Here is a 70,305-nt window from a genome sequence, read left to right on the forward strand (position 1 = left end):
AAGAAATTGTCTAAGAAAACACATCCATGAAACTTAGTTCATGAAACCTCATCCACGAAAATTTTAAAGAGATTTTCTACATTTTTTATCTATCCATGTCCACGTATATTTCTTATATGTTCACAATTTTGCATCCACACTTCTTATGTCCACACATTTTTTATATAATTGTTGAAATATATAAAATATATATATGAAAATGGATGTTAAAATATAGAGAAAAACAAATTACAATTTATTGTAATAATTATACTTTCTTCAAATGTCTTAAATTCTGAGAAAAAACAAATAAAAATATAAGAACTTTGCAAAAAAACAAAGAAAAAGTTGAGAAGAAAGTATTCCCCAGAAACCAAACTTAATAAAGAAACGCAGGGCTGTACGGTCGCTTTCCAGTTGGCGAGAAATAATAAAAAAACACTTACTCAACCTTGGTCTCAGTTAAGAAAGCGAGGGGCACAATGGTCCGAAACCAGCTCAGAATCAAGATAAAGTGTCTCTCCAGCAAGTTGTGTCTTAGTGTGTCAAAAAAGATAAAAAAGTGTCACAAACCGTTATCGACTCTTTTTGTAACGGTACTATTAAATTAAATAATCAATGGGCGTAAAGGTCATCTGAGCATATTATAGACCTAGTTGGTTACTTTTTTCGTTTTTTTCCACAGCTGGTTAAAAGAGAGATATGTTATCTTCTTATAAATGGATACTTTCACTTTCTTTATGAAACTATGATTGGACATGAATATCCAACCAAAACCTTCCAGCTTTTCTTCCTGACAAAGCATTATATCATGTCTGCTTTTAATCCAGTTATTTTTTTTTCAAAAATGTTGTATCTAGAACTTACTAGCATCATATTTTCAAAAATAGATTTATAACAAATGAATAAATATTAAAATCGAATTTAAAAAATCAAAAAATAAGATAAAAGATTTTGAATTTTATTTAAATATTTTTTTATATATCCATAGAAAATATATAATTATCATTTATCTTTTTATTGAATGTTAGATAATCACTTTGGTATGTGCTATTTTAAGAATAATTACATGTTATATGGTTAATTGAAGTTCTTTCTCTGTTTTATTTAAGTTTATAATAAGAATAAATATTGTTTTGGTCTTGAAACATAGATATTGAATTTTTTCCTAAAATTTATATTTCTCCTTTCTTGTATTTATCACTAGTTTGATATGTATCAAATTTATTTGGAAAATATGACACTACTCCTTGTGTTTCATTTAAATTTCGTTGTAGAGAAAAAGTTTCGTTTCAAAATAAGTTTTATAATTTAATACAAATTTTATATGTTATATAAGTTATTTTTATATTCTCCAGTATGTTTTTCTATTAGCTGAAATGCGATTGTCTATAGATAATAAAATTTTATTTAAAAGTATATAAAATTAAATATTTTTTATTATGTATGCACAAATTTTAAATGACACATAAAATGAAATGAATGGAGTATTATCTAAGAGACTAACAATTTGTTTATTTTTTATGTTCTTGTCATTTAGAATATTTTTCGAAGACAGTTGGGGTTTCGCAGGATATTTAATACTCCGTATTCAATACTTCTAAAATCATATGAAAACGATGCAAAACATTCACACTGAATAACTGTACCGACAAAGAGTTCCGTTTTTTCAACTAAAAGCCTTGGAAGGGACAAAGATAAGCGACTCTACGGCTTTCCCTGATCGCTTTCAATTTTAATTATTGAAATTTGGCTGAGACGACCGACACTTTTTTTACAACCAGTTTGCAAACAAAAATGATCTCTTTCACCGAATCTTCCCAAAGTTCGATTAGTACTTGGCTAAGCTAGAAGTGTAAGCGAACTATCACAGTTAAACCATGACATCTCTAAAAGGGTAGAAACATGTCCCCACTAACCTCTAACAGATCGTTCAGCCCGTCTGATACTTAGAAATATATATATATGTCTTGTACACACTCAAAAACCAATCGTTTCAAGCAAACATTCATGAGTTTATTGAAGACCTATGTCCATTATAACTTTATAAGTATATACTCTAGTAAGTAGTAACTAAGCGAAATTAATTTTTCAAGTTCTTTGAGAGACACATCCCATGCACAAACATAAATTCTACACATGCAGCTTATATAATCAATTAGCTTGAAATAAAGTTTATTTGAGCTGATCTTGGAGAATATATACACATAATTCTGGAAGCTTTTGTCGGTGACATGCCACTAATTGCTACAAATAGAATAGTACACTACATACCGATCTTTAACGTCCAAGAAATAATTTAGTACGTGTTACAAAAAAAAAAAAGAACAAATAAAGTGATAAAAGTATACTTTATGGCTGCCCTTCCAAACAAAATAAAATTAACTAGCATGAGCTTCTGCAATAAATGAAGAACATGGTGAATAAGCAACAAACGAGGTTTTGAGCTTACTTTGAGAGACCAGTGCAAATCGAAGTCAGATTAAATTAAAACATCTTGCTTGACAATAACCTTAGAATCTCGAGAGATATACACATTAGTTACTAGTATTGCAAAGACCTGTTATCTAATTTATCAGCAAGTAGTATGCATCGTAATCAGAGAGAATATTGACACCCAACCAAAATAAACGAAAATAAAAAGATGTAATAACGGGGGACCTATACGATATCGCATCCAATGAAAGAAGTTTCAAATTAGATATTTTAAAGCAATTGATATGATTACAATAAAGAAACCACATGTTTATTCGTTAATAACTTTTTACAAGTCAAAAAGTTATCTTCTGATTTGAAATCTGACCCAAGGTTTCTTCCAAGTTCCAACTTGTCCATACAATGTTTTCTCGTCTTTCATTCTATCTGTATGATCACATGTAAAAGTTATAACCAAAATTATTTTACTTGGTTCGGGGATATCATCAGTCAAAGCGAACCACTGATCTGATTTTTGTTTTTGTTTTTGTTTTCCTGGATAGATTTCTACTTCTAAAGTACAGAGTTATCTATTTAATACATGTATTTTAATCTTGCAGTAGAATATTGGATAAAGAAAAGGTAAGTTTTGGCTCTACTGTTTTGTAATATGTTTAGAAGTTAGAACTAAAGCGGAGGTGTAACAATAGAACTTAATTTGTCTTTTTTTACTTAGATTATGATGTTTAACTTATTCGATTTTGTCCATTTCTCTCACCACTAAGTCGGGATCATACCTATATACTATGGTATATATCACCGAATAAATATTTTTAATAAAAGCTGTACATTTTTTAATCTCGGGTAAAAGACTAAATAAACTTTATAAAAAGATTTAAATCTCAGGTTTTATAGAAAAACCTTTGCTAGGGAGTAGGGATGAATATTGGTGCATGTATTCAAGACTGGTATTGCATATCTTTAGTTTTGCTAAATATATACGATCAACGAGTAGATATCTTTAGGAAATGTTTAAAATGACTTCAAAATAATATAAGCTAAGGGTACAATATTACTTGAAACGAATTGATTCTTTCGTACTCGTTTATATATATATATATATATATATCTACTTGAAACTTTGCAAGTCCAGAAACAAGCTGCAGAAATAACTATGCCAGTCTTTAAATTTGATTTGAATTCATCGCTTTATTCATGTTACTGCAATAAGTCGATACTCATGGTGATCTGATCAGATCTAGCTCTAACATTAATTTTTCAGCTTTGGTATACTATATACTTTTGATTTTTATTTTTTTGCGCAGAATTCAATCATCTTGTGAAACCGCGTGGACTAACTATTTTATAGCTTTTGTCCTAAAAAGGCGTCATTTATTTTCAACCTGTACTGTTTTAATATTTTAATAATAAGTTGATCACACCCCAATCTCACAATATATGATAATTATAGAACACAATGTAAAAGTCAGCAAATAAAATTGCCTCAAATGTTCACAATACGAACATGTAGAGGGGACTCACATGGGCACATTTTCCTGTCCCTTACACCACAAGACAAACAGAAGTGGGGTTGTCCTCTTGCTTAACCAGTTAACCAATGTGTTAAACTACCTTAATTATTTGAACCGTTTGGTTATATACTTTGACAACGAAGGTCCATTACTTTACTTATTATTCTTTTTTTTTTTGGGCAACATTTATTCTTCTTCTTATTAACAAAAAATAAAGTATGCACACTTACTGTTAGAAGTTAGAACAGTCGCTACTATTTTATCAAAAATCCAGTTGGTTAAGTTCATGTTTTACAATCTCAAATGTTATCTTCGCTTATTTTTTACGTACCTCGCATGCTTCTTCTTTTATTATATTGAACAGTGCTGTTTGATATACTTAACTTGACTAAGAAAACATTTAAGTATAGTAAAATCTATTTACTTTAATATACCATTTATTAAAAAAGCTTAAACTTACATGTTATTAGATTTGACTAAGGTTATTTATACAATATCTATCAATAAATTGTTTCAATTAAAGCTAATATTTATATTTATCTATACCTCTTCTAATTTGTTATCTTCAAATATAAAATTGAAAAAAATATTAAAATGAGAATCTGATTGAATACAATTGGAAATAATCACCATAATATATCTATATATAAAGATAAAGAACCCGACTTTAATATCTAGTGATAATGGGAAAAACTGATAAACAGATATTGACTATATAAGTAAATAACCCAAAGACTTTTTGAAAAAAACAAAAGAAAACTCTGTAAGAAATGGAGAACAATCTAAACTTTCTCCAATGTGGCATAAGCCTAACTAGCAAATCCTTCTTGTATTTCGGGTAAATTGACACTCGTGTTTCCAAACCAAAGTCACCATGACAAATTAACAAGTACAGCAATATTTTTTGTACAACCAAACTAATTTATTTATTTTATTTTAGAAATTAACTCGTTATTTATATTATATATTTATTACAGAGAAAGTGGGTTCCGACCAGCAAAATCTCTCTCTTTCTCTTTATAAAATCATCAGATCGTTCCTTCACTCTGGTTTTCAAGGGCTCAAAAACTCTCTCAAACCCTCAAAGTCCTCCCTTAAAATAATATAATAATTGTAACATTTTTCTTCTGTCCCCTTCTTGGATCCAGGGAGAAGAAGAATCCACAGACATATCTAGATCAGAGTAAGAGTTCCTATCTAAAGACGAAAATGCCCCCATCGGCGACGGCGGCGGATACAAGCAAGACGGTGAAGCTGGAGAGGTACAACAGCTACCTCCGCAAGATTCACAGCACCAAAGTCCTCAACGCCTCTTCCAAAGTCCTCTTCCGAGCAACACTCCTCGTCGCTCTCGTCCTCCTCCTCCTCTTCGCATTCAACTACCACCCACTCTCCGACAGCCGCGCCGCCGCATCGCACCACCTCCACCGACGCAGCTTCTTATCCACCGGAATCTTCTCTTCCTCCTCATCCTCCTCCGCTTGGGAGAAGCGCGTGAGGCAATCCTCAACAGCAAAACGTCAACACGGTCTCTCCGTCCTAGTCACCGGAGCAGCCGGCTTCGTCGGGTCCCACTGCTCCATCGCCCTCAGAAAACGCGGCGACGGAGTCTTAGGGTTCGACAACTTCAACGACTACTACGACACGTCACTCAAAAGAGCAAGACAAAACCTCTTAGAGAAGCAACAAGTGTTCATCGTCGAAGGCGACCTCAACGACGGTCCCCTCTTGCGCAAGCTCTTCGACATCGTCCCTTTCACTCACGTCCTCCACTTAGCAGCTCAAGCCGGAGTTCGCTACGCCATGAAGAACCCTCAGTCCTACATCAGCTCGAACATCGCCGGCCTCGTGAACCTCCTCGAGGTAGCCAAAGCGGCCAACCCTCAGCCCGCGATCGTATGGGCCTCGTCGAGCTCCGTGTACGGGCTCAACACCGAGAACCCCTTCTCCGAAGAGCACAGGACGGACCAGCCCGCGAGTCTTTACGCGGCCACGAAGAAAGCAGGGGAGGAGATTGCGCATACTTACAATCACATCTACGGTCTTTCCTTAACCGGACTCCGGTTCTTTACGGTTTACGGTCCGTGGGGAAGACCGGACATGGCTTACTTCTTCTTCACTAAAGCCATACTCCACGGGAAGTCGATAGACATTTACCGAACTCAAGACAACCAAGAAGTGGCGCGTGACTTCACCTACATCGACGATATCGTTAAGGGATGTGTCGGTGCGTTAGACACGGCGGAGAAAAGCACCGGAAGCGGCGGGAAGAAGCGAGGGCCGGCTCAGTTACGTGTTTATAACCTCGGGAACACTTCTCCGGTTCCTGTCGGGAGATTGGTTTCGATATTGGAAGGGTTGTTAGGGACGAAAGCGAAGAAGCATCTGATCAAAATGCCTAGAAACGGTGACGTGCCATTCACGCATGCGAATGTGAGCTTAGCGTATAGAGACTTTGGGTATAAACCAACGACGGATCTCGCAACGGGGTTGAGGAAGTTCGTCAAGTGGTACGTTGGTTATTATGGGATTCAGCCGAGGGTAAAAAAGGAAAACTCTCACGCCGATGATTCCGCTTAATAATCTCTCTCTCTCTCTCTGCTTCATTATCATCACATGCTTGATTTTTCGTTTTACAAAAAAAAAATATTCACAGGGACAGATTTCTGTATTTTTTCCTTTTTATTTTAAAATGCCAAAACTCATTAATGTGTGGGAATTTAATTGTCACAGGCTGTATGTTATAATAGACAGATATGTAGAAGGAGAAATGAGAAAAAGAGAAAGAAAAAGGGGTATAGTTGGATATATAATTAAGTGGGGTTTGTTATGTAATAAATGATGGGTTAATGATCTTGCTGGAAAGTGTTTAGAGAGCAGATCTTACCTGTTGGATTTTTATAATCAAGGAATGAAACCTGTGATCCATTATCAACTGTAATATAAAAGATTTATTCTCCTCTTTTTTTTTTTGCCTTTTCTCTGCTTCATCTTTTTAGATTTGATGTTTTATTTCTTTACTGTTTCATGCCAAAAAGGAGTATAAATGAATTGAACTAAACCGGAAGTAAATATCAAACCGGATTTGACTCGACAAAAAAACTTTATTGTGCAATAACGAATTGCAATAAACCAAAAAGAGAAAGGAAGAGGACCATTGGCATTGGACCCATCAATCCATATTCCAGTTTCCGGTGTTGTTATCTTTTTTTTTCTTTTTCTTATTGGTTCATTTTGTGTTTACCAATTTTAGCTTTTATTTTCTGTATAATAAGTCGATACAATATCTTACCATTTTTTTATTTAACTCGAAGGAGAGCCTACAACTGGTTGATCGTTTACAGCCAACATGCGTAAGGTACCAGTCCACACCTAGTTGCAATAGTAGTCCAAACAGAAAAATTGAAACCACATTCAAAAAATTAAATGGTTTCTTGATTCAGTAGTAGCATTGCATAAGATATAAGCCTAAGATTGTATAAAATCACAATATAAATAACTCTCTTTATTAATCTCTCTTAAAGAAACACTCAAAAATCTTAAGCTTTTCAAACACAATCTCTAAAACTCTCAAAGGTATGCAACACTCTTGCAACTTTTTATATAGAGATTATATTTTCTAAATTCATTCGAAAACTAACCATCTTAATCCTTACTCAATTATGATTGGTGTAACTTGGATTCAAGTTAACTTCATGTTTATCTCCAACATAAGAAACATGTTTATCTCCAACATAAGAAACAAGCCGGCTCACTTACATACCTCAAGCAGTCATTATATCCCTTGCTGGGCACCTATTCAACATAAAAACCAAGTCAAAAAGTTGACTTGGAATTACATAAGAGGTCTAATGACCCACCAAGGCACCGCTGGCATATATCCCTTGACTTTGCTGTAAATTACCCATGTGGAGTAGCAGTTGCAGATTTTTCTATCCACCTCCCATTCATAATAATCGGGCTATTGAGTTATATAGTCAATGTTGTCAAGTGTATTTTTTATGGATAGTTGATTCTCTGATCTATCAGGTGGAAGGCGTCACTGTCCTTCGCTAGATAGAAGCAAAGTGTTGGTGTGGATGCGATTCCTAGTGTTACCGAACCATTTGAAAGGAAACATTGAAGACTACCAAAATATGACCAATGGTCAGTCCAGAACCTACTGCCGACCCCTTAGTTTTATCCATAGAAACATCTCATGCCGCAACTAAAGTAACTTGTTCGCTAGCCAAGAATGAGACTTGTTTCGTTTCATGATCCAAAAGTTGTTGAGTCTACCTTGGAGGACCACTTGCTTAAACCATGCTACCCATACCCTTCCCTGAAGAAGAGTAGACAAACAGGCTTTAGACAATACTGAATACACTTTATATTCCAAATTTCCTTTTTTTAATTCCCAAACCACCTTGCTCCGCTGGCCGAGTTACTGATTCCCAGGAGGATCTCGTTGAATGGTGACTGTCAATATCACCTTTTCAAAAGGAACACAGTACATAGAGAATTAATGCGTTTGATACAAGATTTTGGTATAGGATGAAAGAAGCACACTAGAACGTTGAGAGGCCCACAATCACTATTTTAATTAGCAAAAGACGACTTGAGGATGGTAAGGTTTTGACACTTCAAGCACAGAACGGGATCTTGACTTTATGAAGTAAATGCTCACAATTAAATAAGCTCAGTTGTTATTATAAAGTGGGACTTCCACGTAACGAACCACAAGGCATGCCCGTAGATACCTGAATTACAGCTATTTCAGAGTCAGACAAATCAGAAGCAAAGAATCTTGAATCCTGCCTACTAAGCGCTAGACCAGAGTGTAACTCAAATTCATGAAGCACAGTACGTACATTTTGCGCCGACGGCAATGAACGATCAACATTGTAGAAGATACCAAATAATAGCTCACTCTCTGTTGAGGTGGGTATGAATGAAACATCAGCAGCCGCTGCCCATAAGTGATTCTCACTTTCAAATGGGTGTGACTTATATTTCCATTCAAACTAATGATTTAACAATTCAGAAATAAGAAAATAATTTGATTGATCCAATTATATGTATCGAATTGGTTTAGTCAACTAAAGGAAATAATAATTTAAGATTACGTAAACAAATGACATTACTGCATTCCAGACTCCAGTTTTTATTAGAAAAAACATTCCATACTCCATTAATAACAAACACAAAGCAAGACTAACAAAACAATTGTGTCAACTTAAAACACACACAAGACTATTAGTTGAAACATTTGTTCGACTTTCTGAAACATTTTTTTCTTAATATTTTTTTTAAAAAACCTTTATAAAAAGATATACACATATAGAGATTATGAAAAATTTCTCTTAGTATTTATATTTTATGGTTATAATTAAAATTCTGTTAAGATTTTTTTTCTTTTTGAAAATTTAAACCGCAATACGGAAGTTTCATATTTTAGAAAAAATCATAATTTGGGAAGCGTAAAAAATAAATAAAATTGGTGAAAGAAAATATGAGAGAGAAATATAATTAAATAATTTAGAAAATTGACAAAGAAATAATAGAAAAGAAACAAATAAAGGTGGCAAGCATGTATATATAGTTAAGAGATTGATTGTTAAGTGCATTAGCAATTTAAGAGCTGTTGCTTCACCATTATCGGCTGGATTAGCTTGATTCTTAATTTCTCTTCTCTCTGAATTAATTTATACCAAAACCCTAATTTTTAAAAATTGTTTCAACAGAAGAACAACTTATAAAACCAGTTGTCCCTTCCATGGCTTCTTCTTCTTCTTGAGTTTGGGAAGAGAACGTGTCAAAGTGAAAAGAGGTACCTTTCAAATTCGAATATTCTAAGAAACCCCACGTTCTTGCTCGCGATATTATTCCCTCAATTTAATTTATCGTTTGTTTCTTTTTGCCGTAATTGTTTTTGTTTGTTTGTTTGTTTGCAATCGTAATGTAAATAAATCTGAAATCACGTTTGGGTTTAGTGTTTGGCGTGCTCTCTACGGATTTAATGTTGATTCTTAAGAAATAAGTTAATGTGGATTAAAAGGTAACGTATATGAGAGGGTTTTGAGGTTTCATACGTTAGTTTTCTGCCAAATCAGAGGAACAAATCCAGCAACGTTTCAAAAACACTACTTGTAAAACGTATGTTCTTTTCAATTTGATTCTATTTTAGGAGTAAATATATTTGTCCTTTGTTCTTCATTTTTTATTTCTCTTTTAAATTGGATATGCTTCTATTTTCTTCCTGTGTTTCTATATTTGTCTCTTCTGTGTTCTGCCATTGATTTAGGCACTGGGTATTTTTAATGCTTATCTTTGTTTTTGTTGATGAGCTAATCATTAACCTAATAAGTCATCATTTGAATTCGTATGAGACTAACCTTTGCTCTTTATCTTTCTAGTTTATCAAAAGAAAATCATGTTCATAATCTGTTTTGTGATTTCCTTTTTGTATCCAGGTTGAAAACAAAATTTTATTGTTCCCACAAAATTCTTCTGAGGAAGTCTTTGGAGTCTTTATATTTAGACTGATTCATCTTCTTTTATATATAAACAATTATATATAAGCCAAGATGGATCAGATGTCACCTGATAACATCAATGGACTCATTTTAGCAGTCTCTTCAAGTATTTTCATTGGATCTAGCTTCATCATCAAGAAGAAAGGTCTCAAGAAGGCCGGTGCAAGCGGTGTCCGAGCAGGTTTCTTTTTTCTTTTCTGAAATCATTCTTGAATTAAGACTTTCAATTTACATAACTCTTGCTGCTTTGTTGTTTATCAACGATCAGGTGAAGGAGGGCACGGTTACTTATCTGAACCATGGTGGTGGGCTGGAATGATAACAAGTAAGTCTTATCAAATGCTGCAAAAAATGTTGTTAAGAATATGTTTGAATAGAAACGAAATATATAACAAGTGTGTGTGTTTTGGTTCTCTTGATGTAGTGATTGTTGGGGAAGTAGCCAATTTTGCAGCCTATGCATTTGCACCAGCTATTCTAGTAACACCTTTGGGAGCTCTAAGTATTATATTCAGGTATTCTTATAACTATTGCAAACATACATTAGTATCACTATAATACGTTATATAAACTATGGTTTTTCTTGAAAATGAAAATTACACTTGTTGTATGCAGCGCAGTGCTCGCGCATTTTATTTTGAAAGAGAAACTGCATATATTTGGAGTGCTTGGTTGTGTTCTTTGTGTTGTTGGGTCTGTAACGATAGTCTTACACGCCCCTCACGAGCAGGAAATAGAATCAGTCAAGCAAGTTTGGAAGCTTGCTATTGAACCAAGTATGTATATTTATGATTTATTCGTCCACAGCCATAATGAACACAAGATATGCAAGATTGATTTTCTGTTTAATCAGGTTTTCTTGTGTATGCTGCTGTGATTTTGTTTGCGGTGCTTGTACTGATCTTCTACTGTGAACCGCGCTATGGGAAGACTCATTTGATAGTATATGTTGGAATCTGTTCTTTAATGGGTTCTCTTACTGTAAGTTTTTCATCATTTCTCTCTCCATTACTCCCTCTCTAGTTTCCTCAAGCTTTGTCTCTTGTGTTGTTAGGTTATGAGTGTTAAAGCTGTGGCCATTGCCATAAAGCTGACATTCTCAGGGATGAATCAGTTCAAATACTTCCACGCTTGGATTTTCATTCTAGTAGTCGCTATTTGTTGCCTTTTGCAAATCAATTACTTGAACAAGGTAAAAAACAAAAGCTTCTAAAGTTTCCTTCATATTCATCCCCGTTCCTGAGTTTCTCTTTCGTGTTGACCAAGGCATTGGATACATTCAACACAGCGGTCATTTCTCCGGTTTACTACGTCATGTTCACAACTTTCACCATTATTGCTAGTATGATCATGTTCAAGGTCAAACTCTCTCTCGACCCTTTTCTCGTCTCCCAAGTAAACTCTATCTAACAGCACAACAATTTTTCTTAACCCTCTCAACACTTTGTCTACGTGATTTATAGGATTGGGCTTCTCAGAGTGGATTAAAGATCGCGACAGAACTGTGCGGGTTTGTAACCATTTTGTCAGGGACGTTTCTGCTTCATAAGACAAAAGATATGGGAAACAGTGCAAGTGGTCGTGGATCTGTCACTCTGCCTAGTAACACTCCTGTTTTCACCAACTCAGGATCTGGTCGGAGCTCCAGCTCGGAAAAAATACCCACCTGAGAGATTTTTTTGATCATCCAACGGTTTGATCTAACGGTCCAGATTCTTCCCTGTACGTAAACACGAGCACCTGAAAAAGAAATTAGCCTCAAAGCACAAGGATGTGAGTGTTGGTATGGTGATGATTTTGTTAGGAATCTTTGACTGGTTGCTTTTTCTTATTATTTTGTTTCACACATGGTGATAATGTAATTTTACGACTAAAAATAAATTAAGAACAAAAATATTCATAAGGTCAAAGATCACTTGGAGAAACCAATGTCTTGACGAAAACTTTGGTGTCGCAGACAACTAAAACAAAACCACCAAACCGGTTGAATACAAATCGGTCTAACAAACTCAGTCAAACCGGGTATGGTCAAGAGTTTAGAACAAGATTCTCCTTCTCCAAACTCCTTCATCACCCCCAAAAATCTGCATTGTTCCTTCTCCAAGCGTCAATGTAGAACATCCTCTATTCAACACATCTCGTAACATATCAATATATCATATTATATGATGGTGGATATTAATGATGATGAGTGAGGGAAAAATGGTCTGTTTTAACATGAACTTTGTCCATCGTGCCTATTCCTTTTCAAACTTTGTAGTAGTGTCTATTTCATACTGAACTAAACAAAAATTCAAATATATTACATGAACTTTAATGCATCGTGCATTTTCAGTCATGAATTTTTAGTAGTGCATATTCTATATCGAACTAAACAAAAATTCAAAAATACTACATGAACTTTTCAAATCGTGCTTATATATATATACCGGTCAAAGGTGTTAGTCATCTGTTAATTTATCAAAACAACGTCATTTTGGATAACATCTATAAACCAAAATAACTTTCTTGTATAAATTGTGTAAACATTAACTTATATATATATATTTTTAATTTAAATGTTTAATCAACTAAATGTTATCAAATTTTTATTGTCTTAGTTTTATCAAATAAATCTATAATTGCTTATGTTTTTAAATTTACCTTTAAAAATTATTATTTTATAAGTTTAAATTATTTGTTATTATTCAAATATTTACTTTATGCTTGTCCACCAATGTGAGAGTTTGAATCTTCCAAAAAATAAATTTTAACTTTACAGAATTTATCCAAGATAACGCGTTTTGATAAATTAATGGATGACTAACATCTTTGACGGTCAATATATAGAAACACGATTTTGAGAGTTCATGTAGTATTTTTAATTTTTAATTTTTAATTTTACAGAATTCATCCAAAATAATGTCGTTTTGATAAATTAACGGATGACTAACACCTTTGACGATCAATATACATAGAAGCACGATTTTAAGAGTTCATGTAGTATTTTTGAATTTTTGTTTAGTTCGGTATGAAATATGCATTACTAAAAGTTCGGTAATGAAAAGGCATGATGCATTAATGTTCATGTAGTATATTTAAATTTTTGTTTTGTTCAGTATGGAATATACACTACTACAAAGTTCGGGAATGAATAGGCACAACGGGTAAAGTTCATGTTGAACTAGACCATTTTTCCGATGAGTGAGTGGCTTCCCATTGATGTAAATGCCCGATCTTGATTTGTCAGCAACAAAAACTCAAGATGGAAAACTCTTAGTTGCTACTTTTTCATCTATGAGTTGCTTTTTCTCCATAGCTTTCGAGTAAATCATTGCCTCTGTATTGCAACAAATCAACTATTTGATACTGCAAATGAAGTAGTACTAGAGGAAAAAAAGATAAGGGATCCGGCCTGGAAATTTTAAGCTAAAATCTATAGTAGTGATAATAAAGACGCAATGACTCAGACAAGCACTTAAGAGGTACTGATATTAAAATGTGATTTAGTAGGTTTTAAAGACTAAAAGTAATAAAAGAGATAACGCATTAACAGCTAAGAGCATCTCCAAAAGAAACTCTATAACTTTAAATATAGAGTTTTTTGCTCTCCAAAAAGGAACTTCAAAACTTCAAATTTGAAGTTTTGAAGAGTGAAACTCCAAATATAGAGTTTCACTTTTCAAAACTTCAAATTTGAAGTTTCATATTTTTATTTGCATTTTGGTCCTTACAATTATACATCATATTTATAATTCTTAAATATTTTTTTGTTTATTTTTTTAATCCTTAAAACTTTATATCTCATAAATATTTCAAATTTCTTTTATAAATTTAATTTTTACACATGAAATTAAATAAAAAAAATTTAAAACAAGATTTATAATATTTTAAAACAAGAATTAAACAACAAGAATATTACAAAAAACCATAATACAAACTTATTAAAAAGACACATGAAGACATAATTATTACTCAAATTTAAATATTATAACAACACTAATAGTATAGTAAATTTGCTCTGCAACCTCCAAAATCTCCAAAATATTGTCCAAACAAATTTTGTGTAACCAAAGATGATTGTTGTTGTTGCTCTTGACGCATTTTCGTATGATTCTTTCTTGTTCAGATCGAATGTATTCACGAATATTAACATCATTGATAGAAGCTAAATTTTTTAGCAATATTTTATTTTCCTCTTTTACTTCTTTAAAAGCTAACTTTTTTGCTTCATTTTGCAGTCGTAATTCAATCATCCCATGACCTTTTTTCCTACTTGTTGTACTTTCGTTTAAAAGATCAAGGATTTTTTCGTTTGATGACATCAAACTATCAGCAGCCATATTGTGAGGATATTCGATTTCAACAATTTTTAGCTCGTAATCTACAAATAAAAAATAAAGAGAATCATTTCTTACTTCGAAATGCACTAGTTGATCATATAAGGGAGCATTATGGAAATAATTTTATGGAATAATGTAATATTTGCTTGCAGTTTAATCTTTAATTATGTACTTTTATTTATAATTTTATATTTTAGTGTAAGATTTTTTAAATTAATATTTCTTTAATATTTATATATATATGTATTAGTTATTTATAGTAGTTTTATGAATTTACATCAACTATGACAAATATAAGGACCATAGTGTAAAATATAAATAATTTTGAAGTTAGGTTTGAAGTTTTTCTTTTGGAGAAGAACATATTGAAACTTCAAATATAGAGTTTTGGAAACTTCAAAATAGAGTTCTTTTTTGGAGATGCTCTAACACCATGAATTGCAATCTTCCTGACCCTGTTCATGTTACTTGTGAAGCAAACAAGAGCGAGCTCAAAGTTGAAATGCAAATAACAATTAGTAGTAAGTAAGAATACGAAAACGAAAGTTGATAACCAATATCCAAAACACACGTACGGGATCAGTCTCAGTATCATTATCCACATGAGACAGGGTGTGTCAACTGCAGACTTAATTAGCCAAATAATATATTAACGGAATATGAAATCCTGAACTCCAGCATTTGATCCATGAGCTGAATATTTCTACGAGAGCCAACCGGACCTTGTTGAATGTCTACATCTTACTACAAGCTAGTTAGTACCTAACAAGTGAATTCGAGGAGGTTTAAAGATGAAGTCTATAATCCCCACAAACCCTAAACAACAATATGTACTAGTAGTTTTATCTCAGCGTCACTGGAACCGGGGACTTTTAACACAATGGTCGAAAACCTTTTCAGCTGAGCTAATGACACTCTTGAGCTTCTTAGACACAAGTCAACATATCAAATTACGAACAAAAGTTTCCTGTCTTAAAAATAAAACTGATAAATGGCTTCTCCGCAGCCAGTTTCATCACCCTCATGGATTCTCTTTCGAAGTGAAAGAGATTAGAGCATGGGATGCCAAAACGGCATCGTTTCTTAGTCTTATGACATGCCCAAGCTCGTCATATGATAGTCGTTACATATGAAATTATTTACTTAATTAGAACTTCAATGAGTTGTAATTAGAATTATAGTTATTAATTCCTTAGTAAAAACAAATTTATTGACCGAATCAATTCAGTTAGACAAATAAAGAAGTCATGGATTTTTCAAGATCGTTTTGACTGTTCTTAAGATGTGTTCAAATCTTATTTATTTACTAACTATAGTTTTCGAATTATAAAAAAAATATCAAAATGATGTAATAAAATTAGGAAGATTTGTTATTTAATTATTTAGAATCTTTGCTATTCACAATATGTTTTAAAAAGATAAGAAAGAAAAAGTTATTCCTTAATTTAAACCATAATGGCGTAAATGTTACAATTCACTTGTCGCACTACAGTATATATTATTCACGCCTTTACTTTATATTTATATTTATATTTTGAATCAATAAATCGCTTTTTATTTGTTAAAGTAATATCATAGTTTGGTGCGTCTCCAATCTACCCCGCAACTTGCGGTGGTAAGTCAAAAAAAAAAAGACACGTGTTCGATTCTGATTGATCCAACACTCACAGCCTTCAAATCTTATTGGTTGATACACATCACCCGTTTGTTCTCAAATATAATTATCACCCCTAAATTTTATCAGTAATCACATGAATGCCATTATGGTAACAGTCCTCATTTTTAATATTTTTTTCTTTAATAAGGAACGATGACTAAAAGTGCATCAGATCAAAAAGTGCATCTATCATAAGTACGGTCAATCTTCCCCTTCCATTTAGCAGGGCCCACATTAGTAAACGACTGAAATTACATGAATGCCACTCAATCGCACCGTCAATCTTGGTTTCCACAATAACTTTAGTGGGCCGCGTGGTAGCTGATTCTGACATCAGTATGCGTTAAAAGGAAAGGTGATTTAAAAGGATTCATTTTAGTGTCATCCCCTTCCCCACTTCCAACCAAAACATAATCAAAACATAAAAAAATAAAAACAATTATTAATTAAATATATATTTTTTTTAACCTTTCTCGAAAAACAAAGCCGTGTTGATATTTGGAGAAGAAAGAGATTAAAAGCTTCATATGTTTCTCCTTCTCAACTTATTTTCTCTCTCCTAAACCATTAACCAAAAAAAAAACTGCGAAAATTAAAATGGAAGCATTCATGGAAGAACTTTTGAACTTCTCTGTACCAGAGGAAGAAGGAGGACCGGTCCTTCGTTCGCCGAAGAATATTGCTCGCCGGAAAACTGGATTACGGCAGACGGAATCCTTCGGTTTATTAAATCCCGACGACGACCTTGTAAGTTCCTCGAAAAAGCAATTAAAAAAAAATATCCCGACCGTTTCGTTACGTACATGTTCGGTGACTCGGCCGAGTCAAGTTGACTCGCCGCCGGGGAGGTTAGCCGAGTCACGGCGTTTGGGTTGTTGACTCAGTCAGTTCCGCCTTTATTAATTGTTCTCTATCCCTATTGGTTAAGTGAACGTCATGTGTGGACGTTTCTTTTTGGCCGGTGTTGGAAAAGACGAGAATACCCTTGGGTTTTTTCGCTCTGGTTCAGTAGTTTGTTGGAGGGTGTTTTTGAGAATATACAGTCATTGTATCGTGAGCTGTCACATTTAAATTTTCAACCATTTTTTCGAATTTTGATAGCATACCTTTTTTGAAAATATATTTTATTATTATTATTCGATGCATCTCAATTATTTTATTGTAATAAACACGAAATGACGTAATTGCCCTTCTATTTTCAGGGAGAGGTTGAGGAAGAAGATTTGGAGTGGATATCAAACAAAGATGCTTTCCCCGTCATCGAGACATTCGTCGGCGTGTTACCGTCGGAACATTTCAGCGTCTCGTCGCCGGAGCGAGAAGTGACCGAAGGAAAACAGTTGAGTCCGGTCTCAGTACTTGAGACGAGTAGTCAGAACATATCTATAACTACGACGACAACCACCTCCAACAACAGTAGCAGCGGTAGTAACAGAAGCGTCCCGACACCGACGATGATTAGTTGCTGTGCTAAGTTCAATGCGCCAGTTAAGACAAGAAGCAAGCGTAGGAGGAGGGAGGATTTGAGAATTTTGTGGACAGGGAACGACGAGCAAGGAGGAGGAGGAGGAGGAGGAGGATTGCAGAAGAGGAGGATGACGTCGGTTGCGGCGGCGGCCATGGGGAGGAAGTGTCAACACTGTGGAGCGGATAAGACGCCGCAGTGGAGGGCGGGACCATCGGGACCGAAGACGCTGTGTAACGCGTGTGGCGTGAGGTACAAGTCAGGGAGGCTTGTTCCAGAGTATCGCCCTGCTAATAGCCCGACTTTTTCGCCCGAGTTTCATTCGAATTCTCACCGGAAGATTGTAGAGATGAGGAAGCATGTTGTGTCCGGTGATGGTGGTGGTCGGCAAGATTGTGGTTAGAACTTGTTAGGATAATTTTCTTGTTCTTGAGTTTGTTTTTAGGGTTTTGCAGTTGGAATTTAGTTTTTAATTTTTTTTTACCTTTTTAATTTGTGAAATTAGGGGTAATTATTAATTAGGAGATACTATGGTCAGTCAATGGAAGATTACTTTCTCATTTTACTGTTTATTTTGTGGTGGTTAAAAATAGAAGAAAATATAAGTAAGTTAATGTTGGATAATTTCATAAATTGACTGACCCTTTTCAATGTCTTCTTGGTCCCCAACCAAACATTATATTTTCTATGAGAGATATTGGAAATGCGAGGCAATTTTAGGAATTTTCTGTATGTCTTGATTGAGTGATTCACTGATTCTACTTTTGTCTTTAATTACTGACAGATTCTCTAAAAATAACGTACAGATATGTTATTGGATAAATGTGTACTCCATATATATGATATTTTACTATTTTGTACTTAAGAAGATTATGAAGGGTTATGAGGGCCAAATGTGGTTTTATTTGTATTTTATCACAGATAGAGAAATTCAGATTATATATGGGTGAGAATTGAAAAAGAAGAAATGAACAAATTATCAACCACTTATCAACTAACTACTAAACCTATTAAAGTCCGAGAAGTTTTGCATTAAGCAAAACAATAAGAAACTATTTTTGTTTCGGTCTCAAATATGTATTTTGTACTGCTAACTCCGTTTCAAAATGATTCATACTTTTAATTTTCACACATATTTTGATAAAATATTAAATTCTAATATTAAATTTATGTTTTTATAATTATTATTTTCTATAATTCTAGATCAATAAGAAATTAATTACATCTATTATTTTTTGAAATTTACATTGATAAAAATAAAATAAAATAGAAAATATATATTTTTAAAACAAAAATTAAAAAAATATATATCTTTTTTAAACAAAGTGAATACATTTTATAAACATTTTATTATTCGATATGATCGACAAACTTGTCCACTAGCATAATTATGTTGCGGTGGCTCACTACAAAATCGCATTAATCACAAATCATTGTCTATTACCTTTGATATTGTTTATATGATAAACAAATCGTCAATTACATAGCTAATATCGTCATTATCACAAAGCCATTAGTCTATTATGTTTGATTTGCTTAAAGTCAGAAAGAAGATCGTCAATATTGTTTTCAAAAAAAAAAAAAAGATCGTCAATTACATAGTGAATATCGTCCCTTGTAATACAAGATTAAGTTACTTTAGATTACAATAGAATTAATTAACATCATCATCTCTAGAGACAAAACCTGATGATGTAACCATTTCCTAATTTGAATAATTTAATTTTAATGTGATAATAAGTGAATTAAAAAAGGGCTAGACAAGTAACGTATGATTGAGGAGTCAGCATGTGTGGAGTAGTAGTCACATGGGAGTTGATACTTAGCTAATATCAGTGCACATGCCTTTACTCTTCTTCCTCCTAATTCCACCAACTCCATTGTCTCCATTCCACGCCATGAATTAAATCATTTTTTCTATAACATTTTGTTTGAGAAAGCGTTTTTTTTCTTTGTAATATCCAACAATCTACCATATTTTATTTCATTCTATATATGTATTGTATTTTTCTCCTTTTGTACCTTTTTGGCTTAAAATCTCTCCTTTATACATGTACACAGGGGAGAGGCAAAGCCAGACATTTTATGATATGGGTGAGTTATTAAGAAGAAAAACATAATAGGTAATCGACTTGAGAATATGTGAAGGCATGACATGATTTTTACCATTTAACCTAATAAATTCTAATGGTTTTAGGCCTAAAATTTTAAATATAATTATTTTTTATGGATGCACATGCATCCATTACCCATAACCTACCTTCGCCCTTGTCTGTATACAAAACTTGCTAGAAATCAAGTGATTGTAGCATAATAGTATTGTATTGTTGATCAAAATCGGACACATGATAGTTGATGAATAATGATATCTTTTCGTTTTGGCATGAATAATGATATCTTTTAAGCCATGAATTGATTTTGACATAGGATTAGGTAGATCAAAAATTAATTATTTTTATTGCATACTACATATCATCAGCCCGATAAATATGACCTTGATTTATAAGTAAATATTTTTATCTAACAAGATATGCATCTAACTATCTTTATATAGGCAACCCAACTCGTAATTTCTTTAACAAAAAACACTCAACTCGTAGCATAGTTATATTTACTAACTAGCATAATCAAATTTTGAAGGAAACGAACCGCGACTATTCTGCAGTTTGAAGAATCCTAGATCAACATAAATACGCTACTCTTTTCATCTTTTGACGAACTGTACGGGTCAATCTTTGGTGATAATATAGGCAAAAATAAAAGAAAAAAGTTTTGTAATAAAAGAAGAAGAGAAGATATTCAAGATAGTTGCTCAAAAACATTAAGAAACAATCGGGCCGACCTGGCAGTGCGTTCTTTGCGTATGTAAGACCTTAACCAAAATAATGGGTCAAATATGTGGCCTACGTGCGAATGTGCAAATCTCAACCTAGTACTGTTTATACCCGTTTGATATTTTTGTACTGAAAAATGACCATGCTTACATATTACTATATTAGTATCAAATTTACAACGTAAACAAAAAGACACTCTATCTTGTCACTAATATAAGGGATGAACATATCCGTTAAATTCGATTCGTTATTCATTATTCGTTTTGAATCAATCTGAAATTTTTGGATATCCGTAAATTTTTGAAACAAAGCAAATATTGAAAATTAATATCTATTAAAATCGAAGCAAATCACAAATATTAAAATTTTGGAAAGATGATATATGCACCAATCCGGCATATAAATATATATATGTATATCTTAATTATTTTTAGAGTTTTAAATGTATAAATTTATATAGTTATTGTTCAAACATATGATTTGACAAATTCAATTCACATTATTACTTATACTAAAGTATCACACTAAAAGAACTTATGACAATTATAACCTTTTCTTAAGTTTCATTTTATTCTAGTTGTTAACTAAATTTAAAATTTACAAAATATGTAGTTTCACTATTTATTTTTATTTTTATTTTATATATCATGCGAAATAATATTTAATAAAACAAGTTTGTATCAAAATTTTAAAATTATTCGTATTAATCAAAACGGATGAGATATCTGTAAATATTCGTAAATATCCGCAAATATCTATTTATTTTTTGGATATCCGTATTTTTTCGAAGCAAAACAATTCAAAAAATTAGATATCCGATCCGTCCCCAGTCCAAATTAATATACAAAATATTTCAAACTCAGAAACAAATGTTTGATCAACGTTGACTTATCAAACATGACAAATTGACAACGCTTAATTGTTTTTACTACTGTTGAAAAGACTTTTTTTTTTCTTTATTTTAGCAAGTTAAACAAGCTGATCTTTTCCTACGGTTTATCACTAGTTTGGAGTTTGGACTTTATACTAGTCTTATTTCAAAAATGAAAAATGTATTCAAATTAAAAGAACTCAAAAGGTAATAATAATACGATGGCTTTAGCGAGACTAACATGAACATCCAAACGCATATACCTATACGGCTATACAAACTAAGCTATCTATTGAGTGGTCACACTCTTAGCTAGATTCCTCGGCTGATCAACATTGTGACCTCTCAGAACAGTCAGATGATAAGCCAATAGCTGCCCAAAAAAACAGCATAAAGTTTAACTCACAAAAAAAAATAAATACAGAACATAAGATATATAGATCAGATTGGTGTTTTACCTGTAATGGCACTATATTAACAACAGGCTGTAAACAATCTTCCACTTGAGGAACCTCTATTGCTCTACAAGATCCACTCGAGCTCACAGAAGCAGCATCACCTTTTGAGCACATCACTATTAACCTCCCTTTGCGTGCGTGAAGTTGCTGAATCACGGACTGTTGTTTGCTGAAACAAGCATCCCGAGTGGCGATCACAGCGATAGGTAGATTCTCATCAACTAAAGCTAAAGGCCCGTGTTTCATCTCCCCTGCAAGTATCCCTTCGCTGTGCATAAGCGACACTTCTTTTACTTTCAACGCTCCTTCTAACGCTGTTGCGTAGTTATATCCTCTCCCAAACACAAGCAGTGACTGCTCGTCTATCAACAGTTGCGCTAGATCCTTCATCTCCTCGTCTAGCTTTAGTACTTCCCTGACCTTATCTACATTCAAATATGATATAAACTAAACACAAATTGCTTAAAGACAGTCTTGAGAAAGAAGACCATCAACTTACTCGGTAAATCAAGTAGACCATCAACTATAGCTTCTCGTCTCGTTTGGCTGGAGATTGTGTCACTTCCAATTGCTAAAGCTAGCATTACCATCACCACAATCTGACTTGTGTACGCCTGGTGAAAGCAAAAGTTGTTTCAAACTTCAAATCTTTGAAAGATAAATATATTGAGATATTCACGAAGATTACCTTTGTACTTGCTACACCGATCTCAGCTCCTGCGTTGATATGGACACCACAGTGTGTTTTTCTAGCTATGGAGCTCCCAACGGTGTTAGTTATGCCGACACATAACGCACCGTTTTCCCGAGCATACTCCAAAGCAAGTAATGTGTCCGCGGTTTCACCAGACTGACTCACAAACACAGCAGTGTCCTCTCTGTATATTGGACCTTGCCGGTCCCAGAGATCACTAGCAATCTCCATGCTGACTGGTATACCTATGGAAATAACTTAAGTTAAGCAGAGTAGTCCTGGGCATATTACCCGAATCCCGAACCAAAAAAACCAAAACCGGACCAAAATGTACAAAAACCTGAACGGTTCCTATTCTTCTAAATCCAAAAAACCGAAACCAAAATGTAACCGGATCGAGAACTGAACAAGTAACCAAATATACAAAATATTAACTATTTTAATTTATATATATATAATATAATTTATAAATAAAAATATCCAAAATACCCGAATTATCTTAATATTTTTTTGTTTTTCTGGGTTTAACTCGGTTTTTTCTGTTTTTTATAGTTTTTTTTTTCTTTAAAACAGAATCAAACCCAAACTATTTCTAATTTGGTTCTACTTCGGGTTTTATAAAAAACAGAAACCTGACCCAAACCAGACATTACATGAACCGATCCGGTCCAAAAATGTCTGGTTCATAAACGGGTCTTGAACCCACCAAACCGAAAACTCGAATGCCCTGAGTGGAAACAAAATCAAGAAAAAAAACATATTATTGTAGTAGTAATTACCAGAGAGTTCTTCCAGGATAGGTCTAGATGCAAGAGCGGCGTTGTAACTTGTCCCACACCCTATGAAAACTATACGCCGGCTGCGTCTTATGGTCTTTAAGTGATCTTTCAACCCACCAAGGAGGACTGCTTTTGGTTTGCGTGAACCACCGCCACGTATAAGCCGGCCTCTCATTGTAGTAGTTAAAGATTCCGGCTGCTCGTGGATTTCTTTTTGCATGTAATGGTCATACTTCCCTTTGTTTATTTGCTCCACTTCCATCTCTAGTACAGATAAAGCACGTTCCACTGAAGCAGGTCTAGATGAACCGTTACGCCTCTCGAACTTAAGTATTGACACACCTCCGTCCTGTTGATAAAAGTGGAAGTGGTGAAGACATATCTAAAGAATCTGCATAGGTTGTATAATAAGCGAATAGCCTCATATATCTACTGAAAGACGTGTCATGATATTTATTTACATGTTTCAGTTGCTACTTAGTGTTCAGACTAGTTAGTTATATGCTAGAATTCAACATTAATACTTTGATTTTGGCAGGGAATGAATACACACTGACTACAATAGTTATGAGTAATACCTTGAGATGAACAACTTCCCCATCTTCAATCACCAAAACTTTCTTTGTATGCTCAACAAGAGCGTGTGGGTCACTTGATAGGAAAAACTCCTTGGGATGCTCATTCTTGGAAAGAAAGTGGGCATCCTTGAAAACATGATTATTGCTCTTGTCTTGATCTAGCTCCTACATAACAAAAATGAAATATATCGCAGTTGCTTAGGTAATGGAAAAACTCAGAAATATTTTGTTTCTGTGGGTGAAAAAAAGTCAGAAACGAAACAGAGTCGTGTGGCTGAAAGTAACTTACTTTAACGCCTAAAAGCAAAGGGCTACCACGCTTGCAGGCAACTAACTCATTGGGATAATGCCAGCTTTTAAAGATAAGAGCATAAGCTCCCTCGAGATGTCTCATCACTTCAAAGACAACTTCACAGAACGTCACCGTCTGTTCCCCTAGAGAGCATAAGAAACAGAATGTACCCCCCAAATGTGAAAAAAAGCTAATATAAATAAAAATAAAACTACTCATTCTAGAGAAACACTTACCTTCTTCATTAGCCTTGTCGAAAACAAATTTAGCAAGCTTGGGAATGACTTCGGTGTCTGTGTCCGAATCAAAAGTAAACCCATGCCTGACTAATGTTTCTTTCAGTACCTGAAAGCAAGAACAATAAATAAATAAGAATTAATGATCAAAAGCAAATCAAAACGAGTAAAAGAAGAAGAAGAGAGACCTCATAGTTAGTGATGACACCGTTGTGGACAACCAAGAAGTCATCACCAGGACCAGATGACTGAGGATGACTGTTCCTCGGAGCTGGCTCACCATGAGTAGCCCACCTCGTGTGTGCGATTCCCGCGTGGAAATAGAAAACCTCGTCCAAGTTCAAATCTGTATTCGTAATCTCTACAAATCGTAAGGCAAGAAAACACAATCAGATCACAAGAGAAGATTGGAAACGCAAAATGAGAGATCGAGAGAGAGGGAGGGAGTGAAACCTTGGTTGACGGAATTGACGAGTGATTCGATGTTGCCAGCCTGGCGAAACACGAGAGGAGGAGGAGAAGAGGTGGAGTGGAGAGGAGAGAGGGAGTCGTCGATGGCGATGCCGGCGGAATCGTAGCCACGGTACTCGAGACGACGGAGGCCGTTGAAGAGGACCTCGAGAATGTGCCGTCTCTCTTTGTTCGCGTGGAAATTCAGATACGCGAATATTCCACACATTCTTCTTCTATGATCTCTCTTTGGCTCTTTCAAAAAGTTTCTCTGAGTTTTTTTTTTTTGGGTGGAAAGAATGAGAGGGAAGACGAAGGAAGGGTGAGTGAGAGAATTTTCTAATTTTGACTCCTCAGATTTGGATATATCTCTTCAAAATTTTGGATATTTTGGTCTTTCTCACTTGTGTCAGAAACAGTGACGTGGCTTTACGTAATTGGACGGAGAGCGAGTTTGCTTTCTTTAGCAGCAAGTACAGTCTATGCCTCTCGCACGTGGACGATGATGGTGCGCGCCGCTGGTCACGTGGGATTTCTACTTTCAACTACTTTTATTTGGTCTTGTTTTTTTTTTAAATTATTTTTAAGGCCCAACAGCCCAACGTTTTCGGAAACAACCCAATCCGTTAACAATTAAACTGCGTATAGAATCTCTTACACGCGTCGATAAAAGCCCATTAAAGAGTGCTGCTATAAATCATAAATCATAAAAAGTCATGACGAAAGACATTACGAGTGAAGGCTCAAACTTGATACAAGTTTGAGAAAAGTTTAAGACAAGTTACAAAGTTTAAACATCAAATATATACATGAGTAGGCAGGCTAAGATAAAACACTGATGACAAGTTTTGTATCGAATAATACAATCCCCCTCCAAAGCAAGTAAACATCTTTTTCTCAAACTGATCTCTTCGTACCTAAACTCTATCCAATGGTACTACTAGGCACAGTCCAGCTCCCTTCATACCCGACATTGTCTCCTCCACGATGCCTCTTCTTCATCGATGCAGCAGAGACCGAGCTCCCATTAGTGTTGGAAGTCAGAGAGCTTTCTACTGAACAGTTGGTTGTCGTGATGTTGCTTTTGTGGTCTATTGCTGCTACTTCAAGCTCGGACAAAGACGGCATCATCATCATCATCTTTGTTGCATCAAAGTACGGGACTGTTGCTCCTTGAGAGCTATTAGAGACTTTGATGGCTAGCTCCGACAGCTCTTCCCTAGCTGTCTCAAGCCCAGTAAACATAGCAGCTTGCTCTTCAAAGGCCTTGCAAGCCTTCTCGAGAATTGATTGTAGGTACTTCCCTTGTGCCTCTATCCTTACCTGGAGTCTCCGTTGCACCTGCCCATGCTAAAAAATACTAATCAAAAGGTTTGCACTTTAACAGTATTGCATGTTAGCAGAAACTCCTACAAAAGTTATGACTGTTGATTCAGTCTTATTAGGTAGAAAGAGTCTTGGCTATGAACTTATGATAATCTTGCTAATGTAACTTCGTCTGTACAAGAACAGCAGCAAGAGAAATGAAGAAAACTAACCTCCAATTGCTCGTGTAGTCTTCTTTGGACTTCCATCTGAGCACGTAGAGCTTCAGTGACTTGGTAACTCCTGGTTTGCAAACAAATAAAGAGGTTAACTCGCTAACCAGTGGCAGCAAAAAACAGTAAGGAAATAAAGTGAACTGTAACCGTACTCGTTCTGTTCCTGCGCAGCTAGTTTCAATGATGACGGTGAAGAGGAACCTGTGTCCTGACTCTCCCCAACACAAGAAGCTGCAACATCAAGTTCACAGAATCAGTGGAAGTCAACGAGACATGGACACACAACTAAGATTCATCTAAACAGGGTTCCCAACCAGATTTTATCGGTTAGAATCAGTTTCAAGACAATGAGCAGTATACTTATATATATTTTCTGACAACACCAGTGACAATTTAACAAAAGAGTCCGTTGTGCCTCACAGATGATATAGGTCTACAACATGTCTCAACAAATGAAGAGGATCCAAACAGCCAAAGGGATGAAAGAGGCGTTGACAAACAGAGATAAAGAATAAAATACCATCCTTGTTGGAGTTGTCAGTTGATTCTTTGCAAGCTTGCCTCCCTTGCCGAAATTTCTGTCAGAGCAAACACACATACAAAGGAGAGAAGCATTAGACTAATCAAACACACTCAAATGGACCATTGCTGTAACAACTAACAAGACATAACTAAAGCTTAACTAAAGCTCAGTTAAGGGTTAATTAGAAACCCACATAACTCTAGAGATGAGCAAGTAAAGTAGAGAGAAAGACCTGAAGATGAGATTTGAGATGGTAGAGGGTGAGACCTTTCACTCCCATTGTTCTCATCAGAGTTTTGGGCGTCGCTTCTGCAAAATGATTAAACACGTGTCCTTAACAAGACCAAACACCCATTTCTAATCCAAAACACAAACCCTAGAAACGAGTCCACGAACTGAGCAACGAGAAGACTAAAAGGAACCACCTTTCACTAAAATCTTAGCTAATCTGTAGAAAAGTTACTCACTTTCGGGACCACCGAGCTCCGTGACGGCCTCAACGAACCTCTCATGGAGCTCCGCCGTCCACCGGAGACGGGGTTTCGGGTCAGTGGTCAAGACCAAACAGGCGTCTCCGGGGAGATTGGTTCCGTCGAGAGGTCCATGGTACTCACCGCCGTCGAGAGGAAGGGAGCGAATCGCCGAGTACATTTTTTTTCCAATTGCGCCGCCTGTTTTCCCGGGAAAGTGAAGGAAGGAAAGTTTAGTTTTTTAGGGGAAAGAAAAGTTGGGTGGTTGTTGAGGAATCGGATCCGGGTCAAACCTCCGGGTTTTTTTTAGACAGCGACGAGACGGGTGGACAGATTTGGACGTACGCTCTCTCTCTCTCTCTACGATTATACGTGAACATTAATGATTACATTATTGATTAATCAATCATCATTTCCTATGTCATTTTAGATCCTTTGTTTAATTTTATTAAAAGATGATATGATTAGTTTTGCTTCTCTTATTAAATGGAGTAATAGATAACCCAAGATTATGAAAGCAGTAAGAGTAGTTTAACTGGTAACAAAAAACAAAACATGTATGAACAGTGAATTCCTCTTTATTCTTTAAGTTTAACACTATTTATAAGATTTTCTTTTTTCAATATTCCTTCTCATTTTTTTAATTTTAAGAATTATAGAGTAAATTTTTTTTAGAGTATTTGCATTGCATACCCAAACAATATTACCTAATTAACGATCGACACTATTTGGAATTGTACTTTAAAATTAGTGACAATAATACTTCGATTTTGTTTAAAAAATCTTCCATAATCTTCGTATTGGATTTGCTCAATTTTCTCTCCATTATACGTATCTCACATAATATCTATTGATATCATCCTATCATGTCAGTCTTTTTAGACCCTTCCAACAACAATTGTGTGGGGGAAGCCAAATGATTTTATTTTGTGTTTTCAAAAGTTCTACTTTCTTCTAAGGTTAGTTATATACTATAATGTTTTTATAAACATTTTTAAACAATAAATTGTTGAGAGTTTTTTTGTCAACTGTCGAGAGTTTCAAAATAAATAAAAATATAATATATAGTTGTAGATATAAAAGTTTAACCTATGTTAATAAGTTTATTTTTATATAAAAATTTTATATAGTTTACAAAATTTAACCTATTTTAATGATGATTGATAATTTATTTAATGAAACTATTTGAAGAAAAAAAAAACAAAATAGGTCAATTTATCTATTTAATATAATTTTGTCATATTTAATTCATATAGCACTTGTATTTTAATATAATACATAATATAATTATAAATTTATAAATAAATAGTATATAATTTTATTTTATTTTTTATAATAAAATTTTAATTAACAAAAAATTATAAAGTAGTATATTACTAATTATGAAATTAATTAATGTGTTATTTTATAAAAATATTTAAAAAGTTAGTAAGATTTTGTTAGATTATTTCTCAACATATTTTATTATAACTAAAAATAATTAAATTTAAACTTATAGTTGGTTTATTATTAATGCAAATAATCAAATATAGTTAGTATAACTAATTCTTTAAGTGGTCCTGTTTTTTTTTTTGAACACCTAAGTGGTCCTACTATAACTTGTTAATATTAATGGTAGATAAAAATTAGGATCCTAAATTAATAGATTAGATTTATGGTCAAACTACATTTTAATTAACTAATTAAGGAGCTATCTAAATGGCAAACCGTTTTGTTTTTTTCATTTATATATACGGTTTTTTTAATAAAAGATATAAATTTGAGAAAAAATTATAATTTATATATAGGGTTGTAAATTGATTACTCAAAATCTGCAGTTTATTGATGAGAATCAAAGGAACTACATCTATAAAAAAAAGTTTTAATAAAAAAGGTTTAAAAGTAGGGGTGGGCACTTCGGTTATTTTATCGGTTCGGTTCGAGTTCGGTTCGGTTTGGTTAGTTCGGTTCTAGAATTTTTCCAGCTGAAGTAAACCATAGTTAGTTTGGTTTGGATTGATTTCGGTTCAGTTATGTTCGGTTCGGTTTATATTCGGTTCGGTTTGTATTCGATTCAGTTTGTATTTCGGTTCGATTCGGTTTAATCAGATTTCTCTTAGTTTATTTATTGTACAAGAAATCATGTTTTAATACATAAATGTATGATTGTCATGAAATAATCGCGTTGGTCATAATAAAAAATTAAGTATGTAAATTAAATTCAATATTAAACCAAATAAAAATGTTTTTAAAAGTTACAAATATAGTTTATAACTTTATAACAATTAATATGGAAATTATGTGGGCTTAATGACAAATATTACAAAAGTTAGACGAAGTGTCATGGAAATCAAATTATATTAGGATTTCCTTCGTGCAAAAGAAAATTACTTGGGCTAAGTCTTAGGATTTTAATATCTTGATATCACTAATATTTTTAATTTAAATAATTATAAAAACACTTCGGTTTATCGGTTCGGTTCAGTTTAAACCGAATTGAACTGAACCATTCGGGTTGGAAAACTCTTCAACCGAATGATTTGAAATGGACTTTGGTTTGGTTCAAATCGGTTTCGGTTCAGTCGGTTCGGTTCGATCGGTTCGGTTCGGATTTTTTGCCCACCCCTATTTAAAAGGCTAATAATCCTAATAATCTCTTTGTATTTACTGCATTGCTTATTTTGTTGTATGTGTATACTTTATCATTAATTTCAACAAATTTTTGCATTTAAAATAATCAACTAATACATATTAAAGCTGGAAAATTTGAACCAAGTCAAGATATCAGAATCTAAAACGTAAAAAAACAAGAGATAAATAAATTTTATTTGGATATTCTTTGACGTGCAAACAAATTAGAAGGAAAACAGAAAATTTATGACAACAAAAGAGAGAGAGAAAAAAAAACGAAATTTAAATGTGAAACAGAATCTGCTTTTTTGCAGATGAAACAATCAAACCAAAAACTTTTTCCTTAATACTTAGTTACCAATCACCCTATTGTTTTCATTATTTACTAAACATTTTAGGTTATTTTTAAATTTTCATAAGCTTTAAAGAAACAACTAATTAAATTTGGTCATTTACAAAAAAATTTCATTGTTTCGTTGTCCAAGATCAGGTAAGTCTCGATCTTTCTCTCTATTGTATATTGTTAACTTAAAACTGAGTTTTAAACATGTAATCGATCAAGCGTCTCTATATCATGAATCCTTTTGCTTATCTTCGTTTTTAGTAATTAGTACGTATGGTTTTCAAGCTGAAATCACATGCATATATGTCAGTTATTCTTCTTTAGCTTAACATAACATTTTCCTAACTACTTTCACATGATATATTAATGTGTTTTTGTGAAGTCTATAATCCAAATTCAAAATTATAGATACTTCCTTCGTTTATTTTAATATTTAACGTTTTAGAAGGAAAACAATTTGTTCCAAAATCAATGGTGTTTTCAATTTTAATGCAAAATTTACTAGCCTTTTATATGATATTATCTTTTGTATTCTGTAATGTGTTTTATCACTGATAGAATTACGATTAGATGAATTATTTTTGATATTTTTGTTTAAAATGCAAGATTGTTTTTAAAAAAAATTGTATGTACAATCTTAAAAAGTTACCCATTAAAAATGGATGGATTATTAGAAATTTATAACCTTTAACGCATGCTAGAAAAGTTCCATTATATCATTTTCCATTATTTTCTATAAGGTTTGTATTTTTGAGAAATAATTTTTTGATAAGCTTTCAAGCTAGGCTTTAATAATTATTCTATTAAAAATCACATGATTTCTTACAGTAATTTACCATAATAATTAAACTTCTTTGAAAATTGGTATTAGAACATATCGGGACTTAGTACCGGAAATGAGAGAAAAAACAAAAACAATGTTTTATGACATTATTTTGAATTTTAATTTTAATAAAATAGTTAATTTAATTTAAATATATTTTGAAATACCCTTTTATCCTAACTAGGATTTTTAATTTCAATCCAGGGTTTGGTCCGATTTTGATTCTGTTTGGTTTTTGTTCTTTAGCCGATAAAGTTTTCTGGATTAATGAAATCTACTATATCTTGTATAGAATACTCTATCGTCACCCTATCATGTCTTTTGATGTATTTTACAACACTCACAAGTTCAGCTATGGCTAATGCCCAACATACCTCTGTGGAAAAAAAAAACAAGTCGTAGGGTTCACCAATTCTACTATTTAGTTTTAACCAAAACAAAATTCTACTATTTAGGATCACAAATATAAAACTAGTTTTTATAAATTTATAGACTTAATTACCACGATTTCCTTGGTTTCTCACACGTTCCATAATTTTTACCCATTGTCTTTCTTCAGTGATGTTGGTACAGTCTAAATTTGGGATTAAAATATAGTTTACGTTTGAAAAAAATTAATAAATCAATATAAATATGCATTTAAAGCACATAAGTTACACACATACCTTGTTTTTTTCTTTCCACCACGCGTAAACTTGGCTCTTGTGTTTTTGGATGCAAACATTTGATGATAGGAATATCCGATTCCGATTTAGCTGCGAATATCTTCAACGAAATAAGGAGTGTACTCAAGAATGACGAATGGGAAAATTTTCATAACATTCGTAAATATGTCAACGTTCATCAGTTCGAGAAGATATTAGCAACTAAACCGGAATCAGATATTACTATCATCAAATGTTAGCATAAGAAAATACAAGAGCCAAGAGTCTACGTCTGGTGGAGAAAAAAAAGAAGGTATGTGTCTAACTTATGTACTTTAAATGCATATCTATATTGATTTATTATTTTAAATGTTAATTGTATTTTAATCCCAAAATTAGACTGTCCAACATCACTGAAGAAAGATCAATAGGTAAAAACTATGAGATGTGTGAAAACCAAGGAAGTCATGGTAATTAAGTCTATAAACTTATACAACTAGTTTTATACCCTCCGTTCCTTAAAGATACATATTCTAGAGAAAAAAAATTGTTTCTAAAATATTCATTTTTAACATTTTCAATGCATATTTTATTAACTAATTGCAAACTTCAAAAATCTTAATTGCATTAATTGATTTTTTATTGGTTTAAAATTTTGGAAAGAAGATAAACACAAAAAATTATGAAAATTTAATGTGTTTTATTAAAATGTGTGAAAAAACTAGAATATGAATCTTTTAGGAACAGATGAAGTATTTTTTTATTCTAAATAGTAAAATTGGTTAAACCTTTGTATTGCTTTTTCACAGAGGTATATATGTTGGGCTCTAGTCACAGCTGAACTTTTGAGTGTTATAAGATACATCAAAAGATATAATAGGGTGAAGATGTAGTAATCTATTCAAGATATAGTGGACTTCACTAATCCGGAAGAACATTCTTGGCTAAAAAAGGACACCAAGAACTATTGCTATTCATGATATATACATTTAGGGATAAAGTATGTGAATAGATTTGGGGTTCAACGAGAGGAAGATCGACCATTTCAGGTCGACTGTTGTACCAAAAATGTAGCTCCACGTGATCCCTTATCAAAACTTAGTTACATAAGTAAGGTGATACAAGTTTTTGTCTAAATGTTTTGTTCATTGTTTCAACTTCTTGTAACTATAAGTATTGTCTTCATTGTAGATCATTTATTAAGACAAAGGTTGTGCAACTTAAAAGGGAGACTTATGCGTTGGTGTAAAAAAAAGAAGAAGGGAGAGTTATATGATGTCTCTCAATTAATTTTTTATAATTTGGATGATAATGATGATAACAAGTGATATTTATTACACACCATGGTATAATAAAACAATATTTGACACAAGTTCAACCTAACAAAGTTCAAACATATCACAACTTTAATATCACATAAATTCAGAAAATACATAAGTTTAAGCATCTGACATCCAAATTTTAACAAATATATTTATGCATCAAACTTATATAGTAATCTTTTGGCACTGAGCCAATGTGTAAAATGACATTAAAGTACATCGGCAAAACATAAAACATCATCTTCAAAAAAAGCTATCAGAGAAAAATCTGTTCTCATTAGCTAGACATATAAATCAACAAGAATATTGTTAACATCATCATTATGTACAGTAAAATTTATAAAATTCATTCAAGAGTTCAAAAATTGATAAATATACATGACCGAACAAAAAGTTTTTCAAAATTCATTTTAAATTTGGATAAAAAGTAAGCTTATTGAAATTAGCAAGGAATGTTTCTTGAGAAGTCTACTCAATTAGTAGATTTCTTGAGAATTCATCATTTGTAAATTATTGAGTTACTTTTGTAATTGGATAAATTTTTGATTTTACCAGAGAAAAAAATTACTCTTAGAATCAAGTTTATTTTGCAATTGACCAAATTTTTTTCAGAAATTAACTTTGTATAGAAGACTTTTAGAGAAGTCTATTGTGAGTAGACTTCTGGAGAAGTATTTTTATAGTCACATGAAGTCTTCAAAGGGTAATTTTTTCAGAAATTAACTTTTTATAGAATATTTTTAGAGAAGTCTGTTGTGAGTAGACTTATGGAGAAGTATTCTTATAGTCACATGAAATCTTCAAAGGGTCGCAAAAAGTCTTCAAAGTGTCGCAAACATATGTTAGTTTTGCAATTGATCTTGTTTGACTTTATAAGAGAAATCTTTTTTAGAGGTCTTCTATGAAAAGACTTCTTTGATTAAAATCTCGGAATAAAAATAGAGTACACTTATGGAAACGTCTCTTAGTAGAAGACTACTCCAGAAATATGCTAAATAATTAATTTTAAAATTAAATATTTTATTATTTTTATCAATTGTAAACTGATCTTATAATTTTTTTGCAATATTTTAGAGACTTTATGTGACATTTAGAAGACTTCTCAAGAATTCTACTCACATCAGACTTTTCTAAAAGTTGTCCATGAAAAATCAAACTTTTTAAAAAATTTGGTCATTTACAAAATTAATCTCGTTTTTTGGAGACTTCTCGAGAAATCTATTCAATTTGTTTTTTGTGACAAAGAAAAGTTTGTAGACTTCTAGAAAAGTCTTCTATGATTTTTTTTTTAAAATAATCAATTACAAAACTAACTTATGCATTGACCATAAGATTTCTCAAAAAAACTTCTCTAGATCTGTTTTTCAGTTTTGCAATTGAGCAAAAAATAATGGAACATTTAATTTTATAGTTAATCAATTAGCAGACTTCTTAAAAACTCACAAATATTTTCAGATATGTTTTCAGTAGAAATTATACCTAGATCCAGTGAGGGTTCGTGCTTACTTTCTCCAAACACCCAAAATTTCCTAATGAAAGAGATACACTCGTTATTGACCAAAACTCACTAAATTTGGGCAACTTTAATGAAAATATAATCTTGAAATCCAAAATTTTAAGTTTTAAAAATGAAATAAGAGACAATATTCAAGATAAATGATTTATGTATGTAAGAAATGAGATTAGAAGATGTATAAATTGATTTCTAACACATTTAAAACTTGTTTTTGGTTGTTAATGGTAGTTGGTGATATTGAAGACAATTGTAAATAAGTGATAAAGAAGAGGATGTTTAAGTAAAATCATCGTATTGCGAAAAAGATAAGTAATAGCATTTTACGTGAATTAGTTAAACTTTTCGGATGAATTATAACAATTTTTTTAAAAAAGATAGGGTTAATTTTGTGTTTGAACATAAATTTTAGGATATTAAGGACCAGAAAAAAATGTCAAAGGAACGTTCGGAGGTTGGAGTGCCAACAATCTCAACTTCATTACTATTGCTTGTGTGTTTCCATGGGAATATATCCTACCTTCAATGTATAAGTCCAGGTTTAATGTTACATACTTACATACAACGAACCATCGTCGTTCTTTTGATATTTAGTATGTAATAATATGTAAAATCAACCCTTAAAACCGATCGTAAGTCTTGCTTATCCTTACTTCCTTTTTATGCATAACTAGATAAACTCTAAATCCATTTAAGCAAACTAAAACCTGGAAAATGATAAATAACAAATCTAAAAAAAAAACAACGTAAACATAAAAAATGTTAAATCAAACAGGAATGGGCAAAGCTTGAACCCATCCACCACTGTTAATGAAGTCGAGATTAATCAAACTTTGAACACTGAATCCACTCAGCTTCTTAACCCAGCTCACACGTCTCCCCGTATTTGATCCACTCCCATAGCATCCAATCTCTGCAAACGTCAACTGAGATACATGGCCTCCAAAGTGCCATGAGTCCCAACCTTGGGGAACAACCACGTCGGTCAGGTCTGTGTTGTAAAAGATCACTCGAGCGTAACTGCGCCACGGTCTGCCCAAGAAAGCCTTCCCCGATCCGTAAACGAGGCTGTCCATGAACACAAATCCGCTAGCGTCATACGAGTTGGTCCGTCCTTGAGCCGTTATGTAACCAGTTACCCCCGGTTTTAGTGTCGCTCCTAGCACGTTTATCACGCATTTCTAAAACCCACCAATCAGACAATTTTATTTAATTTAAATAATCAAAAGATCACGGTTACTTAGGAGTTAGGACTACTATGTGTATTCATTCAAAAAAATATACTGTGACTATTCGTTTTTTTTACCTTTTCGTTGTTTGGATATAGATATGTAAACATTGTTTAATTGTAGTTATCAATTTGATTTATCTATATTTAATATATCTGCTATACACGGATCTTTTACTTGTATTATTAAAACTAAAAATATAATAAAACTCACAAGGTTATGTGAATAGTCAGAATGTAACGAACCTTGTAAATAGATTGGCCGTTACCAAATATGAAATCAACGGCGCCTTGGATAGTGCAGCGGTGGAAGAAGTGTCGGCCATCAGCATCCCACAAGGTGTCTTGAACTCCAGAAAAGCCTACCGAGTAAAAAGCACATTTATCACCGTTGATCAACGCCGCCACGGCAGGTATCCTAGGGTTTCTGTTCACTTTCCCTTTATTCGGGAAATTGTACGTATTCTGTAAATAATGCAAAAAGGAAAAAAAACCAGTCATCTATAGTAAAAAAAAAATCAAATAAATAGAACAAAAAGACGGAAGAAAAAAACAAAAGTCACCGTACCACAAAAGTAAGGCTTTTAACGACGGTGTTATCGGCGACACTAGCAAAGGTAGGGCTTTGTGCAACCGAGTCATGATCGTCCCATTCAACTCTAGTGTTCCTCTTTCCAGCTCCAACTATTACTATGAACGGTTTATCATAGGGTATCTTTATTTTCTCCCTACGGCATAAAATAAATCGTTACTAAGCTCTCTTTTTTGCACATATGTCAAGTCAGTTACATGTAGCTATACTTACCTGTAAACGCCGGCTGCAACGTTGATGAAGAACCAATGGCGGTTGTTGACTGGGACCGAATCAATTGCCTTTTGTATTTTAGTGAAATTTGAATGACCCGATTGATCTACGAACACTTGTTGGTGGTACGCTTCGATGATATGTGGTAAGCAAAAACAACAGAAAAGAGCGATGAAAAGTCGACGATTTCCCATTAGATGATGTCAAAACGTAAGAGACTGTGTAGTAGGGCGAAAGACAAATGAGAGTAGTGAAGGTTAATGTATTATTTAATAAAGGCTCTGCGATTAATGATTTTTATTTTGTTAAATATTTTGATCAAGATTTATTACTTTGTTTCCTTTTGATTATGTATGGAATGAAAGTTTGAATTTACATGAAACTGGCAAGTTGAGCTTTGTTTTGCGATTTGGTGATCAATTTTAGTTTGTGTGAGATGCCATAAACCAAAAAATAGGAAGTTGTGATCTTTGTGATTCTGGCAACTATAAAGTTTGTGGTCGAGACTTTGTATTTATTGGAAAATTATTACATAAAAATAGTATTGAATTTTGTGTAGTAGAGAAACTACATTAGATTGACAGAAAATTACACACATGAAATCAGGAATTAGTCTTACACAAAATATTTGACAGAAATTTGGAGAATATTTGTTAAATCTACAAAATTTTAAAAAAATCTGTAAACTTTTGAAATCACTAAACTATTTCCAAATTCTAGTTCCAATACCCAATAATAGCACAAAAAGGAAATTGTAATCTTTGTACTGCGGTAACTGTAAAACTAGTGATAGACACTTTACATTCACTTTGGAAATTATTATAAGGGTAATTAAACCCCTCAACTAAAGATGAATCGTAAGAAAATCATCAACTAAAAATTCTATGAAATAAACCCTAAACTTTAATTATGTTAACATATGTTACCCTCTGTCTAAAAAACCGTGACGGAGATCCTTATAAGTTGAGGATTTATAATGTTGAAAAATTAGTTGTTGAGTTTTTTTACGATTTAAAAATAGTTGAGGAGTTTTATCACTAAAAGTAATTGAATGTTTTAAAATATTTATTATCATCTATACATTGTTTTAGATTGATTTATAAGCCTTTAAAACTAATTTATAAATTTTAATTCATTAATTTATACATCCTAATTTAATAATTTTAATACATTAATTTATGCATCCTAATTTACTAATTTTCAACACTACTTACAATTTAATACAACTTCAAAATATTATATTATTTGATATTTGGCAATAGTGATATAAGAAAATTTGTGTGTTTTATATCGTCATTGTCAAATATCAAATAATTTAAAGTTTCTAAGTTATATTAAGTCTTAAGTAGTGTTGAGGATAATTCATCCATGAAGTCAATCTTCTTATTTAGAGTATGACGCATTTTTTTCTATTTTCATGATTTTTGCCATCGGACTCATACTTCTCATACCCCCAAAAATAATGCATGATTATTTTTATTCTCATTTATTTCTGAAATTGTATACACTTATAGATCATTGTGAAACCATATTAATCATATGTAAAAGTATTAAAATATTTATGAAGTTTTATAAATCGGTTATAAGATAATGTATTAAAATTTATAAATTAGTTTGCTTATATCAATCTAAAAAAATGTATAAATGATAAAAAAAAAAATTTAAAACATTTAATGACTTTTAGTGATAAAGTCTCTTAACTATTTTTTTGAATTGTATGAAAAAATCATTAACTAAGTTTTCAACATTAAAAATCCTCATATTATAAACCGTTAACGTATGTCACCCTCCGTCACGGTTTTTTAGACGGAGAGTAACATACGTTAACGAAATTAAAGTTGAGGGTTTATTTTACATGATGTTTAGTTAAGAGTTTTTTTTACGATTCATTTTTAGTTGAGGGGTTTAATTACTAAAAATAACAATGATTTTTCTAAAAGAAATTTCATCAGATTACTAGGGGTTTTGGAATTAGCCATACAGTAGTAGGCAACTCTACCCAATTTGGTCATTCGGTTCAAGAAAAGATAATATATATATATATATATATATATATATATATATATATATATATATATATATCTTAGGGATCTCTAAGTTAGGTGCTATATTATCACACCGAGGAGGGAGGACTACGTGAATGCCTCTAAGGCCCTAAGAGTAAGGTTTCCGCCTTTGTAAAACAACCGATATAAGATCGGATAAATGGTTGATCGGCTAAGTTTCTCTACTAAGGTTGTTGAAAACGTTTTTATCGAACCATGTTAACAACTTTGCCTCATATTTGAGATATCAAGTTGTCGACGACTACCCAAAACAATAACCCTGAATCTTATGAGTACGGTGATGAGGTTATGGTGGAGTTCGAGAGGCCAACGAAACGACTTCAACATATGTCCACAATACAAAACATAGTCTTGTCGATGCATCATTTCATTAGTATGTGTGAGACAGATAAGTTTCTCCGAGAAACTGCATATGTGAGATATCATTTCATTAGTACATGTGTTAGCAACTTTGCCTCATATGTGAGTTATCAAGTTGTAGACTACCCAAAACAAAAACCATAAAGCTATACGAGTACGGTGATGAGGTTATGGTGGAGTTCGAGAGGCAACCAAAACTACTTGTCCTCAATACAATACAAAGTCTGATCGATGCATCATGTCACTAGTTCGTGTAAGACATATAAGCTACTTGAAAATAACTGAATATTTAAATCAGTGTATGTTACCCATTCCGCTCTGACTGAGTCCAAACATTTGAAACTTTAATTTTCATCACTTCTTCCTTCCAACTTTCTTGTGTTCTTCATTTCTGTTTCTTTCTTAGAATTTGATTTTTTCATCCCGACTGCTAAGTTATTACTTCCTACAGAGGTAAGACCTGAAAGAAACGGCCTGGTATGAGTAGCCCCGAGTAAAAATCATCGACAAAACAGATCAATTATTTTTTTTGGATAAATCAAATATATATTTATAAGACAAGATGTGGTTTTCAAAGCCTCAATGCATTTGTGTGGCAGCATTTAAGAATCTAAATAAGCTTCTTATAGGATATTCTGTGGGCAGCAAGTCTTGAGGCTGGTGATGGGAATATGGCGAAGGTACCATCATAACATCATGGACCAACTGAATGGCTTCATCTGTACATAAATATGTTGTAACAAGGTGACTTGCACCGAGATTGTCTTCCATTTTGACGTCCATTCTGATCAATGGGGGATAGGAGAAGCCGGGTACTCCAACTTGTTTAGGTCTCTTGTTCAAGACAAACACTAAATTTAAAGTAGACTAAGAAGTAAGAAGCATCTTGAAAATGAGAGTCCGGAGAGGAAGAAGACATTTTACTTGTGCAGTTTGTGTGTGTGTTTCTTTATTTGTCTAAGCAACAAGGTCTTAACAAGAACTAATGTCATTGGAAAAGTCAACTAAAAAATCTTAAAATAAAACACAATGAAGTGAGTCACAGGGGCGGAGCTACGTTATGAGTGGGTGGGACAATTGACCACCATGATTTTTTTTAATTAATGTAATTTTGTACTAAATTTTAAAATGCTCCTGTTTAAAATTTAATTTTGTAAATGTAGTAATAGTGTTTTTTGTTTTTCCACGGATGAATGTTGTTTCTGGATCCGCCACTCCGACGACCATAAATAGAGGAAGTCAAAATTGAGACTAATACCAGAGTCTAGAGAACTGAGAACATGCATGCTTCTATATTTATAATTAGATTTTGACCCAAGTTTCCAAAGAATGAGTATTTAGGGTAATAACAATGTTAGATATAAATTAATATTTTGATGTACATTATTAAGTTATAAAGTTGTATTATATCAAAGAAAGAAATGATTTTTTGTTTAAAATTATATAATTTATCAGTTAGTTTATTCCAAATTCTTTTGTACACTCTTATGTTACAATGTCATCTTTATATTTTGTGTATATTTTATAAAAGTTACATTTTTTGAATTGATTAGACATAAGATTTACTTGACGTATTTTAAACTAATTTAATAATATATATTTATATATGTTAATAGTTTTAGCAGTGTTTTTGTACCCGATCCACACATGTGGTCAAACTGGTAAATCTTGTGATATGTATATAATTTGGTTCGGTTTACTTAAAACCTGCAAAGTAAAAATCTGATAAAATTTGGTAAGAACTCAAAACCAATAACTTACCCGCGATCCGATACTGCTTGACCCGATAAAAACCTATATAATCTGATGATATTTTTTTTTAAAAAAAATGATATAATTTTACTATCATATAATTTTAATAAACTACTCCCTCTGTTTTCAAATGTAGGTAGTTTTAGCAAAAAAGTTTGTTTCACAATATAAGTAGTTTACATATTTCAATGCACCTTTTTCATTTATTGGATATTGTGTGACCAATAAAATAATGTTAACCTTTTTATAATTGGTTGCTTTAATTGATTAAATGATATATTTTTTTAGATAATAACTTTCTAAATATTTGTGCTTTTAAGTAAAACTATTTATAATTAAAAACAGAGGGAGTATTTGATTTTTGATTCTTATATTTTTGATAAAACTTTTACTATAAAATTTAAAGCAAATCTGATATAAAAACTAAAATTTATAGTTATACTTAAATAATATTTTATTTTTGTTATTGATAGTCTATTATAAATGTTCTATTTTATTTTATTATAGATTTAAAGGCTAATTTATAATAATTGTTATTTACTTATTTATTATTTTTTAGCCAAAGTCCTAATTTGGTAGAAAATTAGCTATTTATTTGTTTTTCATGGAATATAAATTGAATTAAAATCTAAAATTTAACATAAAACATTGGGTTTTAGAATGATATAGAGTTTGTAATGGGTGTCTTATACTTTTGAATATTTTAAAATTATATTTCAAAATACTTTAAATTATATGGTTAATATATTTGATTTTTATTTTTTTCCTTATATGGTATAATATGTGGATTAAAATTCTAAAACAAAAAAATAATATTAACTTGGGTTTTCTTTTGTTAATTCTAATCTAAATGTTTACAATAATTGTTTTATAAATGGGCCAACGAAATTGAGATTTATTTTATTATGTGAATCGGAAATAGGGTAAATTAGTAAAGATATAATTTAATATCTACAAATGGCCAAATAAACTTAATTTGAGTGTAATCACGTTAAGGGTGAAAATCTAACGTAAACAATCCCCTATATATTAAACGAGAAATATTATAACATTTTTCGTACCCACATGTCATCACCACAATCATTCTTAGAATCCTTAGAAAAATATGTCGGTCCATCAAAATATATAATAAGTTTTTTATTAAACTAATCATAAATTTATTATTAATGTTCTTAATTGTTTCCTAAAATAAAAATAACGAAATTACAAAATGTGGCTAAAGTATATATGACAATTAATGATTTTAAATGATAAAAATTTGACAAAAATTAGTCTATTCTCTATTTTTTTTTAATTTTAACATATTAAAATAAATTAAACAACCACATTAACTAATACTATATAGTAAAAATTTAGATTTTATGTATATGTTATAATTTGAAATTTTAAGAACGAATATAAATGACTAAAGTTGTCAAAAAATCTCACATTGAATTTTTCATGGTTTAAATTTTTTTGTTATAACAAGATATAAATGATTACAAAATTATACAATAAGAAGTCTCATTTAATAAATATTAATATATTAATATTGTTTAAAATAAATTATGTACCATATAAAAATATATATGTATTTTAATTTTGAAATTTTCTTTGATTTTTAGTTTGATAAACATTTGAATAAATATTGAGAACTTAATATTTAGTTTTAAAACTTTTCATAATGTTTTTAAAATTATAAATGACTAAAACTATTAAAATTCTACCCAAAAAAATTGTTATCGGTGATTCAAAGTTTTTTTTACAGAATATAAAAATGATCAAAAATAATATGAGTATAAAATATTATTTAACAGATATCAATATTATAAACATACTATATATCTATGTTAATATCATTAAAACTTAATTTTGTATCATATAAAATAGAAAAAATGTTTGTTTGAATTAATAAAATATATTTATGTATTTGCACCAATTTAATCATATACATAATATTTACTGAGTTTTTAATTATCAATATATATATATATATATATATATATATTATTTAATAATATTTAAAAGAACATATAATACATAAAACTAATTTATATAATATTTATTCCGCGCAAGGCGCGGATCTTAACCTAATTAAGTTATGAAGAATAATCCGAATTAATTATTGTTTTACGGGTGTATATAAGGTATAGGAGTTTATGACATGATGTAAATTGTTAAAGTATTTTCATTCAATGATGAATAGATTTTTGTGTGATCTAGTAATATATAGGAAATTTTCATGTTCACCACTTTATTGGTACCATTATTCAAGTTTACCAATCACTAAAGAGATATTTTCAAAAATATATTCTTTATTAAGAGGCACAAGACATGTATACCCTTAATATATATAATAAATAATTATTTAAATAAATAAAATATGAAAAAATATTTTTTTTTATGTTTTTGAATTGTATTTTTTTAAACTCGATTTTTTTTTACAAATTTTGTTTCTGATTTTTTTTTATTGAAATGCAAAAATTCTTTTTGAAACTATTTTTAATTCTTTTGGAAAAAAAATTAAGTATTTATTTATATATTTATACAACCCTAAACTCCACATTCCAAAAATTCTATCTCACCTCTCAACTATAAACCTCAAGTCAAGATTAGTTAATCGTAGACATGAAAAGTGGTTAAGGTAAACATGGAAAGTGGTATTTTGGCAATTTTCCATAATATATATATATATAAGTAGAACTTGATCGGCGATAGTGTTTATTTTTATTTTTTTTATAAATATGATAATATATTTTAAAATTTACATGTATTAAATAATTGTTTAATATGATACTTCTAGACACTATAATTTCCTAGTTTATATGAAATAATTTTATTTTATCATGTAAAATAACAATTGTATCATTTATATTTTTATAATATAATATGTGCATCCGCACAAATGTATATATTTTATGGTTCAAAATTTTATGATAATGTATGATAAAAAAAATTATATACTATTTAAATCTGGTGCTATATATCTTATACTCTTTAACATTTATCATATTTAATTTACATTGGGCTATTACTTATATGAAATTATACGTAAAATAATATATTTATATATTAATTTATATTTTATTTAAATGATTATTTTATGTGACTTTTCTTTTTTAGTTATTACTAAAAATAATAAAAATATAACTATATAGCTTTTATACACTATTGTGTTCTAAATTTAGTGAATGGATACCAAAACCAATTCAGGTGGTTTTAATATTTTTCACGTTTATTAATTAGTTATTAATAATATAACATTAATATATCTAAATCAGTTTTTCGTGGTTTTGTGGTTGTTTACCTGATTAATATATAATTAATTTTTTCATGTTTATTAATTATTTATTTTAAGTTTATGTTTCAACATTAATTAGTTTGAAAATTAACTTAAGTAGGTTATATGGTTGTTTAATTTGACTAAAGGATAATAAATGCTAAAAGTTAGTTTTTGGTGGCATTAAAGTGTTATTAAGTAATTGTTTTAGTTTAAGATCGATTTAAAAAATTATTTATGAAATTAGGAAAAACAAAGAATACTTAGGGGGGGTTATTGGTAGTTAAATTTTGAAGGAGTTATAAAATTTAGAGATTCTATTGTTATTGGTTTATGTATTCTTACAATCTTGTTAGAATCTTTTGTTATTGGTTTATTGACTTTTAAATTCCATATAAATTCTTTTGTTATTCAAAAAGTTTAGTTTTTATTGATTTTGTAATTATAGTAAACTTTCTTGTTATTGGGACATAAATTCTCTCTAGTTTTACTCATAACACTCAACTTTACAAATATCATCTATACTCATAAGATTTTTACAATCTATGTAACAAAAAACACAAATATACAAGCACAAAAAGTTTTGTATTACATTCTTGTTGTCATGTAAAAGATAATTGTAAAAATAAATTTAAAGATAACAAATTTTTTAAAGATAACTTGATCAAGAATCATGAAAAAAATCATAGGCTGACCTTAGAAAACTTTAAAAAATCAAACAAGACATATTCAAATATTAAAAAATAAAAAAAAATTATTTTGACATCAAATAACTATATTTCTTGAAATAAAAAAATTAGAAGTATTTTTATAGAAAGATAAATCTGGAAAGAAAAACATATATGGAAATTCATGCTAATCAATCATAATCAATGACAATTTATACAATACATATGACAAGAATTCATCAAATCTACTTAACTCTTAAAAATCTTTGAACTTCAAAAATTTTCTGATTCCACACAAATTCCATTTCCAATAGGCCCCCCTTAATATTAGGTTTTTTTTTTTAATTTCACATTTGTTTCTTGTTACATAAAGAGTGTCGTTTTAGAATTCCAACGCAATTTATACATATTTTCAGTTTAATATTAATTGCAAAATGTATTGATCTTATAAGTAAATTATATATCTAAAATAGTATAGTTAAATTGATATAGTTAGTGAAAACCGTAATACATTTCAATCCTCTTTATGAAATAGAGAGAGTAGTAAATTTAGTGTGTTGTGAGTTCTATAGGAATTGTGTCTATTGGTCATAATTAATTAAAGGTAAATCAACCCATAACATACACAATCTTAGCATAATAAAGACAAATCTTAGCACAATAAATGATATAGGCTATCAATTAGTTAGAAAAAAATAAAGGTAACCAAACAATAATAAATAGTTATATCAATAATATTTTGTAAATAGATTTTTAGAATGATTATTTTTAATAGTATAGATTGTAATACAATATTTTTTTTGTTATTTATCACTTACTATTATAGATTTCATAAACAGTGTTCATATCAGTGAACAAAACTTTGTGTGGATCTGCGAATGTTACTCTGTTTTCTGTCTTTATGGACCAAACTATGAGCAGATTTGTGCTTACAGTAGACCAGAGACAAATACAAAATGTCTTAATTCATATAAAACAAAAGCGTTGACAATAATAAATATATCATCGACTGATAAGAAGAGAAGAGAAATATTAAATTAGAAAATAAAATATTAGTTCTAAACTTCTAAATTTCTAATATATAACATAACATGTGTTGCCATACGTCGCGCATTAGCTACGTTGTGAGTGGGTGGGGCAGTTGCCCTCCATAATATTTTTTAGTGTAATTTTGTACTAAATTTTGAAAATGCCCTTGTTAAAAATTTAATTTTGAAATGTCGTAATAATGTTTTTTTAATTTTGTCCCGGATAACTATTGTTGCAGATCCGCCATTGTTTTTTTTTTTTTGGTAAAAAAACTCTTTTACCTGTTCAGATCCGCCATTGTTGCATGCGCAATGCTAACCAAGCTTTCAAAGATGGTCTGAGAAATTTTAACTTTGAACAAAAAATTTCCTAATACTTATCAATATTCAATAATGTTTGGATAACACTCACCAGCTTCTTCTCTTTTTAACCTCCTTTTCTATCTTGTTTGCTCAAATGATTGTTCTTTTTTTTATTCGGTGACATCTTTATATTATTGTAAAAAGTGATGTTACAACAATTAATTTCATTTGCTTACAAATAAATAACAACAACTTGCATTTTATAACAAAACTTGAATATAATATATTTGGAAAATGTAAAAGAACAAGAATAAAAAGGGGTTAGTTGTCTCATTGCTCCAAATTGGTTCATTATTCCAGTAACCATGTAGAGAATATATATCTAAAATTTGTAAATCATTTATTAAAAGAAAATAAGAAAGGGAGTAGGAATACTTTGATGGCTACGATTTGATGGCTCAATAGAAAAAATGCGTACGTACAATATAATTTTTATAAAATAATATTTTAGATATTTTAGAAAATTAATTTTAAACTTCAAATTTTGTTACAGTTATTTTTTAATAAATTGATATTTTATTAAATTCATACATCTTATAATCATAATATAAATTAATAATTAATTTATAGAGATTTTAGGTTCTATGAACCAAACTAATCAATATACTTTTAAATTCTAATAGTTATTTAAGCAAACATACTTTATAAAATGGGCCCTTAATTATTTCTTCCAAAAGGAGGCCGTTGGCCTTTTTCTTCAACTACAGCCGGCCCTGGTTACAGTCATGTGGAAACCTTTGTTTAGTTGAAAAAGGCTTAGTGCGGAACCCTTTGTTCGTCTCTATCTTCTTAATTACGCAGCTTCTTGTGTACTGTGTACAGTATGAAGTTTGAAACACTTTCATCATCATGACAGATGGTTGCATCTTATTAACCTCAGAATCAGTCAAACATAGTCTTTCTTAAACAAGAAGATAATAAAAAGGTCAGAAACAGTTCTTCGGGTAACAAATTGTTTGACCGTGTTCGACCACAAGTTTATGAAAGATCCACTGCACAAGTACCGAATCTAGTTGGAAGAAGTGTGATTCACGAAATACCATGCAACGTCACATGAGTCATGGCAAAAAAATTAACGGGTTTGCCAACTCTATTGATAGCATGGATGCACCGGGAGTTTTGTCAGAGAAATGAGGATTATTACAACACAAAGGACGTAGAATTGTACGGATTATCAGACGACAGATGTATATACTGATCTGGACATCTTGTAGTTCTGTAGAAACCCTTCTTTGAACATTTGACGAGAGGACGATAAATTTTAGAGACAAATTTCAATCTTTAGTTTTCGCTCTTAAGCAGCTATCATATAATCAAATTCATTGGATACCCTTTTAGTCAATAAAGCTTTGTCTTTATGATACTTTTGCTCTCCATCCAGTCTCGTGTTTATACTGACTAAAAACGTCATAGCAGAAACGAGAAAGTCACCTCCTCTTGTCTTGTCGCATATTTCATCGTTATTTATTTCTGATTGTATTATCTCCAGTTCTCCACGAACATACTCTCCGAATTCATTACATTGAAGCTCATTCCACATAAACATCTGTAAATTACTTTCAAACACAGATTATTCATTGTTAATATAAGGAAACTTCATAAATCATATTAATTATAAAGCTGTTTAAATCTTAAAAGTTCAGAAACCAGAATCTGGATTTTTAAATGAGTATTAAAACTTTTTTTAGGGGAAATAGCAAACTCTAAAAATCGTCTACTTTTTTTGACAAAATTAGTTAAAGTTCTAGTGATATGTCAAACTATACAAATTTGGGTACAGAATAACCTTTTTAATTGTTGACAAAAAGCTATTGTAATTTTGTTACTTAGGAAAGCTAATTGAAATAATGTCATATCAGCCAACTTTAAGAAATATGATCTTATTTATTTTTGAAAAGGATAATTGTTTTTCAAGCCATATATCATGGCATCATTCATGCATTTATAAGTAGTTGTTTCTAACCTTTAGCACTTTAAAATAATTGAATTGAAATGTCAGAATATGTTAGATATGTTAATGATGTCTTGATGATTAGATGTACCATAGCAAACGAAAAAAAAATATTGCATCTAAAAGGTAAAAAAATAAACAAAACAAAAGGACATGTAAAATCTAAAATGGAACAAACATAGACGTCTGTTTTTAAGACACCAACATAAGCTTATGAAAAGTACCTTTAACGGAAACGACAGGAGAAATATAAAAATTATTACATGGTAGTATTTGCATGAATAAAACTAAATATCTCTTGGATGGAACTTGCAATGTCTTCTGCAGTAAACCTCGTCTCACTTGTAATCTGCACGTGTTTATACCTACCTGATGTTAGCATTTTGCGGTTACTATATACTTTATACCGATTCGTAATACATACGTATCTTCTTTGTAACAATCCTTTCTGATTTTATCTTTTCTGTGTAGGAAACCAAACCTGTAGCTAGGTGTTGCTGTAAAGCTTTTTCCTTTTAAACTTTGTACTACCCTAATTTTTGTTTAATAAAATTTGAAATTGTACCATAAATTTAAATAATGCGTGCTTATAATGACAAAGCTATATGTAATACATATTATCTAATTGTAATTGTGCTATATATATATATATATATGGCTATTGCCTATTTAGTAAACCCATGCTAATCACTAGACTATTACTTTTTCCCATAGCTTACTAAAATATGCATATTTATATTAAAGCAATCCAAACATATGGGTAAAAAAGTAATGGAGGACAGTTATATTAAAGCAATCCAAACAATGAGATATAAACTCCTAAAATTATAATCTAAGAAAGTAAAACTTGCCTTGACATTGAAGGAATAGAGGACAGTTTGTTCCATGGTAGTGATGTTAGTGTGAAGGATAGAGAGATGAAGATCCTCCAAAGCAGCAATAGTCTTAATCAGTTGTCCTGGTCTTCTTCTTGAAAGTATCTTGATCATAGCGTCAAACCCTAGCAGCTTCACCTCCACATCAGCCAAGCACGACTTGTTCTCCGCTGTTTCTTCCCGGATCCCTCCTCCTCCACCCTCTAGTTCAGTTACATTGCCGGTACTAATTAGTGGGTTAGCAACCGAAGTTATTGGTGAAGAAGAAGTCATTGTCGTGGTCATGTCCCCAATTTGCCTATTACCGGTTTCTCCGAGGATTCTCCGACGCTTTTGTGACTCCAGGCATTGTAGGAGTTGCTCCAGCTCTCTCACAAACTCTATTGCTCCACCTATGATCGACGCTTGATCTCCCTGTTAAATACATGCATAGTAAAAAAAATGTTCTCAAACCGTCCGAATTATATATGTATATATGAATATAGTCACACATAAAAGAAGAATGTGCGTAATCATACCCTTTGAACGTAGGATCCAGGCATAAGTGACCTGAGGACACGAAGATGCTCGTTCATTTGCTTTCTACGGTTCCTCTCGACCGCGATATGAGTCATTCGTTGGCTTTCTACTTCTTCGCTGGTCTTGCTTGTTCTTGCTCTCTTCCTCTTGCTCTTCACCTCCTTTGTCGTATCATTCTTGTTCTCTCTGTCTCCTTCTTCTCCTCCAATAAAACGGAGTTGCACCGAGTTGTTATCGTTTTCGTCTTCTTGATTCTCCTTTTCTTCAAGAAACACGTTGCCTATGTTTCCTTCACACTCACCTCCTTCTTGAGACATGAGATTATGGGTTTGGTTATGGTCCTCTATCTTATCATTCAAGACTGGAAACTTCAAGAAATAAACCGGGTCCAACCCGGTTTCTTGATCGTCTTGGTTTCTGGTCTGGTTTAACGCCAGTTTCGGACCAAAGTCTGCAAACTGCATCACGTCTGCGAAGCTCATTTTATCAAAAGTAGGTGTCGTTGCTCCAAAGCCTGAAGGAGACAGTTGATGCTGCTGCGGCATCGATTGCTTTTGTTGTTGAAGGTTTCTGTTGAACATATAGTCTATCATACCGGAGTTGTTATCGTCGTTACCGCCTGAGGATTCACCTAAGAAGTTCGGTGCCTGAAAGAAACCGAAATATTTATATATACACACATATATAGTCGAAGAAATAAATTATTAAGACATGGAGAGAAAACGTACGTACCGAGTAATCTTTATCCATTGCTTCGTACTTGATCACAGAGCTTCTTGGCCTGATAACAACAATTCATGAGCGTCACAGTCAGTTGAAAACATATATGTGAATCAAAAACCCGCGTCGTTATGAATATACATGTATGTCTCAATAGTTTTTTTGGAATTGGAGACGTACAAAAAAACCTAGGCAAAATACATACCACATGCATATATGTCTTATACACAGTGTTTTATCAAGCTGAGTTATGAAAAATAATTAAGCGAATGATAAAAATAAGAGGGCTTACCTTGTATGATTTACTAGGGTTTACGAGAGATGAATAAAAGACATGCAAAAGTAGCAGAAGATGGACAAGAAATATGTATAATGAGACGTCACGGTTGAGCAACCCCTACCAAGCTCTCATATATATATATATACACACACGCATATATATATACATAATACAAAGAGAGAGGATCAACATATGCGTACATATGGTATAGCAAGAGGTATTAAGAAATCCTAAATATACGTATATCCTCATTAGTTTGTTTGTATAAGAGTAACTTAGGAATCATTAATGCATATTTAATAGAAGGCGGATCTTCACACAAATCATTTGACAATAGTTAAGTCCACTCAATTAGATACATAAAAGTCTGTACTATCGTTGTCCGTTATCTTCAAAGATGCGATAAGTTTTTTCTTAATCAGTAACCTTAGAAAACCGAAGAATGTACATGTGTTAGTCCTAAGTAATGTTATAGCATGAGGTAAATCATCGTTCTTAAAGAAACATATTACATTACATTATATATTTTCCCCCTAACTAACCTATTTTTTGACCTATTTATTAACTAAGTACATTATATAACCAATAACAAAATTCTGGATCTTGGCTTTTTTTTTGTTATGTACAACGAAATTAAAATTGACCAATATTAAAAAGCTCTTGTATAGTTACAGATTTATCAGTTGTTTCGTATATTTTTTTAAAAATTAGTTCTGAAAACCTAAAAATAAATGTATTATAATTTTTTTTTGTGTTTTCTCGTGTGCTTATTTTAAGTTTGGAGACCTATTCAAATGTAGTTTTCTATCAAAACCAAATTCAGAATTGGGAACGAGTTTAATTAATTACAGAAAATGAGAATTAGTCAAATGATAAATTATTGAATATTCCAAATCATATCTTGTTTTTGTAATAAATACTATTTATATATTTGTTTTTTTTTGTTTTTTTCTTAAATGTAAGAATGAGAGGAGCCATAGAATAGAGAAAAGTAGTAATGTGAAACACACGTGTATCACCTCTCTATCTTTTGAACCATTAAAGAGTAGGATAAGCTCCAGAGTTCACAAGCAAGCCAAACCGCTCTTCTTTTCTACCGCTTTTTCGTGAACTTAATCAAATCTCCATACGCGTCTCCTCTTTTATTTATATCAGTTCAGATTGAATTACCTATGTTATTTGTTGTCCAGTACATTAATTTTTCCTTTTTATTTTCAGGAAAATGACATATGCTATTATTGTGTGTGTGTTTGTGGCGACATGTGAATTTTGTTTATTTTATTTTCTGTCATCAGACATGTGAATTTTAATAAGGACAAGGTTGAATTAATAATACGTAAGAACATGGTTCTCAGTTACAAAAAAAAAAAAAAAGAACATGGTTCAAATAGTATTTTAATCACTGAAATTTTGTTTTTCTTGGATGCCATTACACGTCCAATAAATAACTAAGGAAAAATTGGTAACCATCGAGAAGACATTATGAATGAAAAAAAAACTAAATAATATAAATGAAGAAACATATTTGTAACTTATTTCTCATTCCCACATTTGATAAAAATGCTTTTGTTCTGCCAATAGAGTAAATTTTATTAAAAAAATAATAAATCTTGTAAAGTTGTTAATATAAAACTTGGACCATTAATATTTTTTTCTGAAAGTTTTCATTTATAATTTATTCTTACCAGAAATTATATATTTGTAACATAGGCGGGTATTTAAAAAAGATTTCATTTTTAATACTCCCTTATTGTATTAGTTGTTAAGAATATTATCTAAAATCCAACTTTTTTTCTCGAATACCAATTTTTAAAAATTCCATTTTATTGAAAATAAAAATTTCGTCAATAAAAACTATCAAATCAGGTTTGTGATTTTTAACAGATAATTTATTGTTAAAATATTGAGTTGAATTGCCAGCTCCTAATATGGAAAATGAAAAAAAATTCTTTTGTTTACTTTTAAATGAACAAAATAAAAAAATTGAAATAAAAGAATAAAATCATTATTTGAAAATCATTTTAAATTTATATATTATCTAGAAATTTTATCATTTATTTTTTTAACTAAACAAATATTTTCAGAAACCCTTTTTTTCCAAGTAACCTTAAAAGTTGTAACAATAATTTTAAAAATTTCACTTGAATCTCAGATTTCTTTTCTTGAACTTCTTTATTGTATACTTTATATTTCCTTTCGGTATTAAAATTCTAAATGCTCAAATTAGTAATATAGCAATGTATGTATATCATGCATATAAAACCAGAAATGACTTATTCTCAGAAAACTCTATGCATGGATTTTAATAACACTTTTGCATAGGGTCAAACAGTATCGCGATCCATTTCACTAATAAAAACTTCTGATGACTTAAAGTCCAAATTGCAAATTCGTCTACGACCCACTTTGCCAATATTTCTTATATTTATGTACGTTTAAATATGTTTTTCTGGGCAACATATGTTTAAATAATTATATTATGATGTAAGCTGCAAAACAATATTCTCATCATATTGTGTTCCTGTGGTAATTTTTATATTTTATTTTTACCTTCAAATAATTCAAAGTATATATTGTTTGAGTGGATTTTAATCCCCTTTCACCTGATGAAATCATGTAAAGTTTTCATTGCCAAAGTAACACGTACGCACTTTTATGTATATACTATTTTGACTGTAGATTTGAATTATAAACAAACAACTCAAAATAATTTTTACTTAATTTTTATGAACCGAAACATACATAAAACATATAATTTATATAAAATATGTAAATTGTCATATATATATATACGATAATAGATATACGGTAATATATTTATACAGTGAACAATGTTACCGACATATATTAACTACGCATCACTCTTTTGCTTTAAGATAGTTATAAAATGTTATAAACAAAAAGTTTTATATTCTCTTTTATTTCCTTTTTTTTTTCAATGACGACTTTTTCTGTCACCTTTCCTCCCTTTTCTACTTTTGTTACTTTCACTTTCTTTCTTTTATTCTGTATGCATAATATACACCTAAATAATATTGTTTCCCATACATATAACGTATGGTTGGTGTAATAACAACAAATATTTTGGGTTAGTCCCCCGTTAGTGACTCTTTACTTCTTTAGAAATTACATATACTTTGGTTAATAACCGACATTTACATTAATATGGAAAGGTTCCTCAGCTACTTTAGTACTAAATAAATAAACATAATATATAATTTGAAATACAAAGACAGTGACAAATTAATTTGGATATAAAACTGAAGAATTTTTTTTATCTGTATATCTTTATAAACTAAATGTTATATCATTTACACATTTAAGGATATCTAGATAACTCCTATTAAAAATTATTAGCTTTTACCCATAAGGCATCTCATATCACCTAGTAAAATTATGTTTTCTGAGGTATATAAATAAAGCTAAAAATATTATCAACGTACCAATCATATATCTATCACTTTTTTTTTTTATATCAATACCTACTATGTTCTTGTGTATATATTCATTAGATTAAGATCCATAAAAAAATATAAATATAAATTTTTATAATAGATAAGAAAATATAAGAACTACTAGATATGATTTAGTTAACCAAATTATTGACAAATAACATGAACAATTAAAATAAAATAATATGTATCTCAAATCAGATTTTTTAAAATAAGCAGAAAATGTAAGAAAATTAACATTATTACGCGAGTGTATAAATTGTTTATAAGAGTATAAAAATGTATTACTCAGAACTTATTAACTTTATACTTCTTAGGAAATTATAAAAGTTTTAAAATCATTTCTTAATATTTATAAGCCATTATAACATTATAAAATTGTCAACCATTTTATTAATTATCACATAAGTAACATTATTACAGGGTTTATAAATTATTTATAAGAGTAAATAAAAATCCTAGTACAGCTAACTTAATGAATATTTATTATAAATAAAACTATAAAAATTAATCGCTTATAAATATTTATAAATAACTTATAAGAGTTTATAAAATATCGTCTATAAGAGTTAATAAATCACTTAAGAGAGTTTTTGTCAACATTTAAGAGAGTTTAAATTCAAATAAATGTACATTTGTTAGATTTTATAAATCATATAAACTATATTACATATAGCTTAATAACTCCACACATGTTTAGAATTTATAAGTGCGTATAATTATTTATAGAAGTTCATAAATCATAAATAAAATTGTATAAATCAGTTTTAAAAGTATATATATAGTTACGTAAATGTGTATTTATATGAATTTATAAATTCGATAAAACTGTAGTACACAGCATAATAACCCATGTAAATTAAAATCGTTCAAAAGAACAATCTCAAATGTCTTTATCAAATATTTTAATACTCCAGTTCTTTCTCAGTTATTCACGAATCAGAGAAAAATACAGAGTCAATAATTTCATGGCACACAAGAATACTCAAATTTCCGACTTCAGTGAACAATCAACTAATGTCGAAGTTTGGGTAGAGATAGTACGCGTATAGGAAACTACAAGTCAGCTTAATCTGAAAGAAAAACATCTTATTCTTGGTGACCCAAATGTAAATTCTAAGTTATATTTATTTATTGTTTTATCGTACTAGAAATTTGTTTAAGTTCCATGGAAAATTAGGGTTGTAAAATCGAAGTAAGAATTCTTTATAATTTAATGGAGAATCACTACTTTGACTATTTTGATCGATGACGAAGGATGGAGGATTTTATGACGATTTGAAGTTACACCATGTGTTGGATTGAGAATGAATACTCCCGTCGATTCCACATCAATTTAGTCAAGCGTAGTCAAATATTTTATAGATTTTCACTTATTGAAAACCCATTATTTGAACGTGTTCATTTCCAACGAGTTCTCTAAAGGAATGCTGACAACACTTATACGTCTAGTATGCATTCTCACTTTATTCATAAGGAATGAATATGTTATGTTAAGGTAATTTAAAATCCCAAGTTGCTCAAATTTTATAGACTTCGTTGGATGGGTTACTACTTAAGGATATTTAACTCTCTATGTGGATGATTCTTATGAGAAGATATTTCGAGAACATGTGTCAAAAATTGATTTTAAGATGTAACTCATATGTTCATTAAACTTTGGCTTAAAATTCAAATTCATCCTCTATGTATGTTACCAACACTACTATTTAGTGGGTGTGAATTGGAATGCGAAGCTTTATGAGAGATTGCCCAAGATTAAATACACATAGCATATCATATAGTTATGAATTCTCCAAAAAAAAACTGTCAATAATTTAATTATTTTATGAAAAACTATTTTTCAAACATAAGAAACCAATAACTTTTTAATGTGTATGCAATTATAAAATTCGAAAAAAGTTTCACCTCTTTACCGGAATACAAATATTGTAACTCGCAAGTTTTTTCCAACATTCTAGCATCATCCGGCTAAAAGGTTTTTACCAAAAAAAATTCCAAAAAAGTACATGTCAATGCATCATTTTAGTTTTTGGATAAAGATGAATTTTACTGCTAAGCATGGGTCAAACTACCTTCATAAAACTAAAATTTCACAACTTCAGGAAAAAAAAAAGAATTTCACAACTTCAGAAGAAAAAAAAATGAATAAAGCATTTCAAAAAAAATTATTGTAAGATATTTCGAGAACATGTGTCAAAAATTGATTTTAAGATGTAACTCATATGTTCATTAAACTTTGGCTTAAAATTCAAATTCATCCTCTATGTATGTTACCAACACTACTATTTAGTGGGTGTGAATTGGAATGCGAAGCTTTATGAGAGATTGCCCAAGATTTTGATATGAAAAGTTAGAGGTTTACTAAGTACCATAAAGTTTTCTTAGCTTTGCGTTTTTGGCAAGTCAATTACATGGAGCAAGGTGAAATTTTTATGCATTTTAATATTAATGACTTTCATTTGTGGCTATACTTTTAACAGATTTACATTGTTGGAAATTTTCAAGAAAAATCAAGATCACGAACGAAAGACAATGTGTTAAATTCATCTTCGATCCACTATAGATTTAACAGTGATGTTATAATTATATTTTACAAATAATATTAATAGTATTAATATACATAATATTTTAGATAAATATATTTATGCTTCTGATATTTTCGATATTTTCGAACACGAGTAAAATTTTGATTCAGATCTGGTTCATCAAATATAGGAAATAAGGTGTCGTTCTGATATTTATGTCAGATTGGATTCAGTTTAATACTTTAAATTTGGATCAGACCCAGCTTAGAACTTTGATCTAGGTAGTTTGCTCAGACTTATCACTGGACATAAAAGAGTACATTGTTTAGTAAATCATAAGAGATAATGTTGTCAAACAAAGGTCTTCTTTTGAGAGTTTTGTATAGAAAATAATAAGAGTATATATGTCATTTCCCATTAAAATTGTATTTCGAACTATTCTTGTAGTTGCAGTTTTGTAAAGTGCTAAAGAAAAGGTCATATCTTACTAAAATTTAAAAAAAAATTAAATAAATATTCTTCTAAAAATGGAAAACATTTAAATTTCAAAAAGAAAAACCTCCAAACTATCTTATATTTTGAGATGGGGGAGTACTAATTTCTGAGAAAATAGAATTTACTATATAAAATTTACTAAGGAAGGTAATTATGCCATAAATCATTGTAATACAAATTATTTTTTTCTAAAGTTGAAAAGAAATCAATTAAAGCTCCAATATATTGCTAAGTTTAGTTCACATCTAAGGGCATGATTGTTTTCCCCACCACCACCTGAAAATACAGTTTTTGCGGTTGGTATCGGTTGTTGACGTTTTGCAACAATAACATACACTGCTATAAAAGACACACACAATGTAATAAATCGTTTCAAGATGCTCTAAACCTCTTAAATTCAAAAGTTGTTTCCATCTAACGTTTGCGAGAGGGAAAAATATTGTTTTTAAAACTATATAAATATAAAAGAAAAATATTCAATTAAAATGTTAAATTGAAGTGATAGAAATACTAATATATATATATATATATATATATTATTTTAATTTGTAGTATAAAACTCTAAAACAAAACTATTTTCTATAATTTAAAAAAAAATATAATAGGATAATTTTATAAATATATATTTTATATTTATTATAATAATATGCTTTTTTATATTTTTATATTTATATAATACAAATATTGTTACTTATTATTTAACCACGATTGGATTTGGAAGTTAATCAGTCATAAATATTCCGCAAAAGCAATTATTTTTAATTGTCGTATCAATCGTACAAATCTCTTAATAAAATCGCAACCATCCACAAACACCCGCATCCGCAACCGCTATAGAGGCCCTAAGTACATATTGGTTATTTATACTTCACTGATACTTATAGCTTTAAATCCATTCATTTGATAATTCAAAGAAATAAATATTATAATCAAGCATGGGTTTTCATTGTTGTACTGATATGAAAAGGGAAACTCTAATAAGATTTGTCTATTAACTGGCAGTGCAGAAATCCCAAAACTTCTTGCTTCAAAAATAGAAATATATTTTTTCAACATGTGAAATTATTTTTAACAAAGAAAAGATTCACGCTTAGTTAAGATCCACAAAATAAAACCAAATAATTGAAGTCTGGTAGCAAGGGCTAATTTGGGGCATGACGTAAATTCATTTGTTTTGAATTCGACTCCAACCGAGAACAAAGTTGTTGTTATTTGATCAGTTTGGTTTTGTGTTTTGGTCCAAATAGTTTATATGGTAATACAGTAATAAACGATTTGGTTATTTTCTTGTATTAGTTGGAAAATATTTCAAATTCGGATCAGATAGTGAATGTAAGTTTAATCATCTCTTTCTAAAACCGACCGGATCAGTTGATATGACATATAAAATACATAAAATAAAATTACAATTGAGGAAGAAAGTTGAGGCTTGATTGTGATAGGAGTCACGGTAATCTTACGGTCAGTGGGTACGTAGCATCTCCAAAAAAGCATGCATTTCTGGAGTTTTTAGATTAATAATTAAGCTCCTTTTAACTTATTGCATATTCACGAGTATGCAATGCTACTTTTTCGTTTAAGGATGATTTCGGTTTTATTTATACAGGAAAATGTTATGTAGAATTGGTATAAATGTTTTCACATCAACCAAAGTTTACAAATTATTTACTGAAGCTACCGTGAACGATGGAAGTGCTATTAGGATGGTGGGATAGATCAATCTCCAATTTACGTTGGTATTAAGAATTAGAAGACATAATAATAGGTACAACAATTAGAACATTTGTATTGGGCCATACCTAAACCACCAAAGTCATCATATATGTTTTGTGGGTCTGAACTGACCCAATTAACACTTGTGCATAACGAGACACTGAACATGTGGATGAAAGACAAAATCTTGGTTCATGAGTAAAACAACTGAAGGACCATTGTAGATGGCGGAAGTGGGCGATGGTAACAGTGTGGCACCACGCTGCAATGACAAGAATTTGTGCTTTTTTCTAAAGAAAAATCTGTTTTATTCAGATGAAGCCAAAGGTTTCAGTATAGGAGAAATGCGATGTTACATTTATATTTCGTATTTCATTTGGTTACAAAGATTACCAACCAAACTAATTGGAATGTGGAACTTAGATTAGCTCGTCGTTTGTCATGGTTTACTCGAAATTTATCGCCATATACGACCTTTTGGAAACAATCTACAGTAAAAACTATATAAATTAATTGAGACTATAGTATTTTATTAAAATTTATAGAGCTATTAATATACAAAAAATTTTTTAGATGTTTTTCTATTTTTGAATATTTAAATTTATAAAATAAAAATAGTTCATTTTACTGTATAGATATAAACTAAATTTTAGAAATTAGACTTTCATATTGTTTTATTCTATTATTTAGTTCATAATTTTATGTTTCATAGAATTTAAATGTGGCTTTAGATATAATTTTACTAAATATTATCAAAATATATTGAAATTTTAAGAAAAATAGAGATAATTTCATTGTGGATATAAAACCAACAATATAATGTTTAGTTTGTATTTATATAAAATATATATATATATATATTTATATATTAATTTATGATTTTAATGAGATTATATATTTACATAGAACTTTATAAAAAAATATTATCTTATTATTTAATCAATTTATGTCATATTTTGAACTCACCCAAATCGAGACCAAAGAAATTTATTAATTTATAGTGTTTATTAATTTACTAAGTATTAATTTATAGAGTATATACTGTACTATCTTTTTACTGTACAATAAACGGATTCACGTCTTTTTTTTTTTTGAAGAATTGCATCAGTGCAAAGTTTCTTTCATGATTTTCTTTTCAAAAAGAGTATAAGTTTCTTTAGGATTTAAGATCAATGACGACTCTCCAACTTAGAGCATTCGATTTTTGGTTTATTTTTTTTATTTTCTGGTTCTTTTGGATAGAGATATAGGAACCATTCATATATTATAAGACCTAGTTCGGTTTTGTTTGATTTCTATTTTTGTATAATTTTGGGTAAACTATTTGGTAGTTCGAATTATTTGACTAAATTATCAGATATTCAATTTTTTTGAGGTGATAAATTTATTTGGATAGTTCTACTATTAGATAATTTTGAATATAAATATTAAGTTTATAGATGGTAATTATAAGTATTTGGTTATTTCTAAACTAAATATAATTAATATTTTTAAATATATAAATCATATTTCATTTTTTGGTCTGGATTCGGTTCTCGGTTTTTCAAGTATAAAAAAAATAAAAAACAATTTAGATATGTGTGTATTCCACTTTGGTTTTGGTTTCAACCTTTTTTAGGTTTTCGGTTTTTGGGTAAATACCAGTCCTACTCCAACTTATGATGATGATACATTGATAGGAGAATCTAATCTATTAATTTAGGATCCTACTTTTATTTACTATTAACAAGTCATAGTATGACCACTTAAAAAATGAGTTAATATGACATATTTGATATTTGTTATTCAATTATAACAAAATCTATTGAAAAATAATCCAACAATATCTTACTTAAAAATTTAAACATTTTTCTAAATAACATATTAATTAATTTTGTAGTTAGTAATATAATATTATTATAAATCAATGTTAACTAAAATTTTATTATAAAACAGGAAAATAAAAATTCTATGCTATTTTTTTTTTAAATTATAATTATATTCTGTATTATATAAAAATAAAGTTTTATATGAATTAAATATGACAAAAATAAATTAAATAGGTAAACTAATTTTTTTTTTATTTTAGTTTATTCATTTATAAAAATTATCACTCATCATTAAAATAGTTTAAAATTCGTAAACTATATAACATTTTATACAAAAACAAAAATAAGTTTATGAACATAGGTTAAACTTTTCTAAACACAACTATATATTATATTTTATATATTTTGAAACTCTCACTAATATATTTTTAAAAAACTATATACAAAAATATAATTGTATATAATAAATTTTATAAATATACTATTTAAAAATATCTTATTAGAAAATTATGAAATATAATCATTCATTGAAAATATTAATGACAAATTAGTTTTTTATTAAAATATTTTTTCATTTTTTTATTTTAACTATAACAAAATATGTTGAGAAATATTTAGAAAATATTACCAAAATATTAGAAAACTATGAAATATAATAATTCATTTACAATATTAATTACAAATCAGTTTTTTTTTAATTTATTTTTATTTTTTAATTTTAACTATACCAGAATATGTTGAGAAAAATATAGCAAATATTACCAAAATATAATAGTATATAATAACTTTTATAAATATACTATTTAAAAATATCTTATTAGAAAACTATGAAATATAATAATTCATTTAAAATATTAATGACAAATCAGTTTTTTATTAAAAAATATTTTTATTTTCTATTTTAACTATAACAAAATATGTTGAGAAAATTTTAGAAAATATTACCAAAATTTTAAATATTACTATAAAATAATATATTAATGTAGTAAAAAAAATTAAAATTCATGTAATCTTCCTAAATCAAAAATAGTTGTGTAATTCTCCAAAGTTTTTTCACAAAATATAAAATATTGAAAATAAATATTAAAAATAGATATGATAAAACTTCAAATTTACAAAAGATAAAATTATAGTTAATAAAGAATAAATAATAAAATTTTGAAATGCACCACGAAAAAATAAACTATATATGTACCTTGTACATAACATTATTTCCCGATGGATCAATAAATTTTAAATTTCATCAAAAAAAAAATAAACTATATATGATGTAAACATTAATGCAAAGTAATATTTTGAAATCTTAATTTTAAAAAGTTGAAGAAAATTTAATATCATAACATCCGAAAATATCTTATATCAATAAAATGTACTAAAATAATATGATAGATGATACTATGTATACAATTTACTAAGATAACAGGGTCATATTATTTAAACAAAACAGTTTTTTTTTTTATAAATCCCGTAAAATACTAAAATGATATATGTAAAAGTATATTTTTAAATGCAACAAGTAAATATAAATTACCTTAAACATATTTATTTTCTTTAATATAAGAAAATCAATTTTAAAAATGTATTATATGCAAAATGTATAAATTAAAGAAAAAAATATTTTGAATGAAGTTCTCTATTTGATTATTTAAGATTGTTATTTTATTGTACCTACTCGAAAATATATTAGTAAGTAATAAAAATAATAACAAAGTAAAATGTATTAAACAAATCACTATATATTAACAAAATAAAATGTCTTACACAAATCACTATATACACTAAAATGGAAATCTTATACTTAAAAAATTTGTAGTAATATAAAATATATTTATAAAATAAAAATAATTTCGACACGGACGTGCGGGTATAATCTAGTCTTTTCTTATATATAGTAAATATATAGTTATATATGTGAATAAAAATCACCATTATATATGTGAATAAAAAAATAATTTCCACACAAACAGAAAATACATGATAAATTTTCTAGGATAGTCTTTTTTAAATTTTTGTCACAAAAATATCTATTATGAGAAAAATGACCAATAAAAGTTTTAAAGATAGAATTTCAAATTTAAAAAATAAAAAAATTAAAATTAAATTTTCAAAATATAAAAGAGCTAATTTGATCATCTTCCTTATTGAAAACTATTTTTGTGATAAAAACTTAAAAAAGTTATTTGAGAGAATTGTCCTGCATAAATTCCCTTGCCGCTATATTCACCAAAACCATCGTATACAGATATTTGATCTTAGATACCTAAAACTATATATTAAAACACAACGACTAATTCACAAAATTAGATTATAACTCCAATACCTACAAAACTTTATGATTTGACAATTCAATGACAAAGTAACCTCTGGATTCTCAAATTTCTCCATGTGCCATGACAAAATTTGACAGCACAATGTCAAATTAATTCCAAAATTTTCACATATCTCAACACAAGGACACATAAACTTCCAAGATTCTCAAGCCTCTCTATCAGCATTTCTATAAATACCATTAGAATCTCCATGTTTTACTTTCCTATATGTGCTATGATGTAATCTTATATATCATCCAGATTTATTTCAGTAACTATTCCAACTATTATCTCCATATTTCTTTTGATTTTTATGTATAGTTGGGATGCTTATGAGCCTTGCTTTATGGATTTTTAGTGTGAACTCTCTCGGATCTGTTAAATGATCTCATGATTTATGTTTAATGTTTCTCTTCTTAAATTTTTTTCACGAGATTAGTTTACACGTATGTTTCAGATGAGGTTGGAGATTTCTGGTTTTGGACGTTTCTAGTTTGGGCCTAATGCATGCTTATCGAACAAGTTTCTGATGAGAATTTGGACTTTATGTAAATGGTCTGATGAATTGGTTTTAGAACTTTGGGCTAACGGTTTCTTTATTCATTCTCTTGATTGTCGTATAAAACATATTCTATTTCTGGTACTCTAATGAACTCATGCATGCATTCAATAACCTGGTGACGTTTGGTGATTTGTGCATAATGCTTGCTAATACAATGGCACCTCTATTCTCAGGACTAAACTTAGTTTACGAAGCCCAGCCGGCAATAGAAACGCTAGCATGGGTCTCGAGCTTTTACTGTCATTATTCACTTATAGGGTCCAGTTTCTTGAGAAAAGGATCCATTAGCTCTGGTGGTAGCAGTGACTACAAAGTACTTTAAATATATAATAAGATCTGCATTTGAATTTTTTTTTTTTTAATGCTGAAGAAATTCCATAGTGACAAGGAATACAAAACAGAGAGTTTAGGAACCTAAACCTTGATAAACAGAACCCAAATTAAAGACCATTAAGACAACAAACAAATACAAATCACAGCTGCTGATCACACTGGTGACTGGCCGCTTGATAGTCAAAAAATTCTTGAACCAAAACTAGAGATGTAAAACAGATTTATCCATTCTGTTCCGTCCCGTACCGCAGTGGGTTAGTCGTCGAGCGGGTTACAGTGGGCCTGTTCCGCGCGGACTGTGGTCTTCAAAATGCCGGCCCAAACCCGTACCGCAAAATATATAGGCTTTCGCGGGCCGTCCCGCGGAAGCCTCCTTATCAAACCACCTACTACAATTTCTTTCATGAATGTTCAAGTAGAAAAATTGTGTAAGAGAGTTGAAGAGAGCTCATTTAGCTTCACTAAAAACTTATCAAAATCAATGCCACAAAGCTCCATTTGTGCTGGCGTTCTTGAGTTAAAAGCCTTTTTTTGTTATCAGCATAAGGTTTTGTTGAGTTTAAATCTGACTGAATTATTGTCTTTGTAATAATTTGGCTCAAATTTTGTATGTCTTCATCAAACCAACTCTATTTTTAATTATTTGGATTGCAAAAAGATTCGTGAATCACTTTATCAAATTATACAAGTGACGTGATATACAACTAACTTTTCTCCTAAACGACATCATTGTAACCAAATTTAATTTAAGAAAAATACCACTTCACAATACTGAAAACAAAACCAACCAACTTAAACAATAAATATCACATTGTAATAAAGCAATTCATAGTTGTGTGTAATAAAAAGAGAAAACCAAATCAAAACACCACCAGAGCTCGATCGTCATTGCTGGAGCTGGAGTCGTCATCATTGGAGCTCGAATCATCATCACCAGAGCTCGAATCATGCATCATCGCCGGAACTCCTTATGTTTTCTGAGGGAAAAATCACAAGAGTCGCTTTTTTCCACTCTCTTTCTCGTGTCTTTCAGGTAAAATTAGAAATGAAGGAAAAATACGGGTCCATATAATCCTGCATGACCCGTTTCGGTCCATCCCGCAAAAGACCCAGTCCCGCAAAGACCCAATTTGCGGATCTAGAAAATCTCATCCCAATACCGTACCGCAACAGTCCTTTACGGGCCAGGCCCACGGACCAGATCCATGATTGCCATTTCTAACCAAAACCGGTCCACCTGCAGTAACGTATGGTAAAAAGCTCCCTCTAACAAACCGGTACAACAAATTCAATGAAGGCAAATGCTCTTCTACTATGTAGCAAAACCTCTCCCTCTAACAATCCATGCAGATTGCAGCGCCTACTAACTTCTGTTTCTTGGACCATGGTATAATCCTAAGTTACATTCCCTCGTAGTCTGTTCATTGATACGGCACTCCAGAGCTGTGAACCATTGGTTACTATCTTCTCAACACTATGCAACTGTCTTGATTGCTAAGAAGCTCTCTCTTTCAAACAAAAACAGGTTCCTGTTCTTCTTAATAATTTTCAAGATCCACGGAAAAGCATTGTCCTATCTCCACTAAGACAAACGTGTTGTTTACATAACCCAAAAGGTAGCTAAAATTATCATGGAGTCAATAACAATAATATTAATCAATAAACCTGATGATTTGATAAGATCATGGCAAACAACGGGATAGGGATATGGCACGTTGGCTCATGTATTAGTGGCAAGTCTCCCACTTGTTCAACATGTTCTCTAGTTGTTTAGTTGGAAGTTATTTTGTTAATACTTTTATTTGTGTATTTAAGTGATAGAGTGTTTTATTCAATGGGATATGAAAAGAAAATCGCAGTGAACTTGTGTTCTTGTTCTCTTAAATCTTTGGGACCTAACATGATTTTACAAGATTAGAGAGCAAATCCTAGAAGGAGTATCCACAAAATGTTTTGTGCTTTTGAAATTCCTAATATGAAAACCAATCAAACATATATTTCTTCTTCACCTCATTAGATAAGCATAAATCTTCATGGTTTCTTCTTTGGTAAGCCTAATTAGACCCCACATCTACTACTCTTGTTGAAGGTATACCAAGCCTCAAGGATAAATCGCGTAGCCTCTCTGTTGCTTCTTCCGGTGCCTTTACACCAATAGGCATTCAAATGGTTATAGGCGTTTCAGGAACTCTCAAAGACATGTCCTTCAACACAAGGAGGCAAGAGCACAAAACACACAAACTTAGTTATACCACCTTCAATGTAGTGTATCTGTTTAGCAATTTTCTTACAGTGCCCTTGTTTATTTTAGTAGATTTCTAGAAGAAAGGCCCAGTTTCAGTACTCTCATCTCTTCTAATAATGGTGTCAATGGCATCATTAACTCTTATTCCACATAGTATGATCAGCATTTGTTCGCAATTCCAAAGTCAGGAAGATTTGATATGAAACAAGAAAACAGAAAAAAATAAGAACTTGTAACAACCTTAACCGGAAAAAGATTTAATTTTCAAAATAAACCTTAACCGTTGAGCGGGTATAGAACTTTAGTAACCCGGAATTGAAATCCAAAATCAGGAAGAAATCATTAAAAAAAATACCGGGATTCCAAAAGTAAACCGATGGAATACCAGATTAGACCGATATTTGGACAAAACTGAAAACGACAACTGTTGTCGAATCAAGTTTATGTCTACCACATCGATCCCGCAATCAGGGTCGTCTCCTCCTCCATTAAACATCTCTGCTAGATAGATAAACTCCGATCTCTCTCTCTCTATATCCGACGACTTGTTGTTTTGTAAAGATGCAAGCTTTCTACATATTCGTCGTCTCTCTGCTTCTCACCCTTAACTACAGGGTTCGTTTCCTTTTATCGAATCTGAATTTGCGTGTACAAATCTATGACTTATGGATCTAATCGAATGTTTGTGATAGGGAGAAGCTAGTGGCTCTGTTTTCTTCATCGATGGATCCAACAACCAGTATCTTCGTCCACCATCAGCCGAGGTAATCATTGGTCTTTGTTACATCAATAATAAGATCGCCATTGTTCTTTGTTAGATCAATTAAGATCCCGTTAAAGAAGTAACATAAAGATCCATTCTTTGTTCCAAGTCTCACCATGTTGGAGTTTTGTTTTTTGTTTTTGTTTATTTGCTATTCATGTTTGTGACTTGGTACTTCTTTTGTATTGGTTTCTTACATACTAACACATGGATGAATCACTTTTGAGTGTTTGGGGGTAGAATCAACTGGTGGTTAAATACATTTATTTATTTTCTTCGTTTTGAAATGAAATCTACTACAGGCGCTTCCCATGTCGCTCTCTGAGATATCTGCATCAGTGTCTGCCTTGTTGGGTTTTGCACCTCCATCTACTTTGACTGCTCATGGCTCTTCCAAGGTTTTAAAGTTTGCTTCTTTTTCTTTTTAATTTTGGTTTAAAGTCATGTACTTGATCATCTATTTTTTTGTTTGTTATATAGCTGAACAAGATTCTGAAGCCTAATCCATTTGAGAGGCCACGTGCTGCTTTTGTGCTAGAAATCGCCGGAGCACATGGTATGCAAAGGAAAGCTTTTACTTTTCTGACATTAACCAACTTTTTTCTTATTTCTTAAGTGTTTGTTTTTTACTTGCAGATGCGCTTGTGGAAGACCATTCTTTCTTGGGAAATGCCATAAGAGGCAGTATCAGTTCTGATTCTTACAATGCTGATATTGAGCTTCCAGGTGCCCTGATAGCTTTAATACAACAAGTTTCTCATAAGCATTACTAGTTTTCTTCATTTAGGTTTAAGTATTCCTTTGAATATATATTACTTTAATAATATTTTCAAAACTCTGCAGAAAGTGGAGTGGCTGTTGTGTCTGTCAATGAACCCTCATCCGATGTGACTGACAAGGACATGACTGAGTTTGTAAGTTTACGATTTCTTTTCTTCTAAGTGGATTTTAATGTGTTCACTAGCTAATGGTGTTGCTATATTATCCCTAGGCATCTTGGTTGGGTGGTTCGTATGTTACTGGCTCTGCTGAACCATTGACTGGATTGTTGAGTATTCCTCTAGCTGGTGCTGCTAATGTGGAGTTCCATTTGGAGAAGGTGACATTCTTAGTTCCATACAATTTTTAGTTCCATGTAGAAATTGTTATTCCCGTTTGAAGAAGGCTTTTTGACTTTAGTTAACATGAGCAGGAAGCAGAGAGGAAGTTTGCATTGAATCTTTTAGATTTATATAAGAATATCAGAGGAGCAGTCAATCTTCATGGTATCGAACAAGCTGCTGAATTAACGATTGGACGCTTTAGCGGTATCCATGTAAGAATATTCTATCATCTTTGTTATTCTACTTGTCTTTTCAATGTGTATAAATATAACTGATCTCACTGGAAATTACAGGCATTAGCAGAGGAGTATGGACAAGGTATGGCTAAGCAAGGGATGGATGTATTGCTTGCCACACTATCAAAGCTTTTCGATCTGTTGGAGACATCTCACAAAGGTGAATTGTCTCTGTGATTTGATAAACTCATTTTTTTAAAAGAAAGTAGTTCAAGACTGTTTGTATGTAAGCTTAAGATATGTTTGGGCTTGTTGCAGGCCAAATTGTTGGAGTGATTGTCCTTGATGAGAGAGTAAACCAAGAATCAGCTAATCTGCTGAGCGTTGAGTCTTCATCTCGTTCATCTGCACGGTCTATGGCTGAGGTAGAGGGAGTTCCAAGTGGAGCCATTATTGCTCAAGTTATACTTGTTAGGCTGACGCTTGCATGGTTAACTGGAATCATCCTTCTCATTGCAACTCTCCTTGGGGTAAGTTCACATAACTCCTCTTCTATCAGTGAACTACCAAAGCAGATTCTCATCCGTTCTTGCTATTCATGGCTGTTGCAGGTGTACTTCCTTATGTACATGCCTTTGACCAAGGACACGCTCCTGTATTCAAACGTGAAGCTCGATTAAGACGTAAAATAGAGCTCAAGTGGACACCGATGAATCTTCAGGTTGATCGCTTACATCTTTTTGTGTGTATTACTCCTTGTTTCTCACCTGGATGCATCTGAAACCAGTATTATTTGAATGTTTTAAGAGAAGGTTTACACTTTTTGTGGCCGGACCAGTGGTTGTGTTATCTGTATATTGTTGCAATAAGGTTTCATTCTTGATTTATTATTTGTTTTCTTTTACATACATGCGAGTCTCAGTCCTTATTTTAATAAAGCACGATTTGGACGCATTTTATGTAATCTTATGTTTCCTGTAAGAGCTTTTGATCATGGAATCTGAATTGATATTACATGTAGCGCTTGTAAGTTACTTGCAAAGATCTTTGAATGTTCTCTTAGAACCCAGGGAAATATATCAGGTAGTCCCAAGTATGAACCTTCACCTCCATCCTTCTCTATTCCAAGAACACTTGTAGAATCCTGTTTTGATCCAATTTAGTATGACACGGTTCTTATTTCGTTAAAAGCAACTACAAGAGGTTGTTGCATCATTGAGACAAAAGTTAACAAACCAGTTCAAGATCATGACAAGACCAAAGAGTAGAGTTTCTTTATTCAAAGATGATGCAGATAATTGGTGATAAAGGTCTACATCAAACAACAAACAAAAACTACAAATAATTTATTGGGGACAAAAGTATTTGAGGAAACTCATGTTTCTGTCTGACTCTCTGATCAAACTAAAATGTTTTATGCAAACTGTCTTTTTAAATTTTGGAGGTTCATAGACTCGTCTTGGGTTTGGCTTTGTAGGCAATGCGTCTGGTCACAGTGCGCATTGTCACGAATTCCTCTGCAGAAGACGGATGTATCCCAACCTGTGTTTTGTTCACAATGTCAAATTTAAACCTTCAGTTAAATAAAAAAACATAAAACTGGTTGAAGTGAAAAGTGTTTTTATTTTACTTACAGTGCTGTCAAATTGTGCTTTGGTTGCTCCACACTTGAGCGCAATTGCAATCCCCTGACATTGAGGAATACAAGACATGTTTTAAAAAGCATGAGACACCACTGGATCAAAGGTCTAGTCGATTCACAAGCTTTAAAATCTGTGCAAGGCCCAGTAGTGGCTTATAATATAGAAAAACTTGCCTGCATGATCTCAGCTGCATCTGGACCGCACATGGATGCTCCAATAACCTTGTCAGTCTGCTCATCAACTATTAGCTTCATCAATGACTTCTCCTGCCGTCTATCAACCAAAGACAAATATGCAGAACGTTGAAAACCCATGAGAAGATTCTAAAAAATGAAATCAAGAACTGTCTTGGTCGACTTTGTGGATTTTTCTATGAATTGCATAGAACTTTAAATGCTTGCATACCCAGAAATGGTGTTCTTCATAGGATTAAAG

General features: G+C 31.0%; 9 protein-coding genes across 15 annotated transcripts in view; 4 read left to right on the top strand and 5 right to left on the bottom strand.

Annotated features, from left to right (window-relative positions):
• The first annotated feature begins 4,911 nt into the window (after window positions 1–4,911).
• LOC103860010 (UDP-glucuronate 4-epimerase 6) lies at window positions 4,912–6,861 on the top strand. Its single transcript, XM_009137619.3, has one exon. The coding sequence runs from the start codon at window positions 5,136–5,138 to the stop codon at window positions 6,504–6,506; it is 1,371 nt and encodes a 456-aa protein (XP_009135867.2). The 5' UTR covers window positions 4,912–5,135; the 3' UTR covers window positions 6,507–6,861.
• A 261-nt stretch (window positions 6,862–7,122) lies between these two features.
• Window positions 7,123–12,344, top strand: LOC103860011 (probable magnesium transporter NIPA1). 2 transcript variants are annotated; one of them, XM_018657503.2, is made up of 9 exons: window positions 7,123–10,287; window positions 10,379–10,622; window positions 10,710–10,766; window positions 10,866–10,956; window positions 11,057–11,217; window positions 11,295–11,422; window positions 11,496–11,633; window positions 11,708–11,800; window positions 11,905–12,344. In XM_018657503.2, exons 2-9 carry the CDS (start codon window positions 10,493–10,495, stop codon window positions 12,109–12,111), a joined length of 1,005 nt encoding a protein of 334 aa, XP_018513019.1. In that variant the 5' UTR covers window positions 7,123–10,287; window positions 10,379–10,492; the 3' UTR covers window positions 12,112–12,344. The 2 variants fall into 2 exon arrangements, with proteins under 2 accessions (XP_018513019.1, XP_009135869.1); XM_009137621.3 differs by having other exon boundaries at window positions 7,123–9,735.
• A 4,391-nt stretch (window positions 12,345–16,735) lies between these two features.
• LOC103860012 (GATA transcription factor 1) lies at window positions 16,736–18,499 on the top strand. 2 transcript variants are annotated; one of them, XM_033288333.1, is made up of 2 exons: window positions 16,736–17,170; window positions 17,620–18,499. In XM_033288333.1, exons 1-2 carry the CDS (start codon window positions 17,018–17,020, stop codon window positions 18,286–18,288), a joined length of 822 nt encoding a protein of 273 aa, XP_033144224.1. In that variant the 5' UTR covers window positions 16,736–17,017; the 3' UTR covers window positions 18,289–18,499. The 2 variants fall into 2 exon arrangements, with proteins under 2 accessions (XP_033144224.1, XP_009135870.1); XM_009137622.3 differs by having other exon boundaries at window positions 16,802–17,167; window positions 17,623–18,499.
• A 3,230-nt stretch (window positions 18,500–21,729) lies between these two features.
• On the bottom strand, window positions 21,730–25,523 carry LOC103860013 (glutamine--fructose-6-phosphate aminotransferase [isomerizing] 2). Its single transcript, XM_009137623.2, has 10 exons — window positions 25,081–25,523; window positions 24,816–24,988; window positions 24,628–24,736; window positions 24,389–24,534; window positions 24,100–24,264; window positions 23,522–23,870; window positions 22,737–22,987; window positions 22,548–22,662; window positions 22,049–22,473; window positions 21,730–21,963 (listed from the first exon to the last, which is right to left on the bottom strand). The coding sequence occupies exons 1-10, from the start codon at window positions 25,304–25,306 to the stop codon at window positions 21,880–21,882; spliced, it is 2,043 nt and encodes a 680-aa protein (XP_009135871.1). The 5' UTR covers window positions 25,307–25,523; the 3' UTR covers window positions 21,730–21,879.
• Window positions 25,524–25,779: 256 nt separating this feature from the next.
• Window positions 25,780–27,819, bottom strand: LOC103860014 (protein PHR1-LIKE 2). Of its 2 annotated transcripts, none has more exons than XM_009137625.2 (6): window positions 27,609–27,819; window positions 27,374–27,450; window positions 27,139–27,196; window positions 26,771–26,849; window positions 26,616–26,685; window positions 25,780–26,418 (listed from the first exon to the last, which is right to left on the bottom strand). In XM_009137625.2, the coding sequence occupies exons 1-6, from the start codon at window positions 27,790–27,792 to the stop codon at window positions 26,002–26,004; spliced, it is 885 nt and encodes a 294-aa protein (XP_009135873.1). In that variant the 5' UTR covers window positions 27,793–27,819; the 3' UTR covers window positions 25,780–26,001. The 2 variants fall into 2 exon arrangements, with proteins under 2 accessions (XP_009135873.1, XP_009135872.1); XM_009137624.3 differs by having other exon boundaries at window positions 25,780–26,427; window positions 27,609–27,810.
• Window positions 27,820–29,494: 1,675 nt separating this feature from the next.
• On the bottom strand, window positions 29,495–42,283 carry LOC103860015 (probable pectinesterase 29). The gene is made up of 4 exons (XM_009137626.3): window positions 36,900–42,283; window positions 36,663–36,822; window positions 36,341–36,559; window positions 29,495–36,047 (listed from the first exon to the last, which is right to left on the bottom strand). Exons 1-4 carry the CDS (start codon window positions 37,091–37,093, stop codon window positions 35,634–35,636), a joined length of 987 nt encoding a protein of 328 aa, XP_009135874.1. The 5' UTR covers window positions 37,094–42,283; the 3' UTR covers window positions 29,495–35,633.
• A 6,137-nt stretch (window positions 42,284–48,420) lies between these two features.
• Window positions 48,421–51,690, bottom strand: LOC103860016 (transcription factor FAMA). Of its 4 annotated transcripts, none has more exons than XM_033288320.1 (6): window positions 50,753–51,690; window positions 50,473–50,521; window positions 49,740–50,387; window positions 49,527–49,635; window positions 49,198–49,424; window positions 48,421–48,695 (listed from the first exon to the last, which is right to left on the bottom strand). In XM_033288320.1, exons 2-6 carry the CDS (start codon window positions 50,488–50,490, stop codon window positions 48,606–48,608), a joined length of 1,092 nt encoding a protein of 363 aa, XP_033144211.1. In that variant the 5' UTR covers window positions 50,491–50,521; window positions 50,753–51,690; the 3' UTR covers window positions 48,421–48,605. The 4 variants fall into 4 exon arrangements, with proteins under 4 accessions (XP_033144211.1, XP_033144212.1, XP_009135876.1 ...); XM_033288321.1 differs by having other exon boundaries at window positions 49,198–49,422; window positions 49,543–49,635; window positions 50,753–51,687; XM_009137628.3 differs by having other exon boundaries at window positions 49,198–49,635; window positions 50,469–50,521; window positions 50,753–51,684.
• A 14,869-nt stretch (window positions 51,691–66,559) lies between these two features.
• Window positions 66,560–69,208, top strand: LOC103860018. The gene is made up of 11 exons (XM_009137629.2): window positions 66,560–66,800; window positions 66,878–66,949; window positions 67,251–67,346; window positions 67,429–67,504; window positions 67,585–67,674; window positions 67,792–67,862; window positions 67,940–68,047; window positions 68,141–68,263; window positions 68,345–68,447; window positions 68,546–68,757; window positions 68,839–69,208. Exons 1-11 carry the CDS (start codon window positions 66,747–66,749, stop codon window positions 68,905–68,907), a joined length of 1,074 nt encoding a protein of 357 aa, XP_009135877.2. The 5' UTR covers window positions 66,560–66,746; the 3' UTR covers window positions 68,908–69,208.
• A 272-nt stretch (window positions 69,209–69,480) lies between these two features.
• GR1 (glutathione reductase, cytosolic) overlaps window positions 69,481–70,305 on the bottom strand; it is a 3,887-nt gene continuing 3,062 nt past the window's right edge. Inside the window, exons 14-17 of the mRNA XM_009137630.2 lie at window positions 70,276–70,305; window positions 70,044–70,143; window positions 69,862–69,915; window positions 69,481–69,769 (exon numbers count right to left, since the gene is read on the bottom strand). The exon at window positions 70,276–70,305 is cut by the window's right edge and continues 84 nt beyond it. Of these exons, the coding sequence (XP_009135878.1) occupies window positions 69,674–69,769; window positions 69,862–69,915; window positions 70,044–70,143; window positions 70,276–70,305 (280 nt within the window). The 3' untranslated portion in view covers window positions 69,481–69,673. The remainder of the gene's footprint in view (window positions 69,770–69,861; window positions 69,916–70,043; window positions 70,144–70,275) is intronic.

Source organism: Brassica rapa, chromosome A03 (assembly GCF_000309985.2).
Source record: "Brassica rapa cultivar Chiifu-401-42 chromosome A03, CAAS_Brap_v3.01, whole genome shotgun sequence".
Classification (NCBI taxonomy): Eukaryota; Viridiplantae; Streptophyta; class Magnoliopsida; order Brassicales; family Brassicaceae; genus Brassica; species Brassica rapa.

Excerpts from the sequence above, each read along its gene's own strand:
- LOC103860010 (XM_009137619.3), top strand. The coding sequence starts at position 5,136 with ATGCCCCCATCGGCGACGGCGGCGGATACAAGCAAGACGGTGAAGCTG.
- LOC103860011 (XM_018657503.2), top strand. The coding sequence starts at position 10,493 with ATGGATCAGATGTCACCTGATAACATCAATGGACTCATTTTAGCAGTC. Across the intron at positions 11,218-11,294 it reads GAAGCTTGCTATTGAACCAA|GTTTTCTTGTGTATGCTGCT; the intron begins GTATGTATATTT and ends CTGTTTAATCAG. Across the intron at positions 11,634-11,707 it reads AAATCAATTACTTGAACAAG|GCATTGGATACATTCAACAC; the intron begins GTAAAAAACAAA and ends GTGTTGACCAAG.
- LOC103860012 (XM_033288333.1), top strand. The coding sequence starts at position 17,018 with ATGGAAGCATTCATGGAAGAACTTTTGAACTTCTCTGTACCAGAGGAA. Across the intron at positions 17,171-17,619 it reads ATCCCGACGACGACCTTGTA|CAGGGAGAGGTTGAGGAAGA; the intron begins AGTTCCTCGAAA and ends CCCTTCTATTTT.
- LOC103860013 (XM_009137623.2), bottom strand. The coding sequence starts at position 25,306 with ATGTGTGGAATATTCGCGTATCTGAATTTCCACGCGAACAAAGAGAGA. Across the intron at positions 24,989-25,080 it reads CGTCAATTCCGTCAACCAAG|AGATTACGAATACAGATTTG; the intron begins GTTTCACTCCCT and ends TACGATTTGTAG. Across the intron at positions 22,474-22,547 it reads TGGTCTACTTGATTTACCGA|ATAAGGTCAGGGAAGTACTA; the intron begins GTAAGTTGATGG and ends ATTTGAATGTAG.
- LOC103860014 (XM_009137624.3), bottom strand. The coding sequence starts at position 27,792 with ATGTACTCGGCGATTCGCTCCCTTCCTCTCGACGGCGGTGAGTACCAT. Across the intron at positions 26,850-27,138 it reads TGACAACTCCAACAAGGATG|CTTCTTGTGTTGGGGAGAGT; the intron begins GTATTTTATTCT and ends TTGATGTTGCAG. Across the intron at positions 26,686-26,770 it reads GCTGCGCAGGAACAGAACGA|GAGTTACCAAGTCACTGAAG; the intron begins GTACGGTTACAG and ends TTTGCAAACCAG.
- LOC103860015 (XM_009137626.3), bottom strand. The coding sequence starts at position 37,093 with ATGGGAAATCGTCGACTTTTCATCGCTCTTTTCTGTTGTTTTTGCTTA. Across the intron at positions 36,823-36,899 it reads GTTGCAGCCGGCGTTTACAG|GGAGAAAATAAAGATACCCT; the intron begins GTAAGTATAGCT and ends TTTATGCCGTAG. Across the intron at positions 36,048-36,340 it reads ACGGCCAATCTATTTACAAG|AAATGCGTGATAAACGTGCT; the intron begins GTTCGTTACATT and ends GGTGGGTTTTAG.
- LOC103860016 (XM_009137627.3), bottom strand. Across the intron at positions 49,636-49,739 it reads CTGGATCCTACGTTCAAAGG|GGAGATCAAGCGTCGATCAT; the intron begins GTATGATTACGC and ends TGTATTTAACAG. Across the intron at positions 48,696-49,197 it reads TCTATTCCTTCAATGTCAAG|ATTACAAGTGAGACGAGGTT; the intron begins GCAAGTTTTACT and ends AAACACGTGCAG.
- LOC103860018 (XM_009137629.2), top strand. The coding sequence starts at position 66,747 with ATGCAAGCTTTCTACATATTCGTCGTCTCTCTGCTTCTCACCCTTAAC. Across the intron at positions 66,801-66,877 it reads TTCTCACCCTTAACTACAGG|GGAGAAGCTAGTGGCTCTGT; the intron begins GTTCGTTTCCTT and ends TGTTTGTGATAG. Across the intron at positions 68,264-68,344 it reads GACGCTTTAGCGGTATCCAT|GCATTAGCAGAGGAGTATGG; the intron begins GTAAGAATATTC and ends TGGAAATTACAG.